General features: G+C 51.5%; 1 protein-coding gene across 1 annotated transcript; it reads right to left on the reverse strand.

Moving 5' to 3' along the window:
• Positions 1-21,879: 21,879 nt before the first annotated feature.
• Positions 21,880-40,292, reverse strand: LOC140425438 (uncharacterized). Its single transcript, XM_072509707.1, has 2 exons — positions 38,486-40,292; positions 21,880-27,519 (listed from the first exon to the last, which is right to left on the reverse strand). Exon 2 carries the CDS (start codon positions 25,793-25,795, stop codon positions 24,830-24,832), a length of 966 nt encoding a protein of 321 aa, XP_072365808.1. The 5' UTR covers positions 25,796-27,519; positions 38,486-40,292; the 3' UTR covers positions 21,880-24,829.
• Between the last annotated feature and the right edge of the window lie 31,797 nt (positions 40,293-72,089).

A 72,089-nucleotide genomic window follows, 5' to 3' on the forward strand; every position in this document is an offset into this window, starting at 1 on the left:
GGAGAATAGACCGTGCCAAACAATTTCGAATTGTGTTTTCTGTTTGTGGAACCCATGAGGTAAGGAATTAAAAGGGAGCTACATTGACGTATGTATAGCTACATTTTCACCCATCCTAAAAGCACTGAATCTTGCCTAAGTTGCATATTTCATGTGAAAATTGAGATAGTGGCCGGAATTCTTTGGTATTTGGGATTCTCTTTTCCTGCCGGCAGTGCACTCCCGCCCATGGGTATCCCGGTGGTGTGGGGGGGGGGGGGGGGGGGGGGGGTCTTCAGTGGTAAATCCCATTGACAAGCGGCAGTAACAGGGAATCCCGGTGCTAACCGCGCTGCCGAACATGCCGTGGCTGGGGGACTAGAGAATCTCACCCAGTAAGTTAATCAACTGAGAAGAGCATCACAGACGTGCCTAATTCTCCACACGGCAAGAGCCCCGAGTCAATCACAATCAGCAGTATGAACCTCTGCTCAATTTTCCCAACTTCTCCAGACCCTCCCCCCCCCACCCCCCCCACCCCCCCCCCCCCCACCACCACCAAAGACCGAAGAATCATCTGAAGACTGAGGTGAAGGAGGGCGGCGGACCCTCTTCACGTTTGGGTGGATGTCAGGCGGCGTGCAACTCGAGGGCGCGCGCCGTCCTCGGCACGAACGCCGTGGCGGCTGCTGTTCCTGAGGCTGTGGATCCGAGGGTTGCCCATCGGCGATCGCCTGTGTTTCCAACACCGGGTCCAAGTCAACGACCTCAGTCACCTCAGCTTCCGAACCCCGTTGGGGTTCCGCGGAGGTCCGAGCAGGCCTCAGATGGGGTTCTCGAAGAAGTTTCTGAAGACAAAGTGTTGGTGTGGCAAGATCAGGCAGCACATACGGTATTAGCAGAGGTTTCTGAGGACAAGGAACTTTCGAAAGAAGCAGTCGCCTGGACCGAATATGGTCAAGTTGTTTTCTCATCGTAGGACCCCGGACGTGGACCTGGTAAGAAACTGGCCCTGTTTGGCGGAAGACAACACAGGAGATCTAATGGGCGCTGTCGGCGAAGTTTTGAATTAACACCAAGTCACCTGATACAAAATACCTGGAAGGTCGACATCGAAAGGGGCAACTCCCTTGCTGCTCCTTGCATCTATGTCGGGAAAAATCATGCTAAGGTGGGGATGAAGCCTCCGACTCACCAGTACTTCCACGGGGGAAACCAGTTACTACGTGCGGAGTGGTCCTTTTTCCAAACTAGACACAAGCCAGCCTGGTGTCCATCGATCCTGAAGATTGTTTCTTAAGGCTGTGTTTGAAAGTGGGGCGGTATGAATATGCCGCACCCCATTTGCCTTCAGAAATACGGAGGACTCCTCACTTGTGAAAGGAGTGCCGTTATCAGTGACAAATACTTCAGGGAGGCCGTGCGTGCAAAATGATAAATGTAACTTCTCGATAGTCGCCCGGGACATGGTCCCCACCATTATGTGTACCTCAAGCCACTTTGAATGTGCATCAGTTACTAATAGGAACATGGATCTCTGAAGTGAACTTGCAAAGTCAGCATGGAACCGTGCCTACGGCAGGCCCGGCCAGACCCAATAATGCAGCCGACAGGAGCTTCTGACGCTCTTGGCAAACAGATCATTGCTGGAGCACCTTCCCGATGTCCGCGTCGAGGCCCGGCCACCACGCAGTAACTGCATGCCAGCATTTTCAACTTGGACACACCTGGAGCATGTCACAGCAGCATCCCATCCTCCACAGTGAACTCAGACAGCTTGGAGGAAAATGTCTTCAACTCACCTGGGAGCTGTCGATTCTGTCCACCACAGCAGACCACATGCCGAACTTTGGAAAGGACCGGGTCAGTTCGATCTACTCACGGATCCGCACCACGTGAAATTCAGGGTAGCGACGACCTTGACCATCCTGGGAGTCGACAAGGGGCCTAGTCAATAAAGGCTCAGTGTGTCTGCATTTGTAATTTGAGTCCCCAGTCTGTGCTCTGGATGTGCGTGGAGACAGTGGGCGGAATTGCTTTATCCCCGCTGAAGAGTCTGAGTAAAGGTTTATGATCCATGACAAGACTAAAATGGCAGCTGTAGACATATTGATGAGAGCATTTCTCAGTGAACGGTACAGCCAGGCTTCTCGATCTGCGGGTACTTATTTTCCGCTGCAGCGAATGTTCAGTAGGTGAAGACGATCGGCGGTTCCCTGCTCTTCTCCATCCGGTGGGACAGAACAGTCCAGCTAATATGGGGAAAGCGTCGCATATGATGAGCAAGGGTTTGCCGGGATTGTAATGGGTCAGTAACCCGGAAGATGACAACGGCGGCACGGTTGCACAGTGGCCAGCAATGTTGCTTCACAGCGCCAGGGTCCCAGGTTCGATTCCCGGCTTGGGTCACTGTCTGTGCGGAGTCTGCAAGCTCGCCCCGTGTCTGCGTGGGTTTGCTCCGTGTGCTCCGGTTTCCTCCCACAAGTCCCGAAAGACGTGCTGTTAGGTGAATTGGATATTCTGAATTCTCCTCCATGTACCCAAACAGGCGCTGGAGTGTGGCGACTAGGGGCTTTTCACAGTAACTTCATTGCAGTGTTAATGTAAGCCTACTTGTGACAATAAAGATTATTATTATATTATTATGAAATGTTTTTTTACCCGTCACAAAGTTGCTTCCTGCGGCCGGCCCCGGGCCCATATTTGATCCTTTTTCAGAGGAGGTGTAAGGGAGCCAATGTGGTAGCCAGGTTCGAAAGGAATTTCTCGTAACAATTAACGAGACCGAGGTAAGATCGAGTGCATCTTCACTGCGACAGGGTGGAGACATTCGCGATCCACCCAATAGCCGAGGTATTGCCTCCTTCGCATTAAAGATGTACTTGGCTCTCCGGAGGCAGACACCAGCTTCAACAAATCGCTTGAACAAGCCTCCAGGTTATCCAAATGCTCCCACACAGAGGCAGCCATGACTATCACATCATTTAAATAAACAGTTACACATGGGAACCCCCTCAGGATGTTTTCCACCACGTCTTGAAAAATAGAACAAGTGGAGGATACGCCGAAAAGCAGCTGTGTATACTCGTATCGGCCCCTGTGTATGTTGATGATGACATACTTCTGAGAGGTGGGATCCAACTCAAGCTGCAAAGAGTACTGGCTCATACCAAGCTTTGTGAACGAATGCCACCCCCCTCCATCCCCCGGCAAGCTTTGCATAGACATCCGCAATGCGGAGCATGGGTAGCGGTCCAACCATGATGCCGTCTTCACTGATTCCAATCTTCCAAGCCGGCATTAAACACGTCCAACTGTCCGAAAAGAAGCATAATGGAAGGGAAACCCCAATCCTTGTCCGAGAAAGATGGGGAGATGGCTCAGCAGCATCGATAGCGAACCAGTCTTTGTCCTCATCGCCAGTTTTGTAAGGGGCAACGAAGAGTCCACACCGAGTTGGTAGAGAAAAAAAACTTACATTATTTTATAGTTATCTATTATGTACAGCTCCAGTGGTTCCCTATTGGGTCTTCTCTAGTCGGTGCCATTCTGGCTGACTCTATTTATACAAAGTCAAGTGAACATTGTTAAGGGTCCTCAGCCCCCTTATCGTGGGAGCACATATTCTGCAAGCTCCACAGGGTAGTGAATCAACCCGACCATGTAAGAACCGTGCAGGTTATAACACCACTGATGCTCCAGCTTAGATCAAGCAATTCAGCTGACTGCCTCAAGGCAAATTGAAATTTCAGAGGGGGCCCCAATAGGTATTTAATAGGCCCCTTATTTGCATAGGCAAAGGGATTAATGCCTGTTTCAGGCACAGGCACTGGACGTCTATATTTTGGCCTATAGCAAATTGGTATGTGGCACATTTCCAAATTGTAATGACCATGTGCATCCTACCGCCATATTGAAAGGCAGGCATCTGTTTAGCGTCCGAGAAAGGGCGAGACACCATCAAATATCTGGACTGAGGGGACCTGCATTGGGCAGGTCAAGGAGACACAGCCTGAGTGAGTGAGACACAGACAGAGTGAGAATTTGGTAATTTGGTGCAGTGAGGTAACCAGGAAAGGTAAGTGGTTAATCTAATTTTGCTGTTTTTCAGTTAAAAGTGCTGTGCAGATTAGTGTCTGATTGGCTGAAGCTGCCCCCACCCTAATTGCTGAGAGGCAATTTGGTAATTTGGTGCAGTGAGGTAATTCGGTGAAGAGTGGGAGAAGGTGCTTTTTCCCTACTGTTTTGTTCTCTCTCTTTCTTCGGGCCTAATTTCATGGGGCCGTTCGGAGGAGGAGGAGGAGCAGTCTCTATGTGAGTATAAAAACCTAACGGTAACTTCTTGTTTTCCAGTTTTTTTTTCCAAAAGTGACGTCAGAGGGAAGCTGTGATCTGATTGGTTGATAGCAAATCTGCCCCAAATTTAAAAAAAAAACACAGCTAAACTCGTAAACTTAAATTAAACTAATTAATTTATTAGTGATGGCTGGTCAGGTGATGTGCTTGAGCTGCTTGATGTGGGAGCTGGCAGATCCCATTGCGAGCTGCAGCGACCACATCTGCAGTAAGTGTTGGCTGCTCGAAGAGCTCTGGCTCAGAGTTGATGAGCTGGAGTCTGAGCTTCAAACACTGAGGCACATCCGGGAGGGGGAGACTTACCTGGACACTGTGTTTCAGGAGGCAGTCACACCTGTCAGAGTAAGTAGTTTAAATCCTGCCAGTGGCCAGGGACAGCAGGGTGTGACTGCAAGTCAGGCAGGTAAAGGGAACCAGCAGTCAGGAGCCTCAGCCCTTGACCCTGTCCAACAGGTATGAGGCACTTGCTCCCTGTGTGGATGGCGAACAGGGCTGCAGGAAGGATGAGTCAGCTGACCAAGGCACCATGGTTCAGCAGGCCATTCAAGGGGAGGGAGTAAATAGGCAAGTTGTAGTTGTAGGGGATTCTATTATCAGGGGGATAGATAGTATCCTTTGTGAGCAGGATAAAGAGTCCCGCATGGTATTCTGCCTGCCCGGTGCTAGGGTGCGGGACACCTCTGACCGGCTTGAAAGGATACTGGAGAGGGAGGGGGAGGATCCAGTTGTTGTGGTCCATGTCGGTACCAACAACATAAGCAAGTCTAGGAAAGAGGACCTGTTTAGAGATTATAAAGAGCTAGGATTCAAATAAAAAAAACAGGTCCTCAAGGGTATTAATCTCCGGATTACTGCCCGAGCGACGTGCAAATTGGCATAGGGAGGCATTTAGACTGGCATTTAAACATCCGGGGATTCACAACTTATCGAAAAGACAGAGAGGTGGGCAGAGGGGACGGGATTGCCTTGTTAATTAGGAATGAAATTAAATCAATAGCACTAAACGACGTAGGGTCAGATGATGTGGAGTCTGTGTGGGTAGAGTTGAGGAACCACAAAGGCAAAATAACCATAATGGGAGTTATGTACAGGCCTCCTAACAGTGGCAGGACCGGGGGCACAAAATGCACCACGAAATAGAAAGTGCATGTCAGAAAGGCAAGTTCACAGTGATCATGGGGGACTTCAATATGGAGATGGACTGGGTAAATAATGCTGCCAGTGGACCCAAGGAAAGGAAATTCATTGAATGTTTACAGGAGGGCTTTTTGGAACAGCTTGTGATGGTGCCCACGAGGGAACAGGCCATTCTGGACTTAGTGTTATGTAATGAGCCAGACTTGATTAAAGATCTTAAAGTAAGGGAGCACTTAGGAGGCAGTGATCATAATATGGTAGAATTCAATCTCCAATTTGAAAGAAAGAAGGTAGAATCAGATGTGAAGGTGTTACAGTTAAATAAAGGTAACTACAGGGGCATGAGGAAGGAACTGACGAAAATCGACTGGGAGCAAAGCCTAGTGGGAAAGACAGTAGAACAGCAATGGCAGGAGTTTCTGGGAGTAATTGAGGACACAGTACAGAGGTTCATCCCAAAGAAAAGAAAGGTTATCAGAGGGGGATTAGGCAGCCATGGCTGACAAAGGACGTTAGGGAATGCATCAAAGCAAAAGAGAAAGCCTATAATGTGGCAAAGAGCAGTGGGAAGTCAGAAGATTGGGAAGACTACAAAAACAAACAGAGGATAACAAAGAGAGAAATAAGGAAAGAGAGGATCAAATATGAAGGTAGGCTAGCCAGTAACATTAGGAATGATAGCAAAAGTTTATTTAAATACATTAAAAACAAACGGGAGGCAAAAGTTGACATTGGGCCGCTCCAAAATGACACTGGTAATCTAGTGATGGGAGACAAGGAAATAGCTGAGGAACTAAATAAGTACTTTGCGTCAGTCTTCACAGTAGAAGACATGAGTAATATCCCAACAATTCCGGAGAGTCAGGGGGCAGAGTTGAATATGGTAGCCATCACAAAGGAGAAAGTGCTAGAGAAACTAAGAGGTCTAAAAATTGATAAATCTCCGGGCCTAGATGGGCTACATCCTAGAGTTCTGAAGGAGATAGCAGAAGAAATAGTGGAGGCGTTAGTTATGATCTTTCAAAAGTCACTGGAGTCAGGGAAAGTCCCAGAGGATTGGAAAATCGCTGTTGTAACCCCCCTGTTCCAGAAGGGAACAAGGGAAAAGATGGAAAATTATAGGCCAATTAGCCTAACCTCGGTTGTTGGCAAGATTCTAGAATCCATTGTTAAGGATGAGATTTCTAAATTCTTGGAAGTGCAGGGTCGGATTAGGACAAATCAGCATGGATTTAGTCAGGGGAGGTCGTGCCTGACAAACCTGTTAGAGTTCTTTGAAGATATAACAAATAGGTTAGACCAAGGAGAGCCAATGGATGTTATCGATCTTGACTTCCAAAAGGCCTTTGATAAGGTGCCTCACGGGAGACTGCTGAGTAAAATAAGGGCCCATGGTATTCGAGGCAAGGTACTAACGTGGATTGACGATTGGCTGTCAGGCAGAAGGCAGAGAGTTGGGATAAAAGGTTATTTTTCGGAATGGCAACCGGTGGCGAGTGGTGTCCCGCAGGGTTCAGTGTTGGGGCCACAGCTGTTCTCTTTATATATTAACGATCTAGATGACGGGACTGGGGGCATTCTGGCTAAGTTTGCCGATGATACAAAGATAGGTGGAGGGGCAGGTAGTATGGAGGAGGTGGGGAGGCTGCAGAAAGATTTAGACAGTTTAGGAGAGTGGTCCAAGAAATGGCTGATGAAATTCAACGTGGGCAAGTGCGAGGTCTTGCACTTTGGAAAAAAGAATAGAGGCATGGACTATTTTCTAAACGGTGACAAAATTCATCATGCTGAAGTGCAAAGGGACTTGGGAGTCCTAGTCCAGGATTCTCTAAAGGTAAACTTGCAGGTTGAGTCCGTAATTAAGAAAGCAAATGCAATGTTGTCATTCATCTCAAGAGGCTTGGAATATAAAAGCAGGGATGTACTTCTGAAGCTTTATAAAGCATTAGTTAGGCCCCATTTAGAATACTGTGAGCAATTTTGGGCCCCATACCTCAGGAAGGACATACTGGCACTGGAGCGGGTCCAGCGGAGATTCACACGGATGATCCCAGGAATGGTAGGCCTAACATACGATGAACGTCTGAGGATCCTGGGATTATATTCATTGGAGTTTAGGAGGTTGAGGGGAGATCTAATAGAAACTTACAAGATAATGAATGGCTTAGATAGGGTGGATGTAGGGAAGTTGTTTCCATTAGCAGGGGAGACTAGGACCCGGGGGCACAGCCTTAGAATAAAAGGGAGTCACTTTAGAACAGAGATGAGGAGAAATTTCTTCAGCCAGAGAGTGGTGGGTCTGTGGAATTCATTGCCACAGAGGGCGGTGGAGGCCAGGACGTTGGGTGTCTTTAAGACAGAAGTTGATAAATTCTTGATTTCTCGAGGAATTAAGGGCTATGGAGAGAGAGCGGGTAAATGGAGTTGAAATCAGCCATGATTGAATGGTGGAGTGGACTCGATGGGCCGAATGGCCTTACTTCCGCTCCTATGTCTTATGGTCTTATGGTCTTCTGCATTGTAGAATACTGTGCTGCACTGAATAGTGCCTTTCCCCTTGAACTCCCATCACTAAAGATTTACTATTGCACAGCTTAAAGATGGTGGGATTTCCATCGACGGGATCCTCCGCTTCGCTGGCATTGCACCCACCCCCATGGGTTTCCTGACGGCATGGGGGTGCCCACAATGGGAAACCTCATTGGCCGGCTGCCGGGACAGAGGGTCCTGCTGCCGAAGGGGGCGCGCCGCCCCAGAAAACGGGTGCGGCGGGACGGAGAATCCCAATATTCTGCTGGGAGGGGCTCCTCTGTCATAACTTCAACACGAAGGCCCCTCCACCATGTCCCTATCTTAGAAAAAAGGTCATTACACTGGTGGCTCTGCCAATTCTCCTTACAGCAGGAGACCGAGAGAAACTCCGTTCCTTGCCCCCCCACCCCCCACCCCAACACCCATCTTTAATCACCTATGGAATATAAACCAGTCTACAAGGTTTGAACATCAGCAGAATGTAAAATGGCCACTTTCGCTTGACTGACCAGCTAACAGCACAGGAACCCCCTTCTCTGGGAAGGTACATAAAAACGGCTACAGCTTACTTGCAACCTTTTCCGATTTTCTGTCTTGAATGCAACTCAAGGATTTGTTTTGACTCTCTGAACCCTGTTTCAAATTAAATGTTGATGGAAGGGGATTAAGGTCATTCTCTTGAAAGGTCATAAGAGGAATGAATTCTGGCAGCCTCATTTCAGTTTACAGGAGATACAAATTCTGCAGCTTTTGGAAGCTAATAGCCCTTAAGTCAATCAATGTTTCATTTCCCTGTAAAACACTGTTCCCTATTGTTTGCCCTACCTGTATAATGTCAATCAATCAATCCATGAGACAGGAAAAACAGCTCCCAGTTACGCACAGGGATTAACTCAAAGAAAGCTAGCCCCGATTAAGGGGGCACTATGTGGGAATAGAGAATGTTAGCGATGGAAGGACATTTCTCCCACCACACCGCCTCGATAGCAAACATTGAATCTGTTGACTGATTTGAAAGTTGAGTTGGGAAGTTTGAAAAGTCTGGACTGCTGTGCAGCGGGGCACGAATTGTTTTGGTCTGTGTAAAGAATGCTGCTCCGATTCGAGAAGTGGCAGCCAGGGGAGATCTCCAATCACACATTTACCATGGCGACCACAGCACTTCTAGACCCAAGGGGCTGGATTTTCAGGAGTAGCAGGGATCCAACCATGGAGGTTGAAAGTGATGATGGGAGTTTTGGGGATGGGTGGGGGCAACCTGCTCGGATGGTCAGTGGAAGCCGAGGCCATGTCTTGTTCCAGTGAGGGATAAGGTCCATTGGAGCTGCTGTCTCCATAAAGGGTGGTGGCACGCCACCACGCACTGCTGGCCCAAAGAGAGGGCCAGGATCCCAGCATGCCACCATCAGCAGGGGCTACTGCTGGGGCTGTATTTAGAGGATGAGGGTGCATCAGTGGCCACCTGGAGTAAGGAATAGGGGTAAGGCCAGGTCATTTGGCCCCTCAAACCTGATCACGCTGATCTGATTGTGGCCTTAACTCAACTTCCCTTCCTATTCCCAATAATCCTTAACTCCCTTTTCAATCAAAGATTTGCCTAACCCGGCCTTGAATATTTTTTTCTGAGAGGACAAATTCCTCCTTATCTCCAGCTGAAATGGGAGATCCTGGACTGGATTCTCCTGAACCTAAGTACGGAGGATCTGGGGCGTTTTACGTGAAAAAATGGGCGACCGGTGAGGGGCTAGCAGCCGTGCAGCATAAAACTCCCGGCTCGCACGATATAAACGGCCGGAGAATGGCCGACTGTAGCGGTGCTGGACACAGTCCGCAGTCGCCATGCCGGGTTCCCGACTGCTGAGACCACACGCCAACCGCGCGGTTGGAAACTCGGCCCATCGGGGCGGAGCATCGGGGGAGGGCCTTCAGGCGACGTCCTCAGGCCGCCCCAACGACACGATGACATCATTTCAGAGGAGGCGGAGCATACAAAACCTGCGTCAAACAGGCGCCGCCCCCGATTTTGGAGTCAAGGGGGATTCTCCGCCCGAATGCCGATTATGAAATCAGCGTCGGGGAACGGAGAATCCCACCCCTTATTTTGACACTGTGCTTCCTTGTTCTAAATTCTCCCATGACTGGAAATACCGAGATCAATTTTCACAAAGCCAGAAGGACTCCGTGCCTTCACCAAAATGGTGCAGAATTCCCACCCGTGCCTGACACCCAACATTTTTGCCGAGAAGTGAACACGTGTCTTTTGCAGATCTTTTAATAATCTTTAATCTTTTATTAGTATTGTCACAAGTAAGCTTAACATTAACATTGCAATGAGGTTACTGTGAAAATCACCTCCCTCGTTCACAGAGGCAGCAGCACAGGCTAAAATGCAGTTGCCGACAAACAGGAGAAATTTTTGTAACGGGGATTTCTAAAATACGATTTGTGGGATTTACGAATTGAAGGTAAAGGTCTAAACCTGCAAGAGTTATTTGTAGAGGGTCAGGCAAATGGAATGTTTGTCTTCATTCTCAAGGGGATGGAGTATAAATGTAACTTTTTATGATTCATGTACAAGGACACCAGATCCCTCTGTACTGTAGCCTTCTGGGATCTCTCTAATCTCTCTATTTCAATAATATTCTGCTTTTCTATTGTTCCTGCCAAAGTTGATAAGTTCACATTTTCCCACATTATCTGCCAATTTTTTGCCCTCTCACTTAATCTACCTATGCCCCTGTCAGGCCCTTTATATGTACCCTCCACCTTCTTCTCCTACGTTGTTTTGTCAGTGTATTTGGCTATCGTACAATTGGTCTCCTCAACCAAGACGTTAATATAGATCAGAAATATTTACAAGTCCCAGCACTGTCAGGTACGTGGGTTTTTATGGGGCTGGGGTTAGCCAAGCAAGGCCCTGTTGAAGGGAGGGTGGGGGAGTGGGGGCGAGAGGGGGGGGGTGTGCAGGCAATGCCATCGTCACAGGAATGGCAATGGCCATTGGGCCACTGGGCCAAAGCATGCCTCCTTGCCCCCATCCCCCTCACCCCCACCAGGGGACTGGCAGCTTCCTCGGTACATGTTAGTGTGCCCCCCAAGTGCCGAGGAGGGGCAGGACCCTGAATTTGCCACTTGAGTGACTCAATTGGGTTCTGGTGGGTGAGCTGCCTGACATTTTTTCAAGATGGCATGGTAGCAAATCGGCAACAGGCACGCCACAAACTGCCGTCCTGTGCCATTTTTTCCGCACGCCCACCCCCTGCCTGGCCATGGGATCGGGTTGGGGTTGTCAGCCTGTTTGGGCATCAATGGGAAGGGGGCCCTCCAACTTAAGTGACCACCCCCACTTTCCCCCTCTACACGGCCTCCCAATTATGCCCCCCAATCCCACCTCACTCGAGACCATCTTCCAGTCCAGCCTTTAGGCCTCCACCACAGAGATTGGCTGCAATCCCAGCATCGGCCACTGTTCTTGATGCGTTGTTGAGACTGGAGGGTTTCAGGTCCTCTGATTGGCTAGCAATTCTTGGAGGCAGGCCAACCATTCATACATGGGCAGAAGCTAAGCTGTTAACTGTCTGATGTCTGGGTTTGGAGTCGCACTGGCTGCAGGAGAATAAGCCCATTCACATCCCCCTTTACCCTGAACTAATCGCCAACAAGTGGACACTGGCAGATTTCCTGACTCCTCCCTGGCCAAGAGCTGCTGCAAAGACACGGCCTGTTGACTGAAGGAATTCGAAGGGGGCTCCAACAACACAACGTTGACTGCCAGGCAGTCTGACTGGTGAGACTGTGCAAACATTGTCCAACTGGCATAAAAGGAGTGGCATAAAAATCAAACTCTGGATCTGAGCATCCAGGAAAGTGAAGAAAGCGAAGAAGACAGAGGGCCAGAAGCTCTCTAGCTGCGGGGCAATGGCAGAGCCCAGAAGGGGTGGAGGAAGCACGAGACCTGAAATTATGCATTTTCTTTTAAAGACTGTGAGGCGAATCCCAGAGATGTTTTGAATAAAAATTGAAACGGAATGGAGTGCAATTATCCTCTTATCGCTGCGTTGGTTTCGATTGACAGCATGGACACCAATGGCAGTGTAACTCTGGATTCATATTCAGAAATCTGCAGTTCAGAAACCGGCTAGCTTGGCCTCAACAATTGTGTGAGATTTACAAATGTGGGTCAATTGAGGTTCAGAAATTGGGCAGAAATTTGGTTGAATTCCTTACGCGCTTCAATCTCTGATGTTCTGAGAATGCGGAGACTCCCGCTTCCCCCTCAAACTGTTAGTGTATGGGAGAGGGAGCTACCTCCTTGCCTGTAGGGTCACCGGAGCAGAGCTCTCTTACTCCTGCGATAGATGGTGAGAGTCACAGGGGGACAGTATCAGGAAGTGAATCACATCCCGCCTCTCCCAGTAACAGCTGTAACAGGGTACAGCTGCAGGGAATCCATGTTCATCTTGCCACTGGACAGAGTGTGAAACTTTGTGGTATCTTGGCAGTTTGACGAGACAGGAAGGGTACGGTGTTGTACCGGTGATGCACTATCAATTACGAGGAGACGCGAGTATAATGTAATCGAGGCTTTATTACACAGAGATGTGTGGCCTCCTACAGCAGCTTACGAAATGGCTGCTGTTCGGAGAACACACACATTTATACTCCGCCTACTGGGTGGAGCCAACAGGCAGGGATCTACCCCCGTACCTGGAGTACAGGGGCCTTACCGTAATACCCATATATACAAAATAATACAACAGTGGTGACTACCACATTTACCCCCTGTTAAAAATGAGTCCAGCGGGGGTGGGGAAAACTAGATACATACAGATTGGTTTTTAAATTACAGAGAAGGTTACAAATTTAGGCGATCGGGCGCCTTGATCTGTCATTGAGAGCGTCGCAGTGCTGGTGGCGACTCAGGCGTCGGCTTGGTCTTCGGTGACTCCGGGAGCGTGTCAAAATCATCTTCATCCCCGGGTGGGAGCAAGGGGAGGACGGATTGTCCTGGAGTGGGGGCTGCGGTGGTGTGCGCCGGGGGAGGGGAGGATGGCGCCGGGGGAGGGGGGGGGGGGGGAAGTGTGGGGACCCAGCTGGTGCCAGATCCCTGAGGGAGATTGTGTCTTAGCGGCCGTCGAGCTACGCTATGTAGACGTCCTGCGGATTGGCATGGAGTAGCTGTACTCTCTCAACCAACGGGTCCGCCTTGTGGAGCCGCACGTGCTTGCGGAGGAGAACGGGTCCTGGCGCTGCCAGCCACGTTGGGAGCGAAACCCTGGAGGTGGACTTCCTGGGGAAGGCAAAGAGACGTTCATGGGGGGTTTCGTTAGTCACCGTGCACAGGTGCGACCGAATGGAATGAAATGCGTCGGGGAGGACCTCCTGCCAGCAGGAGGCCGGGAGATTTCTGGACCGTAGGGCCAGCTGGACGGCCTTCCAGACCGTCCCATTCTCCCGCTCCACCTGCCCGTTTCCCCGGGGGTTATAGCTGGTCATTCTGCTCTAGGCAATGCCCCTGTTGAGCAGGTACTGGAGCAGCTCATCGCTCATAAATGCAGATCCTCGGTCACTGTGGACGTAGGCGGGGAAACCGAACAGAGCGAAAATGGTGTTGAGGGCTTTGATGACGGTGGCAGACATCATATCGGGGCATGGGATGGCGAAGGGAAATCTGGAATATTCGTCGACCGCATTGAGAAAATACGTGTTGCGGTCGGTGGAGGGGAGGGGCCGTATAAAGTCCACGCTGAGGCATTCAAAGGGGCGGGAGGCCTTCACCAGGCGCGCAAGGTCTGGCCGGTAGAAGTGCGGTTTACACTCCACGCAGACCTGGCAGTCTCTGGTGTCAGCCCTGACTTCCTCAATGGAATAGGGCAGATTGCGGGCCTTAATGAAGTGATAAAAGCGGGTGGTCCCTGGGTGACAGAGATCGTCGTGCAGAGTCCGGAGACGGCCCACTTGTGTGCTAGCACGTGTACCTCGGGACAGGGCATCGGGGGGCTCGTTGAGCTTACCGGGGCGATACAAAATCTCATAATTAAAGGTGGAGAGCTCGATCCTCCACCGCAAGATCTTATCATTTTTGATCTTATCCCGCTTTGTGTGTTGTTAAACATGAAGGCAACCGACCATTGGTCTGTGAGGAGAGTGAATCTCCTGCCGTCTTGGTAATGCCTCCAATGTCGCACAGCTTCAACGATAGCTTGGGCCTCTGTTTCGACGGAGGACTGCTGAATTTCGGTGCGACCGAATGGAGTGAAGTGCGTCGGGGAGGGCCTCCTGCCAGCGGGAGGCCAGGAGATTTCTGGACCGTAGGGCCAGCTGGACGGCCCTCCAGACCGTCCCATTCTCACGCTCCACCTGCCTGTTTCCCCGGGGGTTGTAGCTGGTCGTCCTGCTCGAGGCAATACCCCTGTTGAGCAGGTAATGGCGCAGCTCCGCGCTCATAAATGAGGATCCCCGGTCGCTGTGGACGTAGGCGGGGAAACCGAACAGAGCGAAGATGGTGTTGAGGGCTTTGATGAAGGTGGCAAATGTCATATCGGGGCATGGGACGGCGAAGGGGAATCGGGAATACTCGTCAACCACATTAAGAAAGTACGTGTTGCGGTCGGTGGAGGGGAGGGGCCCTTTGAAGTCCACGCTGACGCGTTCAAAGGGGCGGGAGACCTTCAACAGGCGTGCACGGTCTGGCCGTAAAGTGCGGTTTACACTCCGCGCAGACCTGGCAGTCTCTGGTGATAGCCTTGACTTCCTCGATGGAGGAGGGCAGATTGCGGGCCTTAAGGAAGTGGTTAAGGCGGGTGACTCCCGGGTGACAGAAATCATCGTGCAGAATCCGGAGTCGGTCCACTTGTGCACTGGCACATGTACCTCGGGACAGGGCATCGGGGGGCTCGTTGAGCTTACCGGGGCGATACAAAATCTCGTAATTGTAGGAGGAGAGCTCGATCCTCCACCTCAAGATTTTATCATTTTTGATCTTACTCCGCTGTGTGTTATTAAGGCAACCGACCGTTGGTCAGTGAGGAGAGTGAATCTCCTGCCGGCTTGGTAATGTCTCCAATGTCGCACAGCTTCAACAATAGCTTGGGCCTCCTTTTCGACGGAGGACTGCCGTATTTCGGAGGCATGGAGAGTGCGGGAAAAGAATGCCACGGGCCTGCCTGCCTGGTTGAGGGTGGCGGCCAGAGCGATGTCTGATGCATCGCTCTCGACTTGGAAGGGGAGCGTCTCGTTGACCGCGTGCATCGCGGCCTTGGCGATGTCGGCCTTGATACGGTTGAAGGCCTGGTGAGCCTCGGCCGTCAGTGGGAAAGCGGTGGATTGAATGAGTGGGCGGGCTTTGTCCGCATAGTTTGGGACCCACTGGGCGTAATACGAAAAGAATCCCAGGCATCGTTTGAGGGCCTTGGGGCAGTGGGGGAGGGAGAGTTCCATGAGGGGGTGCATGCGATCGGGATCAGGCCCTAGAACTCTGTTCTGAACCACATAGCCGAGGATGGTTAATCAGTTTGTGCTGAACACACACTTCTCCTTGTTGTAGGTTAGGTTGAGGAGTTTGGCGGTATGGAGAAATTTGGAAAGGTTAGCGTCGTGGTCCTGCTGACGTTGTCCAGGTACGGGAAAGTGGCCCACAGCCCGTACTGGTCAACCATTCGGTCATCTCCCATTGGAAGACTGAGACCCCGCTAGTGACGCCGAAGGGAACCCTAAGGAAATGGTAAAGGCGGCCGTCCGCTTCAAACGCGGTGTACGGACGGTACGCCTTGCGAATGGGGAGCTGGTGGTAGGCAGATTTCAGGTCCACTGTCGAGAAGACCCGGTACTGTGCAATCTGATTGACTGTATCAGATATGCGTGGGAGGGGGTACGTGTCGGGCTGCGTGTACCGATTGACGGTCTGACTGTAGTCAATGACCATCCTGTTTTTCTCCTCGGTTTTCACCACTACCACTTGGGCTCTCCAGGGGCTGTTGCTGGCCTCGATGATACCTTCCCGCAGCAACCGCTGGACCTCAGACCTGATGAAGGTCCTGTCCTGGGCACTGTACCGTCTGCTCCTGGTGATGACGGGTTTGCAATCCGGGGTGAGGTTTGCAAACAGGGAAGGTGGGCCGACCTTATGGGTCTTAAGCCGCATACAGTAAGGGGTGGTAGGGGCCCGCCAAATTTCAGGGTTAGGCTCTGGCGGTTGCACTGGAAGTCCAGGCTGAGTAGAAAGGCAGCGCAGAGATTGGGGAGGATGTAGAGCCAGAAGCTGCTGAACTCTACGCCCTGGACGGTGAGGGTGGCGATGCAGTACCCCCGGATCACCACAGAGTGGGATCCGGAGGCCAGGGAGATTCTTTGGTCAGCGGGATGTACCGCGAGGGAGCAGCGCCTTACCGTATCAGGGTGGATGTAGCTCTCAGTGCTCCTGGAGTCCAGAAGGCAGGATATCTCGTGCCCGTCGACCTTCACCTTTGTCGAAGCGGTCGCGAGGTTGTGCGGTCGATACTGGTCGATTGTGACCGAGGCTGGTCGTCGGCAGTTGCATGCAATGAGCGGCCTGATGACGTGCCCGACGGGCAGGGGTCCTGAGGTGGGTAAGTTGGCGGCGCCCACGGGCCGCACGTGTCCTGGGGCAGGCAAGATGGCGCCGCCCTCAGGTCACACGTGTCCTGGGGCAGGCAAGATGGCGGTGCCCATTGGTTCTGGGGCAAGTAAGACGCCCACGGGCCGCACGTGTTGTGAGTTGAGCAAGCTGGCGGCGCCCATGGGCCACACGTGGTCTGAGGAGAGGAAGATGGCGGCGCCCACTGGCCCCACGTGGGAGGTGCCGGGACAATAGCGGCGATTGAGTGGGCCTGGCACACTGCAGAGAAATGCCCCTTCTTGCCACAGGCTTTGCAGAGCGCGCTCCGCACCGGGCAGCGCTGCCGGTGGTGTTTTGTCTGTCCGCAGAAATAGCACTTGTGTCCCCCGGGCACAGGCGAGGGGTTGGCTGTGGGCGGTCGCTGATGGGGTGCATGATGGGGTGAGCACTGGCGGGGTCCACGATGCACAGGGGGGGTGGGCCGTGTGGTCGGGGGCATAAGCCTGTACATTGCATGAGGCGACCGTGAGCGAAAGCGCTAGCTTCTTGGTGGCCGCGAGGTCAAACGTGGCCCCTTCTAAGAGGCGCTGGCGGATGTAGTCAGACCCTATGCCCGTAACGAACGCGTCTCTCATTAGCAGGTTCGAAAGTTCAGTGGCCGAAATGGCCTTGCAGTCAGTCTCTCACCAGGTCGAGCAGGGCACGTCAGAAATCTTCCACAGACTCACCGGGAAGTTGGTGCCGCGTGGATAGGAGGTGCCTGGCGTAGATCTTGTTGGTCTGCTGAGCGTAATTCTCCTTCAGTAGCGCCATGGCCTCTGCGTAGGTAGGTGCGTCCTGGACGAGGGGAAAAACGTTGGAGCTGAGCCGCGTGTACAGAATCTGGAGCCTCTGTGCTTCTGAGATTGGGACTGGCGCAGACCCGATGTATGCTTCAAAGCAAGCTAGCCAATGTTGGAAGTCTTTTTTGGCGTTGTCTGCTTGAGGATGTGGCTGCAGGCAATCTGGCTTGATGCGGAGATCCATCTCTGAAAAATCTCTGTGTAATAAATTGATGCACTATCAATTATGACAAGACGAGAGTAGAATGTAATCGAGACTTTATTACACAGAGATGTGTGGCCTCCTACAGCAGCTTACGAAATGGCTGCTGTTCGGAGAACACACACATTTATACTCCGCCTACTGGGCAGAGCCAGCAGGCAGGGATTTACCCCCGTACCTGTAGTACAGGGGCCTTACCGTAATACCCATACAATATAATACAACAGTGGTGACTACCACAACCGGCAGAGGCTTGCTTGGCAGTGATGGATTCGGGCGCTTACACAATCAGTGAGGGCCTGTGTCATATCATAAACTGGCACTCAGATTTGGGACCTCATAGATGTGAAAACTCATCGCAAAGGAAGCAGACTGATATTAAAACCTAGCAACGAAATAAGGGCTGGCAGGACATTGAATAGCATGGTATGATATGGAACATGACATCTCTCTTTGAAGGGACTATTTTGCTAGTTCTCTTCCTTCTCTTGAAGTTAAATAACTCTGTTTCTTTATGTTTCATGAATGCCCTCTGAATCTCCAGGCTTGGCCAGTCCTTTGAGTGGGTCAGTGGGGAGGGTTTGTAGCCAATGTACAACTTTACATATGCATCTTATCCAGCCCAAGTCACTGAACAGCAATCTGCATCAGAGTAAATATACCTTTGTAATACATGTGCAATAAGTAGGATCCAGAATTCTGTGTTAATTCCTTGGCTTATTAATGGGGTCAAATGTCACCCATTGAAATCTCTATTTCCTGCATTTCCCAGTTCCTATCGATGATGCTTTAACTTGCACAGAGACTCTCATTGTAATGGGACATATAAATGGCACAGTTGTATTCTCTTTAGCTTTAAAAGCACGTTAATTAAAATACTTCATGCCAAGGGGGAAAAGAAACAGATTAAACATAGTTTAAAGTTATTTTGCTCACTGAAGCTCAGTGCTCTTGTTTGAATGCATTGTTCAGTGTTGTCGCTAGCTTCTCATCCTTGGCGGGATTCTTCGGAAACCGGCGTGAACCACTCCGCCGTCAGGCCGCCCCGAAAGTGTGGAATCCTCCGCACCTTCAGGGACTAGGCCAGCGCTGGAGTGGTTTGCGCCATTACAGCTGGCACCGAAGGGCCTCTGCCAGCCGGTGCGTGTTGGCGCATGCGCGGAAGCGTCAGTGTGTACTGGCCTCATCCCAGCGCATGTGCGGGGGGGTTCATCTCGGCGCAGGCCATTGTGGACCGGTACAGCAGGGGGCGCGGAGGAATAGAGTGCCCCCACGGCACAGGCCCGCCTACGGATCGGTGGGCTCCGATCGCGGGCCAGGCCACCATGGGGGCCAGGTCCCCCCGCGCCCCCCCGAGGACCTGGGAGGCCGCCCGCGACACCAGGTCCCGCCGGCAAATACCTGCAGTAACATATGCCGGCGGGACCCGCCGAAAATGGGCCGCCACTCGGCTCATCGCGGGCCGGAGAATCACCGGGGGGGGGGGCCACTGCCAGCGACCGCCGACCGGCGCGTTGCGATTCCCACCCCCGCCAAATCCCCGGCGCCAAAGAATTCGGCAGCCGGCGGGGGCAGGAGTCACACCGCCCCCTCGGCGATTCTCCGACCCGGCGGGGGATCGGACAACCCGCCCATTTGTGTTCAATTCCCTCCAAAACCTCGGGCTGGATTCTTTGTTTGCCGATGCCAAAATTGGGAAATGCGATTGGGCGGAGAATAGCTTCTGACGCCAAAATCGCGGTAGGTGCCGGTTTGACGCCAAATCGGGATGCGCCGGCACCCCGAAAATGGCGTAAATGCAGCACTCGCCACGTGGGCTGAAAGTACAGTAGGCATATTATTAGCGGGTTTGATGTCCAATGCTTGGGACCTGCGCGATTCAGCGCCTCCGGTGGGCTGAGTTCCCGACGACATGGTTCATTTGTAGTTATAAATACCTTGAAACCTGGCTGCTGAGCGAGAGTGAGGAGGTAGGAAATGGCGTGGAGTGACTGGGGCTGCTGGCCCGGACACCGGCCATGCTGGCTGCGGCAAGGGGGGCCCCTGACAGTGCCGGGGGAGGAAGGGCAGGCCGAGCAGCTGGGGAGCCCCCCCACAGGACTGCGGAGGTGCCCAGGCACCGACCGCCATTACAGCGACCATCTTGCTGCGCACCCACCCCGGCCCCTGGTTCTAAACAGTGGCACCACCCCCCCCACTCCTGCCCCCGAAATCCCCACCCAACCGGAAGCCACGCACCAGGGGACCACTCAGGGCCACACCGACGGTAGCCCCCAGTGAGGTTAGTGCCAGCCAACGGTGCCCCTGGTAGCAGGGACGGGTGCCAGGACCGGGGGCACCGACGGTGCCTGACTGCGGGGGTGGTGGGGGACATGCGTGGGTGGGGCCCGCAGTGCCAAACGGGGCCACCATGTAGCCCATGGTACCTGGTTGGGCACGGGAGTATGCGCCATGCTACCATGTTGGCCTTGTACCCCCTGCAGAGAATGGCTTTCAGACACCAACCCGCGATGATGGCCGCCATGGTGATGATCGCAGCTTCAAGATGCCCTGCGGCATCATGAGCGCAGGTCGCTCAGAGAGGAGGCGGAGGCTGCAGCAGAAGAGCGGGCTGCAGAGGGGCAGGTGGCAGCCACACAGGCCGGGTTGGGGGGGGGGGGGCCCAACAGGCCAAGGAGGAGGAGGTGCCAAGGGGGCACTGGATGAGGCCCCGCGTGTACCGCAACCGCAGGTCATTCGAGGACCTTCCGGACTGGATATGCAGACAGCGACTGCGGATGAGCAGAGAGACAGTGCGACACATATGCCTGATGATGGCTCCTGGCACCTCGGGGGTATGGGGGAGGACACCCACTCCTGGTGACTGTCAAGGTGACGGTCGCCTTGAACGTCTATGCCACGGGATCCTTCCAGTCACTGAGTGGGGACCTGTCCGGGATTTCACAGACATCAGCGCACAGGTGCATCCGCGCCGTCACGGAGCCCCTATATGCCAGGGCGGACCAGTACATCTATTACCATGTGGAGCGCGCCCACCAGGGTCCAGGGGTGATCGATGGCATGCATGTCGACTTACGGCCACCGGCGGATAGCAGGCCGCTCTTCATGAACAGAAAGGGCTACCATTCGATGAACATTCAGCTGGTGTGTGACCAACAGATGTGCATTATGCACGTCTGTGCCCGGTACCCAGGCAGTGTGCATGATGCATTCATACTGACACACTCGGTGATCCCCGACATGTTTGAGGGGCGCACCCCCCCCTCCCCCCCCCCCCCCCCCCCCCCCCCCCCGGCTGTGGGGTTGGCTGCTGGGTGACAGGTGTTACCCGTTACGGTCGTGGCTGATGATGCCTATCCGGAGGCCACAGACCGACGCGGAGACCCATTATAATGATGCCCATACAGCGACCAGGGGTGTTGTCGAGAGTTGCTTCAGAGTCCTGAAGATACGCTTCAGGTGCCTGGAATGCTCTGGAGGGTCCCTCCAATACGAGTCAAGGAGGGTCGCCCAAATTGTGGTGGCCAGCTGCATCCTCCACGACATCGCGCAGCAAAGGGGCGATGTGCTGGAGGAGGATGAGAAGGAAGGGCAGGCCTCGTCAGATGAGGAGGAGGGGGACATTGAGTGGGACATGGGGCCCGGGCAGGCATGGGAGGCCGCACAACACCACCGCCAAGGCCAGCGCACAAGGGACACCCTCGTTGCCTCACGTTTCACCGACTAGTGGGGGGAGGGGGATTGATGGCCAGGGGCACGGACACCACCATCCCATACCCACACCCCTTCACCTCCCACACCACCAAACCACCCGTATGCACACCCCCTCCACAACACATGCCTGCGGCGCGACGAGCTGGGGGCACTGGGTATGCAGTGACAGCGGGTCTGGTCCATGGGATGGAGGATGATGATAACCCGCTCTGCGATGAGCTCCGTGCTCCACATCGTATGACAATGTCTGACTCATGCCCACAGGAGCACCTTCCACCTGGGTGATCCCTGCATGCGAGCTGCGCAGTCCATCACATGGTCCTGTCGAATCCCTGGGTTGGGGGTGCTGAGGACGGTCTGGGCAGGGGAGATGGGGAGAGGGGGAAAAACGGTCCACCCATTGGGCCTTCACTTGTCCTCCACCACCCACTTCCCCTGGCCAGCATTGACCGCCCCACCCCCATGATGTGTTAGGCACGTTCGTTCGATGTGGACTGCACTCGATGCAGGAAAGTTAGAAACAGACGTCTAACACAGGAAAAGATCCAACACTGTTTTATTCAACTAGATAAACTGCTGTACATATTCAGCTGTGGGTCGACACTATACTGATCTGACTAGTGACCTTGTAGTAGCCTGACCAGACTTACGAGCTACCGCATGGTGTTTGCACTGTGCTAGCTCGTGGACTCTGACTGTCTCAGTAGCTGGGTCCCGAGAGAGCGGGAAACCTAGTGCCCTCTAGCTTTATAGTGGTGATGTCCTGTCTGGTGATTGGCTGTGCTGTGTTGTATGCTTACTGGTCATCCTTTGTGTCAATCACTGCCTGTCTGCATCGCATTATATACATGAGTGGATATTATGACATCTCCCCCCATTTTTTTTGAGTTAAATAAATACTGAGGTGTGAGTATATATATATATATATATATATGCCTGACTATATACAAAAGGTGATTGAACAAACGTATATACATGGGAAGGTGTCGATAGTGCAGACACATGGCAAACTAAGCAATATTTACAAGAGTTAAGTCGATGGATTCAGTCACAAAAATTGACAAAAGTTAAGTCTACAGATTCAGTCTTTGTGGCGGGCGACGAATTCTTGTCGATCGGTGACCGCAGATCGGTGGCCTCGTGGCAGGGTACGTCTGGAGGAAGCATGATAGCCAGCGGAGCACTGCGGTCAAGTGGAACTCTTCACATTGCCCGTCTGTTGCGCCGTCGCAGGAAGCCATCAGCCATGCGAACAATGAAAGACCTCGGGGCAACTTGTTTGACAACAACAACTGTGGCTGACTAACCGCCCTCAGGCAACTGGACGCGAACATGATCGGCTGGAGCCAGCTCAGGTAAATCAGTGGCAAGAGAATCATATGTGGCCTTTTGTTGGGCCCGGGACTGCTGCACTTTTTGTAGTATCGTGAGGTGGTCAAGGTCTGGAACATGGATGGCCGGAACTGTGGTCCTCAGAGTGCGATTCATGAGCATCTGCGCTGGAGACAACCCAGTGGACAGTGGGGTTGCCCTGTATGCCAGCATTGCCAGGTTGAAATCGAAGCCTGAGTCTGCAGCTTTGCACATCAACCACTTGACACTCTTACCTTTCTCGGTCTTCCCGTTTGATTGCAGGTAGTGGGGACTGGGGGTAACATGATGGAAGTTGTAGGACTGTGCAAAATCAGACCATTCCTGGCTGTAAAAGCATGGACCGTTGTCGCTCATTACCGTGAGCGGTATCCCGTGCCTGGCGAACGTTTCTTTGCAGGCTTTGATGACCGCCTTCGACGTGAGGTCGGACAGTTTCACCACTTCTGGGTAACTGGAGAAGTAGTCGACCAGGAGTACGTAGTCACGCCCCTTGGCGTGGAAAAGGTCTACACCTACTTTGGACCACAGAGAGGTCACAATCTCGTGCTGTTGCAGTGTTTCCTTGGGTTGAGCCGGTTGAAACTTCCGACAGGTGGGGCAGTGGAGGACAGTGTTGGCAATACCCCGGTTAATGCCCGGCCAGTAAACCGCGTCCCGAGCTCCGTGTCAGCATTTCTTGACTCCAAGGTGACCCTCATGGAGTTGACCCAGCACCATAGCCTGCATGCTTTGAGGAATAACGATCCTGTCGAGTTTCGGAAGGATTCCCTCCACAACCGTCAGCTCGTCTTTAACATTAAAGAATTGGGGACACTGTCCCTTCTGCCAGCCATGGGTAAGGTGCTGCATCACACGCTACAGTAAGGGATCCTTGGCCGTTTCCTCAGGAATTTGGACCACCCGTTCGTCAGAGGCTGGGAGGTTGGTGGCACACAATTGCACTTGCGCTTCTATATGGCAGATGAAGTCACCTTGCTCACACGGTGTGGTGGTGGACCGGGATAGGGCCTCTGCAATGATTAGCTCTTTGCCTGGCGTGTAGACAAGTTCGAAGTCATAGCGGCGGAGTCGAAGAAGAATTCGCTGTAACCGAGGTGTCATGTCATTTATATCTTATCTGTTATGTGGACTAGAGGCCTGTGGTCCGTTCCACCGTGAATTTCGGCAGGCCGTAAACGTAGTCATGAAACTTGACTATTCTTGTCAGGAGACCCAGACACTCCTTTTCGATCTGGGCATACCGTTGCTCAGTGGGCGTCATGGCCCTGGAGGCATATGCCACTAGAGCCCAGGACGAGGAGTCATCTCGCTGGAGGAGCATCGCCCCAATGCCATCCTGGCTTGCATCAGTTGATATCTTGGTTTCTTTGGTTGGGTCGAAGAACGCTAGAACTGGGGCTGTGGTGAGCATTGCCTTCAGCTCACGCCATTCCGCTTCATGTGTGGGCAGCCACTGGAATTCCATTGACTTTTTGACGAGATGACGGAGGGACTTTGTGTGGGATGCAATATTGGGAATGAATTTCCCGAGAAAGTTGACCATCCCGAGGAAGCGGAGGACCGCCTTCTTGTCCCCCGGGGTCTTCATGGCATTGATCGGCAAGACCTTGTCGGCGTCTGGCCACACACCCTGCCACGAGCTTTGTTGGTCACCTAGAAACTTAATATCAGATTGACCAAATGAGCACTTGGCCCTGTTGAGCTGGAGACCATGTTCATGAATTCGCTGGAAGACCTGCTTGAGGCGAGCGATGTGTTCCTGGGGCGTTGTGGACCAGATGATCACGTCGTCCACGTATACTCGTACCCCCCTCGATGCCCTCCATCATCTGCTCCATGATGCGATGAAACACTTCGGAGGCAGATATGATACCGAAAGGCATGCGGTTGTAACTGTAGCGGCCGAACGGGGTGTTGAACGTGCACAGCTTGCGACTGGACGCGTCCAACTACATTTGCCAAAAACCCCAGGAGGCGTCCAGCTTAATGAAGAATTTGGCATGAGCCATCTCACTGGTTAACTCTTCACGCTTTGGGATCGGGTAATGCTCCCGCATGATGTTGCGGTTTAGATCCTTGGCATCAATGCAAATGCGGATCTCCCCTGATGGCTCTTTACGCAACCATGGAGCTGACCCAGTCTGTTGGTTCCATGACCTTCGAGATGATGCCCCGGTCTTGGAGGTCCTGTAGTTGCTTTTTCAGACGATCCTTGAGGGGCGCTGGCACCCGACGTGGTGCATGGATTACAGGGGTGGCGTTCAGCTTGAGCATTATTTTGTATCGGTACAGGAGCGTGCCCATTCCATCGAATACACTGTGGTACTGCGTGATAATGTCGTCTATGTCGGCTTGCAAATTTCCATCAGGCGAGGCCGTAGCCGGTGACGATGACATGGTGTGGACTCGCTGAACCAGGTTCAGGAGCTTGCACGCGTGAGCATCGAGCAGGGACGCCCTGTCTGGCCTGACGATTTCAAATCGTAACGTTGCCTTGATCGCCTTGTTGGATACCCCTAGTTGACACGAGCCACTGGCAGCTATGGCATTGCCATTGTAGTCAAGGAGCTGGCAGGCCGGTGGAAGAATGCTTGGTCGGGCCCGGATGGTGTCGAGGTCGGATTGTGAGATGGGGTTCGCAGACACCCCGGTAAATCGGATGCGAGCCTTGTTAACTGTGAGGACAGCACACCACTCGTCATCGGGATCCACACTGAGGATCGAGAGGCGTTGCGCAGGTGTGGTGGAGGACAGCTCATGTGTGGTTATGATGCCCACCCGATATGGAGACTGGAGGCAGTCAGCATCAGGGTCCGTTGGGCTGTCGGGATCAGAATCTGGCATGCCTTGCTGTATTGAGCGGATACTTCTGCGCCGCAGCTGGGATCGCAGACTGCTGAGCGGTGGAGCGGATCTGCAGAGGGCTGCGTAGTGGCCAGGCTTGCCACACTGGAGACATCGGCGTCCTCTTGCCGGACATTGCCGCTTTAAGTGGGTGGAGCCACAATTTGGACACGTCATGACGCTGCCGTCAGTGCGATCCGTGCGCAATCGCGCATGCGCAGTGCGGTCGGCCAACATACGCACCTGCGCAGTCGGTTTTCGGTCTCGTTGTCCACTCGGTCGTGGCGCGCATGTGCAGGGATCCAAGAAACGCGCGCAAAACGACGACTCTCCTCGATGCTCAGGCCCTGCATCTGTGCAATGGCCTGCACCCTTTCTGCCTCATGGGAGGCCAGCTTTGCAGTTTCTGCCGCCCTGATGTGGGAGTAACGATTCTTGGCATGCTCATGGACAACGCACGTCTCGATAGCGACAGAGAGGGTCAACCGTTTGATTTTAAGGAGCTGCTGCCGCAGGGAGTCGAGGTGGACCCCGAAAACAATCTGATCCCGGATCATGGAATCAGCCGTCGGGCCATAGTTACATGACTGCGCTAGGATGCGGAGATGGGTGACGAAGGACAGAAAAGGTTCATTCTCACCCTGAAGCCTCTGCTGGAAAACGTACCGTTCAAAGCTCTCATTCATCTCAATGTCGCAGTGGCTGTCGAACTTCAGCAAGACTGTTTTGAATTTCGTTTTGTCTTCGCCGCGGCGAATGTAAGCGAATTATAGATATGGATGGCGTGGTCCCCCGCACTGGAAAGAAATAGCTCGATCTTCCTGGCATCCAATGCTGCCTCGAGGTCGGAGGCCTCAATGTACAAGAGGAACTTTTGCTTGAGGATTTTCCAATTGGCGCCGAGGTTGACGGAGATGTGGAGTTGCGGAGGAGGCTGGATGTTTTCCATTTCACTGGATGGCTGCTTGCTGGTCGGTGCTGATTCACTCAAGGTAGGTCCGTCAAGATCAATATCACTCTGGTACCATGATGTGTTAGGCAGGTTGGTTTGATGTGGACTGCACTCGATGCAGGGAAGTTAGAAACAGACGTCTAACTCAGGAGAAGGTCCAACATTGTTTTATTCAACTAGATGAACTACTGTACATATTCAGCTGTAGGTCGACACTATACTGATCTGACTAGTGACCTTGTAGTAGTCTGACCAGACTTACTAGCTACCGCATGGTGTCTGTGCTTGCTAGTTCAAGGCTCTGGCTGTCTCAGTAGTTGGGTCCCGAGAGAGCGGGAAACCTAGTGCCCTCTGGCTTTATAGTGGTAGTGTCCTGTCTGGCTGTGCTGTGTTGTATGCTTACTGGTCATTCTATGTGTCAATCACTGCCTGTCTGCATATCATTGTATACATGAGTGGATATTATGACACACCACACCCATTAGACAGAGCACCGAGGCAGGTTTGAACGGTGTTAACAGATGTTTATTGTGAACAAATGTACCAAGTTTGCGCCCCAGCCCCTATACTGTGCCCTGCAGCCGTGCCAACTTAACTGGTGTCTAACTTTCTGGCCTTCTGCGCCCGAACAATTTTTCCCAGGTGATTCCCCAGACAGCAGGTGTGGAGATAGACCGCTGTGACTCCTGCCCTGAAACAAGAGGCACGTCTCCTGGGGCGGCCCGGCCTGGATGGGCCCAGCTGCTGCTCGGGCGCCCCGGCTGGCGTGCTGCCGTCTGTCCCCCGTGTGCTGGTGTCCTGTGTCTTTGTGTCGTCACTGATCTGGGCCGGGGGGCTGTTGTTGGAGCTGCCCTCCCCGTCGCTGCTAGAGTCCCTGTGGGCTGGCCGCCCGGGCGCTGGTGCGGGCGGTGTAAGCCTGATGCGCCCGGTTGGTCCGCGTCGGCTGGCCGTCCAGGTGCTGGATGCGGGCGGTGTTCGCCGGGTGCTCCAGGTCGGTCACCGCGTGGCCCTGCGACACACAATACACCATCATGGTTAGGCAGATGGAGGGGAGTGTGGGTCGCGGTACGGGGTGAGGGGGGAGTGCTGAGGGGAGAGTGCTGAGGGGAGAGGGCTGAGGGGAGAGGGCTGAGGGGAGAGGGCTGAGGGGAGAGGGCTGAGGGAGAGGGCTGAGGGGAGAGGGCTGAGGGGAGAGGGCTGAAGGGAGAGGGCTGAGGGGAGAGGGATGAGGGGAGAAGGACGAGGGGAAAGGGCTGAGGTGAGAGGGCTGAGGGGAGAGGGCTGAGGAGAGAGGGCTGAGGGGAGAGGGTTGAGGGGAGAGTGCTGAGGGGAGAGGGCTGAGGGGAGAGGGCTGAGGGGAAAGGGCTGAGGGGAGAGGGCTGAGGGGAGGCGGCTGAGGGGAGAGGGCTGAGGGGAAAGGGCTGAGGGGAAAGGGCTGAGGGGAAACGGCTGAGGGGAGGGTGCTGAGGGGAGCGGGCTGAGGGGAAAGGGCTGAGGGGAAAGGGCTAAGGAGAGAGGGCTGAGGGGAGAGGGCTGAGGGGAGAGGGCTGAGGGGAGGGGGCTGAGGGGAGCGGGCTGAGGGGAAAGGGCTGAGGGGAAAGGGCTGAGGGGAGAGGGCTGAGGGGAAAGGGCTGAGGGGAGAGGGCTGAGGGGAGAGGGCTGAGGGGAGAGGGCTGGGGGGAGAGGGCTGAGGGGAGGGGGCTGAGGGGAGCGGGCTGAGGGGAAAGGGCTGAGGGGAGAGGGCTGAGGGGAAAGGGCTGAGGGGAAAGGGCTGAGGGGAGAGGGCTGAGGGGAGAGGGCTGGGGGGAGAGGGCTGAGGGGAGGGGGCTGAGGGGAGCGGGCTGAGGGGAAAGGGCTGAGGGGAGAGGGCTGAGGGGAGAGGGCTGAGGGGAGAGGGCTGAGGGGAAAGGGCTGAGGGGAGAGGGCTGGGGGGAGAGGGCTGAGGGGAGAGGGCTGAGGGGAGAGGGCTGAGGGGAGAGGGCTGAGGGGAAAGGGCTGAGGGGAGAGGGCTGAGGGGAAAGGGCTGAGGGGAGAGGGCTGAGGGGAGAGGCCTGAGGGGAGAGGGCTGAGGGGAGAGGGCTGAGGGGAAAGGGCTGAGGGGAAAGGGCTGAGGGGAGAGGGCTGAGGGGAGAGGGCTGAGGGGAGAGGGCTGAGGGGGAGGGCTGAGGGGAGAGGGCTGAGGGGAGAGGGCTGAGGGGAGAGGGCTGAGGGGAAAGAGCTGAGGGGAAAGGGCTGAGGGGAGAGGGCTGGGGGGAGAGGGCTGAGGGGAGAGGGCTGAGGGGGAGGGCTGAGGGGAGAGTGCTGAGGGGAGAGGGCTGAGGGGAGAGGGCTGAGGGGAAAGAGCTGAGGGGAAAGGGCTGAGGGGAGAGGGCTGGGGGGAGAGGGCTGAGGGGAGAGGGCTGAGGGGGAGGGCTGAGGGGAGAGGGCTGAGGGGGAGGGCTGAGGGGAGAGGGCTGAGGGGAGAGTGCTGAGGGGAGAGGGCTGAGGGGAGAGGGCTGAGGGGAAAGGGCTGAGGGGAGAGGGCTGAGGGGAGAGGGCTGAGGGGAGAGGGCTGTGGTAAACCACTGTGTTCCTATATTAAGGGTTGTACGGTAGAACCTGCACTACAGGTTCACCTGGACCCCTGCATGCTAGCTCCGCCCAGGAGCCGGGTTATAAATACACGTGGCCTTCAGCTAGCAGCCATTTCGCCAGCTGCTGTAGGAGGCCACACTTCAGATACTAATCAAGCCTCAGTTTGAATTCAACTTCGTCTCCAGCCAAATCAATCGAGCCTCAATTTATTAGTATCTGATTCAGAAGATGGACCTCCGGATTAAACCAAATCGCCTGTAGCTGGATCCACACGTAAGCGACGCCAGAAAGGACTTCCAGCACTGGCTAGCTTGTTTTGAAGCGTATATCAACGTGGCGCCGACCCCTGTTCCAGAGGCTCAGAAGATTCAAATCTTGTACTCCAGACTCAGCTCTAAAATCTTCCCGCTGATCCAGGATGCGCCCAGTCATAGACGCTGTGACTCGACTCAGAGAGTTATGAGCAGAAGACGAACACGCTCTTCACCAGACACGAGCTCGCAACGCGTACTCAACTACCTGGTGAGTCAATCGAGGACTTCTGGAGGGCCCTGATCCCACTAGTTCGGGACTGTGACTGCCAGGACGTTACAGCTAAGGAGCACTCATCTCCTTATGAGGGACGCTTTTGTAACTGGGATTGGGTCCGATGTTATCAGGCAGCGGCTCCTTGAAGGGGCCACGCGCGATCTCGCAGAGACTAAAACACTAGCGTTTTCCATGACGGTCGCCCTGCACAATGTACAGTCCTACGCCCCCAACCGCGTGGCCCACTCCTCCTATGCTTCATGGGCCCCGCAGGCAGCCGCCCCAGCGAGGGCGCTACCCGCCCAGTACGCCTGCGCTACGCGCCAGCCGGTGATCTCCGGGGGGCCCCGATGTTATTTTTGCGGCCAACAAAGACACACCCGCCAATGCTGCCCGGCCCGCGCTGCCCTTTGTAAGGCCTGCGGGAAGAAGGGCCACGACGCAGCGGTGTGCCAGGCCCGCTCAGCGGCAGCGGTCGCACCCACCCACCCAACCCCCCGGTCACGGACAATGGGCGCCGCTATCCTCCCCTCCTCCCCAGGCCATGTAAGAGCAATGGCCGCCGCCATCTTCTACCCCGCACAACACGTGCGTCTGATGGGCGCCGCCATCTTGCTCCACCCCCACAACGTGCGTTCCATGGGCGCTGGCATTTTGTGAACCCCAGGACCTTCGGGCGCCGCCAACTTGTCCACCCGCAGCACACGGAGACCAACGGCGTTTCAGGACCCCGAAGCAGCGGCCGCCTCACTACCTGACTATCAACCACGACTCGCACCCATGGTAATCGACCAGTCCAGACCACACACTCTGACCAAAGCATCCACCAGCGTGAAAGTCAACGGCCACGTGACCTCCTGCCTACTGGATTCCAGGAGCACCGAGAGCTTTGTACATCCAAATACGGGAAGGCGCTGCTCCCTTAAGGTACACCCTACCAATCAAAGTATCTCCCTGGCCTCCGGATCCCATCGCGTAGCGATCCGGGGGTACTGCACGGTCACGCTCACAGTCCGAGGCGTAGAGTTCCACGGTTTTGGCCTCTACGTCCTCCCAAACCTCTGCGTTGCACTTAGCCTTGGCCTGAATTTTCAGTGCAACAGAGCCTGACCCTTAAATTCGGCGGACCCTTACCACCCCTCACTGTGTGCGGCCTCGCGACCCTAAAGGTCGATCCTCCTTCCCTCATTTCCAATCTAACTCCAGATTGCAAACCCATCGCCACCAGGATAAGGCCTTCATCAGGTCCGAGGTCCAGCGGTTGCTTCAGGAGGGAGTCATCGAGGCCAGCAACAGCCCCTGGAGAGCTCAAGTGGTAGTGGTTAAGTTTGGGGAGAAAAATCGAATGGTCGTGGACTACAGCCAGACCATCAACAGGTACACGCAGCTCGACGTGTACCCCCTCCCACGCATATCTGACATGGTTAACCAGATTGCACAGTACCAGGTCTTCTCAATGGTGGACCTGAAATCCGCTTACCACCAGCTCCCCATCCGTAGATCGGACCGGCCATACACCGCCTTCGAGGCAGACGGCCGGCTATATCACTTCCTTAGGGTCCCCTTCGGCGTCACCAATGGGGTTTCGGTCTTCCAAAGGGAGATGGACCGAATGGTCGACCGGTACGGCTTGCGGGCCATGTTTCCGTACCTAGACAATGTGACCATCTGCGGCCATGATCAGCAGGACCACGATGCCAGCCTCGCTAAATTTCTCCACACCGCCACTCTCCTCAACCTCACGTACAACAAGGAGAAGTGTGTGTTCCGTACAAACCGCTTAGCCATCCTCGGCTACGTGGTCCAGAAAGGAGTTCTGGGGCCCGATCCCAACCGCATGCGCCCCCTCATGGAGCTTCCCCTCCCCCACTGCCCCAAGGCCCTCAAACGCTGCCTGGGGTTCTTCTCGTATTACGCTCAGTGGGTCCCAAACTATGCGGACAAGGCCCACCCACTCATACAGTCCACTCATTTCCTCCTGACGGCAGAGGCCCAACGGGCCTTCGCCCGGATCAGAGCTGATGTTGCCAAGGCCACAATGCACGCTGTAGACGAAACACTTCCTTTCCAAGTAGAAAGCGACGCATCGGACGTCGCCCTTGCCGCCACCCTCAACCAGGCAGGCTGCCTGTGGCATTCTTTTCCCGCACCCTCCATGCCTCCGAAATTCGGCACTCATCCGTCGAAAAGGAGGCCAGGCTATCGTTGAGGCTGTGCGACATTGGAGGCATTACCTGGCCGGCAGGAGATTCACTCTCCTCACTGACCAACGGTCAGTAGCCTTCATGTTCAACAACACGCAGCGGGGCAAGTTCAAAAATGACAAAATCTTGCAGTGGAGAATCGAGCTCTCCACCTATAACTACGAGATTAGGTATCGCCCTGACAAACTCAACGAGCCCCCAGACGCCCTATCCCGAGGTACATGTGCCAGCGCACAGGTAGACTGACTCCGGACCCTGCACGACAGCCTTTGTCACCCAGGGGTCACTCTGTTGTACCACTTCATTAAGGCACAAAATTTGCCCTACTCCGTCGGGGAAGTAAGGACGATCACCAAGGACCGCCAGGTCTGTGCGGAATGCAAGCTGCACTTCTACCGGCCGGACCGCGCGCACCTGGTGAAGGCCTCCCGCCCCTTTAAACGCCTCAGCGTGGATTTCAAAGGCCCCCTCCCCTCCTCCGACCGACACACGTATTTCCTCAGTGTGATCGATGAATACTCCCGTTTTCCCTTCGCCATCCCATGCCCCGACCTGGCGTCTGCCACCGTCATTAAAGCCCTTAATTCTATCTTCACTCTTTTCGGCTTCCCCGCCTACATCCACAGTGACAGGGGATCCTCATTCATGAGTGATGAGCTGCACCAGTTCCTGCTCAGCAGGGGTATCACCTCCAGCAGAACGACGAGCTACAACCCCCGGGGAAACGGACAGGTAGAAAGGGAGAATGGGACGGTATGGAGGGCCATCCAGCTGGCCCTACGGTCCAGAAATCTCCCGGCCTCCCGCTGGCAAGAGGTCCTCCTTAATGCACTACATTCCATTCGCTCATTACTTTTCACTGCTACTAACAGTACACCGCATGAACGCCTTTTTGCCTTCCCCAGGAAGTCCACATCCGGGGTATCGCTCCCAGCTTGGCTTACAGCTCCGGGAACCGTGCTTCTCCGTAAACATGTGCGGCTCCACAAGGTGGATCCGTTGGTGGAAAGGGTGCACCTGCTCCACGCATACCCACAGTACGCCTACGTGGCGTTCCCCGACGGCCACCAAGATACCGTCTCCCTCAGGAACCTGGCACCAGCAGGTTCCGCCCCCACACCACCCCTGACGCCCCCGGCGCCACCCTCCCCTCCCCCGTCGCCCCCATCACCCCCCCTAGGACCGTCCGTCCTCCCCCTGCCCACCCCCGTTGATGAAGAGGATTTCGGCACGCTCCCGGAGTCAACTTCGACCACGACAGCACCAACATCGCCGGACCGGCTGAACCTCTGACCGGCCCACCGGATGACCAGAGACATTTTCTTTCCACTGTTCTGTATATATTAAAGATTGCGAATTGTAGATAGTTATCCACCACCCCCGGCGGACTCAATTTTAACAGGGGGTGAATGTGGTAAACCACTGGGTTCCTATATTAAGGGTTTTACGGTAGAACCTGCACAGTAACTTTGAAATTTTAAAAAATATATTTAAAAAAAAAAAAATTTTTTTTTAAATTTTAATTTTAATTAATTGACGCAATGTCAGTTAGAGGGGTGCAGTGCTCTGACCGTGAGATGTGGCAGGTCCGGGAGGCTTCCAGCCTCCCGGATGGCTTCATCTTCAGAAAGTGCACCCAACTGGAGCTCCTCACAGACGCATGGTTCGGTTGGAGCAGCAATTGGATGCACTTAGGAGCATGCAGGTGGCGGAAAGCGTCATAGATCGCAATTATATAAATGTGGTCACACCCAAGGTGCAGGCAGAGAAATGGGTGACCACCAGAAAGGGCAGGCAGTCAGTGCAGGAATCCCCTGTGGTTGTCCCCCTCTCGAACAGGTATACCCCTTTGGATACTGTCGGGGGGGATAGCCTATCAGGGGAAAACAGCAGCAGCCAGAGCAGTGGCACCACGGCTGGCTCTGATGTTCAGAAGGGAGGGTCAAAGCGCAGAAGAGCAATAGTCATAGGGGACTCTATAGTCAGGGGCACAGATAGGCGCTTCTGTGGACGTGAAAGAGACTCCAGGATGGTATGTTGCCTCCCTGGTGCCAGGGTCCAGGATGTCTCCGAACGGGTAGAGGGCATCCTGAATGGGGAGGGCAAACAGGCAGAGGTCGTTGTACATATTGGTACTAACGACCTAGGCAGGAAGGGGCATGAGGTCCTGCAGCAGGAGTTCAGGGAGCTAGGCAGAAAGTTAAAAGACAGGACCTCTAGGGTTGTAATCTCGGGATTACTCCCTGTGCCACGTGCCAGTGAGGCTAGAAATAGGAAGATAGAGCAGCTAAACACGTGGCTAAACAGCTGGTGTAGGAGGGAGGGTTTCCGTTATCTGGACCACTGGGAGCTCTTCCGGGGCAGGTGTGACATATATAAGGACGGGTTGCATCTAAACCGGAGAGGCATAAATATCCTGGCCGCGAGGTTTGCTAGTATCACACGGGAGGGTTTAAACTAGTATGGCAGGGGGGTGGGCACGGGAGCAATAGGTCAGAAGGTGAGAGCATTGAGGGAGAACTAGGGAATAGGGACAGTGTGGCTCTGAGGCAGAGCAGACAGGGAGAAGTTGCTGAACACAGCGGGTCTGGTGGCCTGAAGTGCATATGTTTTAATGCAAGAAGTATTACGGGTAAGGCAGATGAACTTAGAGCTTGGATTAGTACTTGGAACTATGATGTTGTTGCCATTACAGAGACCTGGTTGAGGGAAGGGCAGGATTGGCAGCTAAACGTTCCAGGATTTAGATGTTTCAGGCGGGATAGAGGGGGATGTAAAAGGGGAGGCGGAGTTGCGCTACTGGTTCGGGAGAATATCACAGCTGTACTGCGGGAGGACACCTCAGAGGGCAGTGAGGCTATATGGGTAGAGATCAGGAATAAGAAGGGTGCAGTCACAATGTTGGGGGTTTACTACAGGCCTCCCAACAGCCAGCGGGAGATAGAGGAACAGATAGGTAGACAGATTTTGGAAAAGAGTAAAAACAACAGGGTTGTGGTGATGGGAGACTTCAACTTCCCCAATATTGACTGGGACTCACTTAGTGCCAGGGGCTTAGACGGGGCGGAGTTTGTAAGGAGCATCCAGGAGGGCTTCTTAAAACAACATGTAGACAGTCCAACTAGGGAAGGGGCGGTACTGGACCTGGTATTGGGGAATGAGCCCGGCCAGGTGGTAGATGTTTCAGTAGGGGAGCATTTCGGTAACAGTGACAACAATTCAGTAAGTTTTTAAGTACTGGTGGACAAGGATAAGAGTGGTCCTAGGATGAATGTGCTAAATTGGGGGAAGGCTAAGAATAACAATATTAGGCGGGAACTGAAGAACATAGATTGGGGGCGGATGTTTGAGGGCAAATCAACATCTGACATGTGGGAGGCTTTCAAGTGTCAGTTGAAAGGAAGTCAGGACCGGCATGTTCCTGTGAGGAAGAAGGATAAATACGGCAATTTTCGGGAACCTTGGATAACGAGAGATATTGTAGGCCTCGTCAAAAAGAAAAAGGAGGCATTTGTCACGGCTAAAAGGCTGGGAACAGACGAAGCCTGCGTGGAATATAAGGAAAGTAGGAAGGAACTTAAGCAAGGAGTCAGGAGGGCTAGAAGGGGTCACGAAAAGTCATTGGCAAATAGGGTTAAGGAAAATCCCAAGGCTTTTTACACGTACATAAAAAGCAAGAGGGTAGCCAGGGAAAGGGTTGGCCCACTGAAGGACAGGGGAGGGAATCTATGTGTGGAGCCAGAGGAAATGGGCGAGGTACTAAATGAATACTTTGAATCAGTATTCACCAAAGAGAAGAAATTGGTAGATGTTGAGTCTGGAGAAGGGTGTGTAGATAGCCTGGGCCATATTGAGATCCAAAAAGACGAGGTGTTGGGTGTCTTAAAAAATATTAAGGTAGATAAGTCCCCAGGGCCTGATGGGATCTACTCCAGAATACTGAAGGATGCTGGAGAGGAAATTGCTGAGGCCTTGACAGAAATCTTTGGATCCTCACTGTCTTCAGGGGATGTCCCGGAGGACTGGAGAATAGCCAATGTTGTTCCTCTGTTTAAGAAGGGTAGCAAGGATAATCCAGGGAACTACAGGCCGGTGAGCCTTACTTCAGTGGTAGGGAAATTACTGGAGAGAATTTTTCGAGACAGGATCTACTCCCATTTGGAGCAAATGGATGTATTAGTGAAAGGCAGCATGGTTTTGTGAAGGGGAGGTCGTGTCTCACTAACTTGATAGAGTTTTTCGAGGAGGTCACTAAGATGATTGATGCAGGTAGGGCAGTGGATGTTGTCTATATGGACTTCAGTAAGGCCTTTGACAAGGTCCCTCATGGTAGACTAGTACAAAAGGTGAAGTCACACGGGATCAGGGGTGAGCTGGCAAGGTGGATACAGAACTGGCTAGGTCATAGAAGGCAGAGAGTAACAATGGAAGGATGCTTTTCTAATTGGAGGGCTGTGACCAGTGGTGTTCCACAGGGATCAGTGCTGGGACCTTTGCCCTTTGTAGTATATATAAATGATTTGGAGGAAAATGTAACTGGTCTGATTAGTAAGTTTGCAGACGACACAAAGGTTGCTGGAATTGCGGATAGCGATGAGGACTGTCAGAGGATACAGCAGGATTTAGATTGTTTGGAGACTTGGGCGGAGAGATGGCAGATGGAGTTTAATCCGGACAAATGTGAGGTAATGCATTTTGGAAGGTCTAATGCAGGTAGTGAATATACAGTGAATGGTAGTACCCTCAAGAGTATTGAAAGTCAAAGAGATCTAGGAGTACAGGTCCACAGGTCATTGAAAGGGGCAACACAGGTGGAGAAGGTAGTCAAGAAGGCATACGGCATGCTTGCCTTCATTGGCCGGGGCATTGAGTATAAGAATTGGCAAGTCATGTTGCAGCTGTATAGAACCTTAGTTAGGCCACACTTGGAGTATAGTGTTCAATTCTGGTCGCCACACTACCAGAAGGATGTGGAGGCTTTAGAGAGGGTGCAGAAGAGATTTACCAGAATGTTGCCTGGTATGGAGGGCATTAGCTATGAGGAGCGGTTGAATAAACTCGGTTTGTTCTCACTGGAATGAAGGAGGTTGAGGGGAGACCTGATAGAGGTCTACAAAATTATGAGGGGCATAGACAGAGTGGATAGTAAGAGGCTTTTCCCCAGGGTAGAGGGGTCAATTACTAGGTGGCACAGGTTTAAGGTGCGAGGGGCAAGGTTTAGAGTAGATGTACGAGGCAAGTTTTTTACGCAGAGGGTAGTGGGTGCCTGGAACTCGCTACCGGAGGAGGTGGTGGAAGCAGGGACGATAGTGACATTTAAGGGGCATCTTGACAAATACATGAATAGGATGGGAATAGAGGGATACGGACCCAGGAAGTGTAGAAGATTGTAGTTTAGTCGGGCAGCATGGTCGGCACGGGCTTGGAGGGCCGAAGGGCCTGTTCCTGTGCTGTACATTTCTTTGTTCTTTGTACAGGTTCACCTGGGCCCCTGCATGTTAGCTCCGCCCAGGAGCCGGGTTATAAATACACGTGGCCTTCAGCTAGCAGCCATTTCGTCAGCTGCTGTAGGAGGCCACACTTCAGATACTAATAAAGCCTCAGTTTGAATTCAACTTCGTCTCCAGCCAAATTGATCGTGCCTCAAGGGCTGAGGGGAAAGGGCTAAGGAGGGAGGGTGGAGGGTAAAGGGCTGAGGGGAAAGGGCTGAGGGGAAAGGGCTGAGGGGAGAGGGCTGAGGGGAGAGGCCTGAGGGGAGAGGGCTGAGGGGAGAGGGCTGAGGGGGGAGGGGGCCAGGCCGGGGGGGGGCGGGATCTCACTTGGTGGCACGCCCCCGACCTCGGCATGGGCAATCTCCCGGTCCTCGGGTGCACCGGCTCTGTCCAGTGCCCTCTGCTCGTGCACGGTGAGCTGGCGCAGGTCAGGTTCACCCCCTCAGGTTCGGGCTAGGTCCCGTTGGTTATGGGCGCACTTTTCCTGAGGGGGGGGAATGACAGCATTGTTAGGCGGTCCACTGCATGCAATTGGGTGTATGTTGGCATGGGTGCACAGGGCACTGGGCCAACGCGGCTTGTTTGGGTGGCTGCAGCCATGCGGGTCACGGCTGTGGTTGTATCATCCCCCTGGAGAGGGGGTGGGTGTCACACATGTGCGGGGTAGGGGGGTTGGTGCCATGGGCACACTGCTGGGTACTCACCCTGGCTGCCTTCAGTAGGTCGTGGAGCTTTTTGTGGCACTGCTCGCCAGTCCCGGGTGTCACCACAGTGGCACTCACGTCCGCGCCCACCTCCCTCCACAGACGCCGGGCCACGTTGGCTGGCACTCTCCGGCCCGGTCCGGGGTACAGACGCCCTTTCCTCTCCTCGAAGGGCCTCCGCCAGCCGGTGCGAGTTGGTGCGTGCGCGGGAGCGCCAGTGTGTGCTGGCGTCATCCCTGCGCAAGCGCAGAGGGCTTTGTTTCTGCACCGGCAATGGCGGACTGTTACAGCCGCCAGTGCGGAACAATAGAGTGCCCACGCGGCACAGGCCCGCCCGCGGATCGGTGGGCCCCAATCGCGGCCAGGCCACCGTGGGGGCACCTCCCGGGGCCAGACCCCCCCCCCCCCCCCCCCCCCCCCCCGAGAGCCCCGGAGGCTGCCCACGGAGCTGGGTCCCGCCGGTAGGGACCTACCTTGATTTACGCCGGTGGGACCCTCGTTAAACGGGCGGGACTTCGGCCCATCGCAGCCCGGTGAATTTGGGCGGCCCATTGAGTCACGCTGGTCCCCGCCATTCTCCGAGGCGGATGGCGCGATTCACGCTAGGGCGTTTTTTGGGGCGGCGGAGAATTCGGAGGACGGCGGGGGCGGGTTCACGCCGACTTCCGGCGATTCTCCAACCCGGTGGGGGGTCGGAGAATCCCACCCACAATCTCTCTCTCACACACATACTTTTCACACACACACTCTCTCACACACACACACATTCTCTCTCTCACACACTCTCTCTCACACACACTCTCTCACACACACTCCCTCACACACACACACATTCTCTCTCTCACACACTCCCTCACACGCACTCTCTCTCACACACACACTCTCACACACACACTCCCTCATACACACACTCCCTCACACACATACACTCTCTCACACACACTCTCTCTCACACACACTCTCTCACACACTCTCTCTCACACACTCTCTCTCACACACACACTCTCTCACACACACTCCCTCACACACACACACATTCTCTCTCTCACACACTCCCTCACACGCACTCTCTCTCACACACACACTCTCACACACACACTCCCTCATACACACACTCCCTCACACACATACACTCTCTCACACACACTCTCTCTCACACACACTCTCTCACACACTCTCTCTCACACACACTCTCTCACACACACACACATTCTCTCTCACACATACACTCCCTCACACACACACATTCTCTCACTCACGCACTCTCACATTCACTCTCACACACACACTCTCACACACACACTCTCTCATACACTCTCTCACACGCACTCTCTCTCTTACACACTCTCTCACGCGCACTCTCTCTCACACACACACTCGCTCACACACACATTCTCTCTCTCACACATACACTCTCTCACACACACACTCCCTCACACACACACACATTCTCTCACTCACACACTCTCACACGCACTCTCTCTCACACACACACTCTCACACACATTCTCTCTCTCACACATACACTCTCTCACACACACTCTCACACACACACTCCCTCACACACACATTCTCTCTCTCACACACACTCTCTCATTCACACACTCTCTCACACAAACTCTCTCACACACACACTCTCTCACACACACACTCTCTCACTCACACACACACTCTCACACACTCTTCACACACACTTTCACACACACTCCCTCACACACACACACGTTTTCTCTCTCACACACTCTCTCACATGCACTCTCTCTCACACACACTCTCTCACACACACACTCTCTCTCACACACACACTCTCACACTCTCTCACACGCACTCTCTCTCATACACACACTCTCACACAAACACTCTCACACACACTCTCACACAAACACTCTCTCTCACACACACACACTCTCTCACACGCACTCTCTCTCACACACACTCTCTCTCACAAACCCTCTCTCACACACTCTCACACACACACACTCTCTCACACACACTCTCTCTCACAAACCCTCTCTCACACTCTCACACACACACACTCTCTCACACACACTCTCTCTCACTCTCACGTGCACACTCTCTCTCACACACACTCTCTCTTACACACTCTCACGCGCACAGTCTCTCTCTCACACACACTCTCTCTCTCTCCGGCAAGTGTACTTGCGACAAGCAGGTCACTGAGGATGGTGTCTAATTGCTTCTCCTCCTTGTTGGTTCCCTCACCCACTGCCCCAGACCCAGTCGAGCAGCTAAGTCCTTTAGTGCTCGGTTAGTAGTGGTGTAAAATGCTGCCTTGAATGTTAATGACTGTGCTCCGTGTCCATCAGTTGGGCTCCATAGCAGGAGTTGGACTTTGTTCGAACATCTCCACTCATTCTGAAGATATTGGAGACGGGGAGAGGAAAAGCTGTTTGACGGACAGCCAAGAATCCGCCAATCAGTTACCGAAATGGCGGTTTGTTATCCAGTTGATGTTAGAAAGTAGAAACAGCACAGGGACAAGGTGTGACAGGCCACCAGAGGCGGAGCTGATTATTTGGAGTTTGGATGCGATGAAATGCTTATGAAAATGTCAAAGGGGAATTGAGAACTCAAGCAGACTGCGAGTGGCTGGTATCTTTAACGGGGTTAAAAATTTGTTCAATCCTTTCGGGATTGAGCTTGCTAGGTTGTTAGGATGAGACATTTTATTTGAGAGACTTGAATGATTTCATGATCATCTAACGGTGGCGAAGCATGTTGTGACATAGGAAAAGCTGGAGTCATCATGTAGGGGTGTGGAAGATATCACTTCAATCATCTGGAATGAGGTTGCTTTGAATTTCCATAATAAACAACAGTGTGGCTTTGCAATGCCTAACAACTGCCACCTTGTCAGATACCAAGTATAATGTAGGCTCTTACAGGACTTTAATGAGAGTCAGGGAGAACCAGTAGAATGATCGTTTTTTTTCTCTTAATTGCATCCCCCTCACTACCTCCAAATGAAGCCATTACTACAGCCAAGCTGTCTAAATTACACACACAATTATAATCATTTCCAATGAAGCCGCGCTCACTGAATAACAAACAGCTACCACTGCGAATGCTGGGACTGAATGATCACAGTTCCTCATGCAGCCATTACTATGATTGCTGCTACTGTGTTCCTGTCCATCAGCACAGCGACCACAATGGGGTTGAATGAATTCACTCTATTGCCCTGGTTTCTGAGTCTACCTGGTTGTTTCTGGGTAGCAGTCACCCATTCTGTGACAAGTCACTCTCGACGTCGTCACTCCAGCACCTCCTCCTTGATCCTGCTCAGCTTCTTGCTCGGTGCAGCCGAAAGGTAGTCCAGCTGATAAAAACAGAAGTGTCATGGGTTAAAGATCTCCAAATCCAGGTGAAGGAAGTTAAATCCAGCCGCGGGTTGTGAAGGTTCCAATTCAAAGATATTCGGGTGAATTCTCTCCAGTCGCGTGTTTCTCGCCGGTGCACCGTCACCGGCAGCGGGATGCTCCATTCCCGCTGCTGGCCAGTGGGATTTCCCATTGTAGCCGCCCCCACATCCCTGGGAAACCTGGGTGCGGGGTTGCGCGGCTGGCAGAACGGAAAATCCCGCCGGCGGAGAATTCACCCATTGTGATTTTGAGAGCCAAGTATTCTTACGCCCGAAGTACACACTAAGGCACAAACATCTGGATTAGGAGCAGGAGGAGGCCACTCTGCCCCTTGAGCCTGCTCCGCCATTCAATAAAATCATGACTGATCTAATTGTAAATTCAATCACACATTTCTGCCTACCCCATAACCTTCCACCTCCCCCCCCCCTTGCTTCTCAAGAATATATCTAACTCTGTCTTTAAAAAACTCAGTCACTGATTCCATCACCTTTTTCCTACTGGGGAGTTGAACAGAGGCAGCCTGGAGCACCATAATTACAGACCGGGGATCGGAGAGTGGCCTTTGTTACCTAGGAGCTGGACCGAAGCATTCGGGAGCACCTTGGATCACTATCTGTGTGAAGTTTGCACATTCACCCCATGATGCAAAGATATGCAGGTTAGGTGGATTGGCCATGCTAAATTGCCTCCTACCATCCAAAGGTGTGCAGGTTAGATGGGGTTAGGGGTTATGGGGTTAGGGCAGGGGAGTAGGTCGAAGTAGGGTGCTCTTTCAGAGGGTCGGTGCAGACTTGGTGGGCCGAATGGCCTCCTTCTGCACTGTAGGGATTTTATGATTCTATGATAAATGCACACCAGAGATCAAAGCGCGGATGTTGCTTCCTGGAAGCTGGAAGAAACATTCCAGAGCAGTTTAGTAATTGCAGTGATATTGTGGTTGTGTTGTAATTCACTGACTGACCACTGGGAGCCTATAAGTGAATGTTAGAGTCAGGTGATCTCAGACTGACTATGGAGCTGGGAGAGAGATAGTGGTTTGTGCACGTTTATACTGTTATCCTGTATATATTTGGTCCACAGTTAATGTTAATAAATCGTTTATAGCTTAAGCTACAAGTGTTCTTGTAATATAAATCAGGCCATCCAACAAGAACTTTGAATGGTACCAGGACTGGATGGTATTAAACACTGAGAAAAAACTAAGGACTGGATGGTATTAAACACTGAGAAAAAACTATCACGTCATCGAGTGAAGCTTGCCACGATGTCCACAGAGATTTGAAGATTTTGCAGATTGCACGAATGAACTACATGGAGTCGTTGAAGCCACCAATGAGTCTCAGATTTCATGGTAATGTGGACAGCAATTGGCGGGTGTTTAAACAACAATTTAATCTGTTTCTTACTGCAGTAAATTTAGGAGATCAATCAGATTTGCGCAAGGTAGCGATGCTCCTAACAGTGGCAGGGCCTGAAGCAATTGCTGTGTTTAATACGTTTAAATTTGCAAACGATGAAGATAGTAAACATTTAACTCAGTAATTCGAAGATTTGATGAACATTGCCCCACCAGAAAAAATGAAATTCATGAGCGCTAGGTGTTTACATCACGTTTACAGAAGACAGAAGAGTCAATAGATCATTTCATCACTAATTTAAAGCTAAAAGCTAAAACCTGTAATTTTTCTGAATGAATCTTCCATGATTTGGGACTAGATTGTGTTTGGTGTGAATGAAAATAAGCTGAGGGAAAGGTTGCTGAGGGAATCGGAGCTGTCTTGGGAACAAACAGTTAAAATTTGTCAGGCTCACGAGCTAGCAGCACAGCATTCTAAAATGTTTCTCAGTAATGGCGGCGACTTCTTGGAGGAAAGCACTCCGGTTGCCGCACTTTTTCCAAAAAGGCGGAAACTTCCAATAAAAGGCAGGAAAGTTCCTCTAGCTCCTCGCACACCAACAAACAGGTTAGAGATCAGGATGAAGTATTTCTGTGTAAAAGATGTGGTATAAAGCAGTGTCCAAGGTTTGGCAAGTTGTGCTCCAGATGCAAAGGAAAAAATCACTTTGCTCAGAATTTGTTACTCTCAGCTCAACCCCAGATCAGTCAGCAGAGTGGAAGACACAAGGCGGGATTCTCCGACCCCCCCGGCCGGGCTGGAGAATCGCCGGGGGGCGGCGTGAATCCCGCCCCGCCGCCCGCTGCCGGATTCTCCAGCGACAGTTGTTCGGCGGGGGCAGGAATCGCGCCGCGCCTGTCGGGGGCCGTCGGCAGGCACCCCCCCCCCCGGCGATGGGCCAAGTGGCCGCCCGCTTTTGGCGGGTCCCACCGGCGTAAAATACACCTGGTCCGTACCAGCGGGACCTGGTGTCATGATATGCAGACACACACATAATGAAATACAAACAAGCAGCTAATGGACACAGAGAACAGGACCAATAAGCAGGCAGGACACTCAGGGGTGGGATCTGACTCTAAAAGACACGAGGCACTCACACTCCGCCTCTTTCCACTGATGAACATCTAGAGAGTCAGTCAAGGGTGTTGTTACAATCTCACACCTCCACCACGTGGCTAAGAGCTAGTCTGGTTCAGTCAGACAGAGTAACTACACTTAAGTTAGCAGAGAGCCGAACTCGCAGAGAACTGTGCTAACTGTGCTAATAGTTCAATAAACCTGATTGAACTAACTTCAAGGTCTGGAGTATCTTTCTGATCTAAGCTGCATCCAGTTGCAGCCAGTGTTAGACCAGTGTACCTAACGCAACATAACACCAGGAGACTACAAATTTAAGGTGGCCTACATCAGTCCGTTCCGTGATGACTAGAAAATGTATCTCGGCACCATGGAGAAGATTCAGGCTCCTCGCCAGCTCAGGACCTCTGCCAATTTCAGTGTCAACTGGCAGATATTCAAGCAAAAGTTTCTGCTGTACATCGAAGCCTCAGACTTCGAGGGTGCGTCTGATGCAAGAAAGATCGCGCTTCTCCTCTCACCAGCGGGTGATCAAGCCATTGAACTCTTCAACTCGTTAACTCCACCGAAGGCCAGGACAAGACAAAGTTTCAGATCATCCTGGACAAGTTTGGCAGTTACTGTGAAGTGGACACCAATGAAATCTTTGAGCGCTACATATTCAAACAGCGTCTACAAGGTAAAGATGAATCTTTCAATGCCTTCTTAACTCGCCTCCGCCTGCTAGCGCTGTCCTGCAACTTTGGTGATATTGCTGACTCCATGATCAGAGACCAAATCATGTTTGGAGTTCACTCTGACCCTCTGAGACAGCAGCTCTTAAAAATCAAACATATGATCCTGCCAGTCGCGATTGAAACATGCACACTTCATGAGCATGCAAAAAATCGGTATTCCCAATGCAAATCGGCTGAAAATGAGAAACTACCTCCCACAAGGCAGTGAGTGTGCAGGCCATCTCCCGGATGCAGCGCCTCAGCATTGAAGACAGCGGCCATCTCGCGCGCGATTCCCAGAGCGCCACGCATGCGCGATGCGAACGGTTTAACAAAGCGGCTGACACCCACACTGCGCAGGTGCAGACGTCTGCCGACCGCACTGCGCATGTGTGAAGATGTACACCACGTCACGACGCCGACGTCATGACGTGCCCGGACTGTGGCAACGCCCACTTAAAGGGACACTGCCCTGAAAGAGGCAGGCGATGTTTAAACTGCGGGAAGCCTGGACACTATGCAGCCTTGTGCAGGTCTGCACCACCAGTCAGAGGCCAGCGCTCCCAATTCCGACAACAGCGCGTCGAGAATGTGCAACGACGATTGCAGGATTCTGATCCTGGCAGTACAACGGATTCAGAGGACGAGTGCCTGGAGTCCGCCTACCGAGTGGGCATCATTACCACACGTGAACATGCCACACCTAACTCATCTCGCATTCAGTCCATCCTCTCTGTGGATTCGGAGGACGAATGGCATGCGGTGATGCAGGTCAACCGCTGCTCCATCTAGTTCAAGCTGGACACAGGTGATTCTGCCAACCTCTTCTCACAGGCAGACTTCAAACGCATCAAGAAGCCCCCCAAGGTCCTTCCAGCAGCCTGCCAACTCCTGGACTATAACGGTAATGCCATCACGGCACTGGGGTTCTGCCATCTACTCGTCTCCAACCGGAGTACCCATGCACGGCTAAGGTTTGAAATTGTCAAGCCGGTCAGGACATCCCTACTGGGCGCGCATGCCTGCAAAAATCTAAACCTGGTGCAGCGGGTTTATTCAACGACATCCTCCAACGTGGATCTTCAAGCTGGCATCGACGACATCCTCGCTCAGTATCCAGATGTGTTTGACGGGATGGGCACTTTGCCCTATCGGTACAAGATCCTACTGCGACCTGATGCCAAGTCAGTGGTCCATGCACCACGCCGGGCCCCGGCTCCAGTGAAGGAGCGCCTGAAGGAACAGCTCAAGGAGCTGCAGCAGCAGGGGATCATTTCCAGGGTAACCGAACCGACTGACTGGGTCAGCTCGATGGTGGTGGTTAAAAAACCCTCTGGAGACCTGCGCATCTGCATTGATCCCAAGGATCTCAACCAGAATATAATGCGTGAACACTACCCCATCCTAAAGCGGGAGAAACTCACCAGTGAGATGGCACATGCACCGTTTTTCACGAAGTTAGATGCATCACATGGATTCTGGCAAATCCAGCTGGATGAGTCCAGCAGAAGGCTCTGCACCTTCAACACGCCGTTTGACAGGTACTGCTATAACCGTATGCCGTTCAGCATCGTCTCAGCATCGGAGATATTTCATCGCATCATGGAGCTGATGATGGAGGGCATCGAAGGGGTTCGTGTGTGCGTGGACGACATCTTCATATGGTCCACGACCCCTGAGAAGCATATTTCCCGTCTTCAGCAGGTATTCCGCCGTGTCCACGCCAATGGCCTGAAGCTGAACAGGGCCAAATGTTGCTTTGGCACGACGACAGTCAAGCTCCTAGGAGACCAGATCTCTCAGCCGGGCGTGTGCCCCGACACAGACAAGGTCAAGGCCATCACAGCCATGAAGGTCCCGGAAGACAAGAAGGCGGTATTGCGCTTCCTGGGCATGGTCGATTTTCTGGGCAAGTTCATCCCAAACATGGCCTCACACACCACAGCCCTAGCAAACCTAGTGAAGAAGTCCACTGCCTTCGAGTGGAAGGCGGCCCATCAGGCAGAGTGGTTGGAGCTGAAAGCCAAGCTCACCACTGCACCCGTATTGGCATTTTTCGACCCAGATAGGGAAACGAAAATCTCGACAGATGCGAGCCAGGATGGCATCGGTGCGGTCCTGCTGCATCCTGGGCAGTGGTTGCCTACGCATCAAGGGCAATGACGCCCACTGAACAAAGGTATGCACAAATCGAGAAGGAATGCCTGGGCCTTCTCACTGGCATTCTCAAGTTTCACGTCTACGTCTACGGCCTGCCGACATTCACAGTTGAGACGGATCACAGGCCCCTGGTCCACATTATTCACGAGGACCTTAATGACCTCGGTTGCAGCGCATCCTCCTCAAACTCAGAAGATATGACTTTGATCTGGAATACACGCCTGGCAAGGAGCTCATCATTCCCGATACACTGTCCCGCTCCATCACCGTGCCTAGTGAACCACTGAACATCATCCGGCAAATTGAGTCACAGGTTGAGTCACAGGTGCAGCTGTGTGCTAGCACCCTCCCGGCATCTGATGAGAAGGTGATTCATATCCGTGAGGAGACAGCCAAAGACCCCTTTTGCAGCTTGTTATGCAACACCTAACCAATGGCTGGCAAAAAGGGCAGTGCCCTCAATTTTTCAATGTAAAGGACGACCTGACGGTGGTTGATGGTATCCTCCTCAAGCTGGACCGGATTGTAATTCCACACAGTCTCCAGAGCTTGGTGCTTCGTCAAATCCATGAGGGCCACCTGGGTGTGAAAAAGTGCAGACGCAGAGCCAGGCAGGCTGTCTACTGGCCCGGGATCAGTCCGGACATCGAGAACATGGTCCTTAACTGTGCGACCTGTCAACGCTTCCAGCCAGCGCAGAGTAAGGAGACACTTCAGCAGCATGAAATCGAAACCTCTCCGTGGTCCAAGGTTGGCATCGACCTCTTTCGTGCGAATGATTGTGACTACATGTTGATTATTGATTACTTTTCCAATTACCCTGAAGTCGTGAAGCTCTCAGACCTCACATCTCGGACCGTCATCAAGGCCTGTAAGGAGACGTTCTCCAGGCATGGTATCGCACTCACTGTCATGAGTGACAATGGCCCATGCTTCAGCAGCCATGAATGGTCTCTGTTTACCCAGTCGTATCAGTTCAAACACGTCACTTCCAGCCCACACTATCCACAGTCAAATGGAAAAGTTGAGAAAGGGATGCACATAGTGAAGCAGCTCATCTGCAAGGCCGCGGATTCTGCGTCTGACATTCACATTGCGCTGCTTGCGTACAGGGCGACCCCACTGTCCACTGGCATGTCGCCGGCTCAACTCCTGATGAACAGGGACCTGCGAACGACACTTCCAGCCATACACGTGCCCAACCTGGATCACCTCCCGGTGCTGCAGAAGGTGCAGCAACTCCGAGACCGGCAAAAACAGGGCCATGTTATCCCCGTCAGACACTGTTCAGGTCAGGATCCCTGATGGAGGCTGGTCAGCTCCAGCTGTCGATGTTCGACAGGCTGCCCCCCGCTTGTATGTTGTGCGTCTGGCTGATGGTTCTGTTGTGCGATGAAAGAGACGGGCACTGCGCAAAGTTGCCTGCCCGCAACCACATTCTTCTCCCTTTCCTTCTGTTGTTTTGCCACCTCCTGATACCTCACGCACGAGGCCACCAGTCAGGCTTCATTCCCGCCCATCAAGGCGCTGTCGTCCCCACCACCACCTCTCCGGCGGTCGACCAGGATCAGACGCAAGCCACAGAGACTGGACTTATGAACATTTGTTCTGTTTGCTATGTTATCTGCTCTCGCTTAAGCAGCTGTTTTCACGTGTACATATGTTCACATCCACTGCATGTATATATGTTAATATTGGCCTATTCTTGTAAATACATTTGCTTATGTCATCCAAACATAAAAAAAAGGGAGATGTCATAATATGCAGACACACACATAAGGATATACAGACAAGCAGCTAATGAACACAGAGAACAGGACATGACCAATAAGCAGGCAGGACTCTCAGGGTGGGATCTGACTATAAAAGACACAAGGCACTCACACTCCGCCTCTTTCCACTGATAGACATCTAGAGAATCAGTCAAGAGTGTTGTTACATTCTCACACCTCCACCACGTGGCGAAGAGCTAGTCTGGTTCAGTCAGACAGAGTAACCACACTTCAGTTAGCAGGGAGTCGAACTCACAGAGAACTGTGCTAACTGTGCTATTAGTTCAATAGACCAGATTGAACTAACTTCAAGGTCTGGAGTATCTTTCTGATCTATGTTGCATCCAGTTGCAGCCAGTGTTATACCAGTGTACCTCACACTACACCTGGCTCTTTGGGCGACCTGCAGAGTCCTCAGGAGGGTGCGGGGGGATCTGGCCCCGGGGGGGCCACGGTGGCCTGGCCATGATCAGGGCCCACTGATCCGTGGGCGGGCCTGTGTCGTGGGGCACTCTTTCCCTCCGTGCCGGATGGTGTAACAGTCCGCCATGGCCGGCACGGAGAGGAACCCCCCTGCGCATACGCTGGGATGATGCCAGCACACGCTGGCGCTCCCGTGCATGTGCCAACTCGTGCCAGCCGCCGGAGGCCCTTTGGCGCCGGTTGGCGTGGCACCAAGCCCTTCAGTGCCGGCTGGCGCAACGCCAACCCCGTCGGCGCCGGCCGAGCTCCTGAAGATGCGGAGGATTCCGCACCTTCCGGGCGGCCCAACGCCGGAGTGGTTCACGCCACTTCTCGCCGCCAGTACGACCCGCCCCGCCAGGTAGAGGAGAATCCTGCCCACTGTCTCCAGTGATGAAACATCATTGTTTGTTGGAGTAATAACAGAGCTTAACAATTTTTCGGAGCCATCAAAAGATTCTCCAGCACTTAAAAAAATGCAAACTGATGCTCCATTTAAAATAAATGCAGTTGATGAGGACAAATGGCTTCTACCACTTGAAGTACAATGGTCTACTTGAAGTTAGGCACTGGTGTTAAAGCCAATTTAATCAGCATGACTGATTTTAAAAAATCTTTAAAATTCAGCCAATTAGAAGAAATCACAAAATATCTCAGAGATTATAATGCTTCAAGCATTAAATGTTATGATGCTTGTGACCTGAGTGCGGTGGTGAAGAACGCAGTTTACTCCATCCCATTCTGTATGTATCAGAGGGTTTGGATTCATTATTAGGTGATGGTACCTGTAAGAATTAAGTTTAGTGCAGTTGGTATATGGCATCCACAAAGGATTGGATCAACACTCCAATGATTCTGAGAACATTATCAGCAAATTCAGTGATGTGTTCACTGATTTTAGTGCACTACCATTCGCCAATGAGATACAATTTAAAGAAGATGCATTATCTAAAGCACCGATACAAAATATTAGTAGTGAAATTGCTGGAGATGTAGATCTGCATGTGAATCTCATTTCTACCCTATCACCCATATCAGATATGAAACCACAAGTTATCAAGAAGAGAAAAGAGCCTACCAGTGGGGTAAATTCCATGGTATGTGTGGAACAAAAAAATGGTGATGCCCATATCGGCATGGATCCCTGAGATCTTAACAAAAAAAGTGTACATATTGTAAAACAATCATTACAGTAAGCATTGGACAGCCATTCTGATCTATATCTCGCAAAATCACGTTACAAAGTGTTACCATTGTCACGTGGTAGATTGCCAGTAGAGTTACTCATCAATCGAAGGCTGCGTACCACACTTCCATATTTGGAAAAGGAGGAGAATGCAGTGGTACTGCAGGAAATGTAAAACATTAATGTAAACAAACGCAGCTCTATGATAGAGTGTCTAAAAATTTACCACCTCTGAGTAGTGATGACTTTGTGAGAATAGAAAGTTCAGGCAATTGGTCGAGGAAAGCCATTGTACTTGTGGAAGTTGCACCTTGATTCTAAAATGTACAGACAGAGGAAGGGTTGGCTTTGAGAAGAAACCTTTGCGCACTCTTGAAAATCAGAGAAGACTTTCACAACAACGTGATGGATGACGAACCTACATCAGGAATCAACATCAGCTGCAGTGTCAGGTAGTTCAGCAGTTCCTGAGCATGAGAATGTCATGGAGAACATTGAAGCTACAAGTTCTGAGCAGCAAGGTCAAACTTTCAGAATATCAACCAGAGTCAGAGGAAAACGTGATCGTCTCAATGTGTAGATCTGGGCTATTTGTACATACTATGGAGGCTGTTTATATATTTGTGAAGCCAGTTTAAAAAATGTTAAAGAAAAAAATGAATACTGTTCGACTCACAGGCTAATGATATCACGTGCAAATATACTGATGATAATGTGTTAATTTATTCCTTCAAAGGAAAGGGGATGTAGTGATATTATGGTTGTGTTGTAATTCATCGACTGACCACTTGGAGTCTCATTAGTATATAAGTGAATGTTAGAGTCCATAAGACCATAAGACATAGGAGCGGAAGTAAGGCCATTCGGCCCATCGAGTCCACTCCACCATTCAATCATGGCTGATTTCAACTCCATTTACCCGCTCTCTCTCCATAGCCCTTAATTCCTCGAGAAATCAAGAATTTATCAACTTCTGTCTTAAAGACACTCAACGTCCCGGCCTCCACCGCCCTCTGTGGCAATGAATTCCACAGACCCACCACTCTCTGGCTGAAGAAATTTCTCCTCATCTCTGTTCTAAAGTGACTCCCTTTTATTCTAAGGCTGTGCCCCCGGGTCCTAGTCTCCCCTGCTAATGGAAACAACTTCCCTACATCCACCCTATCTAAGCCATTCATTATCTTGTAAGTTTCTATTAGATCTCCCCTCAACCTCCTAAACTCCAATGAATATAATCCCAGGATCCTCAGGTGACCTCAGATTGACGAGGGAGCTGGGAGAGAGATAGTGGTTTGTGCATAGTCATACTATTATTCATCTGTTGTTTTATATATACTTGACGCACAGTTAATGTTAATAAATCATTTATAGCTTTAGCTACACGTTTTCTTGTAATATAAATCGGGTCATCCGACACGAACATTACAGTAATGACATGGGGAGTCCGCACAGAGTGAAGTCAAGAACTGGGTTAATTTGCAAACGATACTTACAATGCCTGGTAGATTGCTGCCGTTTACTCCTTCTGAATTATGTACCATACTGGCTGACCTTTTGTACACTTGTTAATAGAGATCCCCATCCCTGGCGGGTGAGCCTGTATACCCACATGTACCACGGGGGAGACAATTATTCCTACCCTTCGGTCTCATGCAGGATATTACATTCCTCCTCCCCAAAGTCTGAAGACCCCCTTAACGACCGATGAGGCTGAGAGGAAAGAGCAGGCGGAGGATGTCGGAGTCACTTGTGTTCTGGCAGATCGTCGTGTACCTGATGTGCCGGATCAGTCGGAGTATATCTCGCTGGTGAATGATGTCTGCGTCAGGAATGTCACAGTGGACTTTCAGCAAGAGGCGGCTCAACTGCTGAGTCAGCGTCCGCGGCCTCAGGTTTCTGCATCGCCATTGGACACCAGACATCTCGGCATCAGGAGCGACTGTTCTAGAAGCTGGTCACACCTCTTAGAAAGGGGTTGTCTGTTTTGTTCAGCGATGAGGGACAGGGGGATGTGACTGTGAGTGAGGCAGGACGAGTAGACAGGAGTGGAAGAGCCTCAGACTTTGCAATTTTCTAACAGGTTTTGAGGTACACCACAAGGTGTGTGGGCAAAAGTGAGGTCTGCCAGGTGCGTGAGCAGGCAGGCCATGGCACCATGACACAGGAAGCCCGTTGAGCTCGGGGGAGCAAAGGGCAATGTTGTGGTGTAGGGAGCAGCATAGAGAGGGGGATTGCTGCAGAAAATAGACAAACTAAAGGCTCTGTGTCTGATCATGTGTAACATTCGTAACAAAATAAATGGGCCGCATTTTCCCATTTTTAGTCAGAGTGGTGCAGGAAGTGGGAAAACAGCCTGGAAACCGTGTCGTTCAGCTCATAGCTGGAAAGATATGAAGGGGCGGGTCCCAGAATGAGAGCTCTGATTGAAACCGCCCAAGCAACAACTTACGTTTTAAGAGATCAGAGCACCCTTCTGCTACAAAAGATTAAAAATGGAAACCCCCACCGATCACCCCAGCCCCCCAGAACATGCCCCCTGGCTCTTCCTCTGCACTGCCCCAGGCACCAGTACCTGTTATGTATTGTGCTGCACTTCAGCCGTTGTCAAGAGACTTCAGAGTTTGTTAGGAAGAAGAAAGTATTTATTAATTTTTAAAAAAAATTTCAGTGTGCCCAATCAGGCTTTTTCCAATTAAGGGGCAATTTAGCGTGGCCAATCCTACCGTGCACATCTTTTAGTTGTGGGGTGAAATCAACGCAGACACGGGAAGAACCTGCAAATTCCAGAAAGTATTTATTGTTAAAGAGTAACTTGGTACAGGAGGGTTTGCAGCACTAAGCTGCTCTAAATCCTTACATGCTTACAACATAGCTGCTAAATGTATTCTGCCCAAGAGAGGACTCCATCCTCTGGGGTGATCACTCAAACTCAGTTCCCATTAGTCCCTCAAGTCAGGTGACCCTCTTCTGATGTTGTGTCTTCAAGAGACAGTCACCACAATCAGTACATTCCTTCCTCTTTACATTTTTTTATACAATCTTCAAAATTGATTTATTCAATCCCATATTCCAAATAAACATTATACTCACAATGCTTGTTTTGAACACAACCCTTCTACTAGTAAGCTTCAACTATGCACAGTTCCAAACATGGTCTTGCATGGGAGTCTTCCATACAGGCATGCTGATTTCCGAGTCCTGTTCTCGACTCTGTGCTGACCACAGATTACATGCGGATGGTATCACTCTCCAGCCCTTCGTTGATCCTTTTCTCTGTCATGCACCTTACTCTACAATGCACGCAGTTGCCATCATCACAATACAATAGTCTTATGTTTTGACTGTTCATTCACAAACTCACTCGATAAGGGGAGGTACCGGAGGACTGGAGAAATGCAAAAGTGGTTCCATTGTTTAAAAAGGGATTGAAGGAAATGCCGAACAATTATGTTTCAGTTTTATATTGGTGGTGGGGCAGTTAGTAGAATCCCCACCATCACAGGTGTCAGTCTTCAGCCAATATGATTCACTCCATGTGATATCAAGAAACGGCTGAAGCGAAGGCACTGGATACTGCAAAGGCTAAGGGCCCTGCCAATATTCCAGCAATAGTACTGAAGACTTGTGCTTCAGAACTGGCCGCACCCCTAGCCCAGCTGTTCCAGTACAGCTATAACATTGGCATCCAGCCGGCAATGTGGAAAATTGCCCAGATGTGGCCTGTACACAAGAAACAGGACAAATCCAACCCAGCCAATTACCGCCCTATCAGTCCACTGTCCATCATCAGCAAAGTGATGGAAGGAATCACCAATAGTACTATGAGGCGGCACTTACTCAGCAATAACGTGCTCATGGACACTCAGTTTGGGTTCCACCAGGGCACTCAGCTCCTGACCTCATTATAGCCTTGGTTCAAACATGGACAAAAGAGCTGAATGCCTGAGGTGAGGTGAGAGTGACTGCCCTTGGCATCAAGGCAGCATTTGACCGAGTGTAACATCAAGGAGCCCTAGTTAAACTGGAGTCAATGGGAATCAGGGGGAAACCTCTCCGTTGATTGGAATTATACCTGGCACAAAGGCAGATGGTTGTGGTGGTTGGATGTCAATCATCTCAGTTCCAGGACATCACTGCAGGAGTTCCTCAGGGTAGTGTCCTAGGCCCAACCATCTTCAGCTGCTTCATCAATGACCTCCCTTCCATCATAAGGTCAGAAGTGGGGATGTTTGCAGATGATGGCACAATGTTCCGCACCATTCGCAACTCCTCAGTTGTGCAGCCCATGTCCAAATGCAGCAAGACCTGGACAATATCCAGGCTTGGGCTGACACGTGGCAAGTTACATTTATGCCAGACAAGTGCCTGGCAATGATCATCTCCTACAAGAGAGGATCTAACCACAGCCCTTGACATTCAATGGCATTATCATCGCTGAATCCCCCACAATCAACATCCTGGGGGTTACCATTGATCAGAAACTGACCTGGACTAGCCATATTAATACTGTGGCTACCAGGTCAAAAGCTAGGAATCCTACAGCGAGTAACTCAACTCCTGACCCCCCCCCCCCCCCCCCCCCCCCAAGCATGTCCACCATGTACAAGGCACAAGGCAGGAGTGTAATGGAATACTCTCCACTTAACCTGGATGAGTGCAGCTCCAGCAACATTCAAGAAGCTCGACACCGTCCAGGACAAAACAGTCCGCTTGATTGCTCCCCCTTTCACAAATATTCAAACCCTTCACCGCCGAAGAACAGTGGCAACGATGTGTACCTGGTTTAGCACAGGGCTGAATAGCTGGCTTTTAAACCAGACCAAGGCAGGCCAGCAGCGCGGGTTCAATTCCCGTACCAGCCTCCCAAACAGGCGCCAGTATGTAGTGACTCGGGGCTTTTCACAGTAACTTCATTTGAAGCCTACTTGTGACAATAAGCGATTTTCATTTCATTTTTTTTTCTGTTCATCTACAATATAACTCAACAAAGTTCCTCAGATGACACCTTCCAAACCCACGACCACTACTATCTACAAGGACAAGATCAGCAGATGCCTGGCAACCCCACCACCTGGAAGTTCCCCCCAAGTCATTCAGCAACCTGACTTGGAAATATATCGCTGTTCCTTCACTGTCGCTGGGGCAAAATCCTGGAACTCACTCCTTCACAGCACAGTGGGTGTAACTTTTCACTCAAGGAATGCAGGGGCTCAAGAAGGCAATTCACCACCGCCTTCTGAAGGGCAACTAGGGTTGAGCAATAAATGCGGGCCTAACCAGTGATGCCCAAATCCTGTAAACTAATTTTTTAAAAATCAATCCTAAGAGAGAGGATTAATTGTCACAAAGAAAGACATGGACTAGTCAGGGATAGTCAGCATGGATTTGTTAAAGGAAGGTCTTGCCTCACAAATTTGATTGAATTCTTTGAGGCAGTGACAAGAAGGGTTAATGGAGGTAGTGCAGTGGATGTTGTGCACATGGATTTTAGCAAGGCATTTGACAAAGTGCCACGTGGCAGCTTGGTCGAGAAAGTGATAGCTCAGGGACACAGGGCAATGTAGCAAACTGGAATAAAAGTTGGCTTAGTAACAGGAAACAAAGGGTAATGGCCGATGGCTGCCCTTGCAATTGGAAAGTTGTTTCAAGTGGTGTTTCACAGGGTTCAGTGTTGGGACCCTCACTGTTTGTGTTATATAATTAACGATACGGACGTGAATGTGGGGAGCATGGTTGGGAAATTTGCAGACGACACACAGATTGGTCGAGTGGTAGACAGTGTAGAGGATAGCTATAATATCCAAAATGATGTCAATGGGTTGGTGAAATGGGCGATAAAGCGGCAGATAGAATTTAACATAGAGAAGCATGAGGTCATGCATTTCGGAGGTCAGACAGTTACAGAGAATATTCAATAAATGGGAATATACAAAGCGGGGTAGATGAAGAGATCTTGATGTAAAAGTACGCAGGTCCTTAAAGGTGGCAACTCAAGTAGACAAGGTTGTAAAGAAAGCATATAGAATTTTCTCCTTCATTGGCAAAGGTATAGAATATAAAAGTAAGGATCTAATGCTGGAATTGTGTAAAACACTGGTGAGGCCCGAGTTGGTGGTGGAGACAGAGACCCAAACTCTTTTAAAAGGGACCTGGATCTGCACCTTAAGTGCTGTAAGATACAGGATGATGGGCCGGGTGCAGGAAGATGGGATTAGAAAGGCACTTAGGTGTCCTCTGGCTGGCATGGCCAAGGGGGGATGAATGGCCTCTTTCTATGCTGTAACCTTTCTGTGATTCTATGAATCTAACTTGCTCTGTCACATGTGAAGGAATGGTCGTGGTACTCTGTTCCTAGTACTTAGGTTGTGTGATAATGTTCTTTCTCATTCTAGCATTTCTATTCAGCATCTTTTCCATCGACCATGTTATCATATTGGTTCTTTTCCAAGAGTGTGACCATTTCAGTAATCGTGTTCTGGTATGTAATCTAAGTTTCCTTCTCTGCCTGAATTTTGCACACAGCCTCCATCAGCCAGTTCCAGCCCCATTTCCTTTATTGTGATATTCATCTGAAGCATTCTTAGATGAACTGACAATTTTAAGTGGCCATATTTGTTAAAAGAGTCCGATGCAGCAATTACAGTCTTCAGCCTGTTTCTGACTTTTCCAAATCAGCTTTATTTCCCAACTGTTGGTCTTCTCAATCTCTCGCTCAATTGAGAGATGATTCACTTGTGTCCAATGATTAAGTTGTTCTTTCTGGTTTCTGATTCTCATTTGCAGCATGTATGAGATTTACTTCTTAGCCCATTTGTCTTATGTAAACACAGCTCCATCAGCATTCCGGCCTTTTTTTTACAGCTCTTTGCAAGAAATTTCTAGCCAGTTGACATTTTTCTGCATACATAAAAACATACTAGAAAATAGAAGCAGGAGGAGGCCATTCAGCCCTCCGTGTCTGCTCCACCTATCATTATGATCATGGCTGATCATCAAATTCGATACCTTGATCCCGTCTTCCCCCCATATCTCCTGATCACTTTAGCCCCAAGAGCTATATCTAATTCTGGGCAGCATGGTAGCATAGTGGTTAGCACTAGGGCTTCATAGCGCCAGGATCCCAGGTTTGATTCCCGCTTGGGTCACTGTCTGTGCGGAGTCTGCATGTTCTCCCCCTGTCTAAGTGGGCTTCCTCCGGGTGCTCCGGTTTCCTCCCACAATCCAAACATGTGCAGGTTAGGTGGATTGGCCATGCCAAATTTCCCTTAGGTTTGATGGGGTTACAGGGTTACAGGGATAGGGTGGAGATGTGGGGTTAAGTCGGGTGCTCTTTCCAAGAGCCGGTGCAAACTCAATGGGCCGAATGGCTTCCTTCTGCACTGTAAATTCTATGATTCAATAATGCCTTCTTCAAATTACACAATGTTTTGGCCTCAACTACTTTCTGTGGTAGTGAATTCCACAGATTAACCACTCTCTGGCTGAAGAAATGTTTTCTTACCTGAGACCTAAAAGGCTTACCCCTTATCCCCAAACTATGACTCCTAGTTCTGGACTCCCCCACCATTGGAAACGTTCTTTCTGAATCTACACTGTCTAATTCTGTTGGAATTTTGTAAGTGTGTATGAGATCCCATCTCACTCGTCTAAACTCCAATGAAGAAAATCCTAACCGTCTCACCCCATATGCCAGTACTGCCACACCAGGAATCAGCCTGGTAAACCTTCGCTGCACTCCCTCCATAGTAAGAACATCCTTCCTCAGATAAGGACACCAAAGCAGTACACAATATGCCAGGTGTGGCCTCACAAATGCCTTATACAATTGGAGTAAAACACCTCTATTCCTACACTCAAATCCTCTCGCTCTGAAGGCCAACACACTATTTACCCTCTTTACTTTCTGTTGTACCTGTGCACTTACTTTCAGTGACTGATGTACTGTAGCCACCTGGGTTGGCCAACTCCCGATGTAAAATGGAGAACAGCAAAGGCTGCAGGGAAATTCAGCCAACACAGGCAGAAACCAGCAGGTGCAAGTTACTGTGTATTAAACTCTGCAAAAGCCCAGACAGCATCGATACAAGCAGCCATCTTCATAATCATGTAGCAGCCATCTACATACTAATAAGCAATCCCGGGGAACAAGCGCAACATTTGGGACAAACAAAGCTAAGCCAGACTCCCCGGCCCCAGCAGGAGCTAACACAAAAGAGGTTAACAGACACCTCAAGACCGCCCATCGATCAGGGAACCGCTCCAGTATTGGAGAAATCGAACCAAGCGATTGGAACAAAGTCCAATCACCTGGAACCAGGTACAGGGTCCGCCCCGAAAGGCGGGAAGCCCCTGGGGACTATAAAGTTAAGCCCCCAAGCTCAAATCGTTCTTCTTGACCGGGTCACTCAGCAACACGAACCAACCTTGACCGTGACCGGTTCAACTGCCACCGAGATCCAGTAAGTCTTAAGTCAACGCTCGCTACGGGATAGGCGCTCCTAGCTACCAATCCGTACCAATTTCAAATCCCGCAGACTCAGAACCCGAACGAAAGGCCATTCGTTCCCCTGACCTGGTGGGCCAGTCCGAAGCTACGTATAGGCCTGTTAGTTGTAGAAGTAGCTTAGACGTAGAATTTGTGCATGAGTAGCGATTACTGTGTATAATAATTGATTTGAATCTTACTAATCGGTCTATTGAGTTATTGATCATTACTTGAACTTGAACGTCGTGGCGGTAACATAATTATACCTGGCGACTCGAGAGCAAAGGTTATAAAACAGAGCCAATTGAACCAACCAAAAGTTAGCAACATATTACTGGCGACCCAGATGGGACCCGAACTAGAAGTGGCTTAACCACTCTTGGAGAACCCAAAAATTTGAATTAGAGATCCAATTGGGAACAGAAAACCACAAGTGTTCAAGCAGTTCGGATCAATCCTCATAATTCGGAAGTGTGTGTATGCATGCGTAACTAACAGGGCTATAAGGTAAACTAATAGATTTTTTGTTGCGACAAAACTGTCGGGAGTTTGTATTTCGGAAATTAGCGAAAGCCGTACCCGTAACTACAGCACCGCCTTAGTTCCCCCTGTTCCAAATTTAAAAGAAGCATTCGGACAAAAAAGATGGCAATGCAGGCAATGCAGCGCCTCATGAACCCAGAAGAATTTGCGGTCGCAGCGACCAGAAGCAGTAGAGTAGGACAGTGTCCCGTATGGGAGGAAGAAATTAGGAAGTACCTCAAAGGGAAAGGATGGCCCCTTTGGAGTGAATTCTGTAGCAATGAGGAAACAGGTTCCGGGAGTATAGGACATACTTGGTGGGAGAACCTGAGTGAGATTCACAAGAAGAGCTTAGGGAAAGCTCGCAAGCCAATGGCAATCGTGTCCTGCTTGGCACAATTGCGAGGCACAGAGGAGGTCGTTAGGACGCTGCGGAAAGAGATAGAAGGCATACATCAAATGAGCAAGGTCGATGTAAATGAGGTAGAAAGAGAGAACTTAGAGTTAAGGAGGAAGTTGGCAGCAAAAGACGGAGAGGTGGATGATGCCAAGTGAGCACACCAGTCTTGTCCGGCGCACTTAACCAGCTTCCAGTCCCAGTATGAAAAGGCCTATCAGGACACGCAACGTGCAGTCCTGGTATGTGAAGAAACCGAGAAGCAGGTAGAAGCATTGCAGAGGCAGTGTAGTGACCTGAAGGCAGCGGAAACAGCACTCCATGCTGCCACCACAGAGCAAAGACAAAGCTCGTTAGACCATGCAAAGTGCCGGAAGCAGATTGCAGAGCTGCAATCGCTGCTTTCAGTCCAAAAAGGATTCCAGGAAACCTTTGGAGCAAAATTAGATGAGGAAGACGGCCCTGAATGGGAAGAGTTGAATGAGACAGCGCAGAGATATGTTCAGGGAACATGTGCGCAGGGAAAGCCCCAAAAGAGAAAAGTGCCCCAACACCCCACAGAGCATATAGTTCAGGCTCCAATGAACCCAGTCACCACCCACCGCACAGCCACATCAGACGATACGGAATTTCTGTACACCACCCCCTGAACAGTGACCCAATTACGGGACGCGTGCGAGAAAATCACACCATTCCTCCCCACCTCAGACCCCCACCATTTCTTTGCCAGAGTAAAGCAGCAGGCGACCATGTACGGCCTGGATGAGCGAGAGCATGTAAAGCTCACAGTTTTGAGTCTATACCCTTCGGTCGTAGCAGCCCTTCCCGGCCCACAGAATGTAGGAGGAGGCACCCTTGCAGAAATGCATACCGCGGTCCTAGACGCGATCGGGTATAACAGGGGTGACCCCGTAGATGGCCTCAATAAGTGCAGGCAAAAGAAAACCGAGCACCCCACAGCATTTGCTGGACGCCTGTGGATCCATTTTGCAGCAGTTTTTGGAGACTTAGACCGCGCCCATTTGTCCCCAGACAACATGGCCAAATGGACCTGCACCCTTATCTCCCATGCCACAGAAACAGGACAAAAAGCTTGCGTGAACTATGATCCCTCAGAGGAGGCTCATAATGAGAAATGGGCCGTAAAAAGATTGTCCCGCGCCTGGGAGCAGTCTGTACAAAACAAACCCGCAGTTAAAAATCCCGAAGAAATGCAGGCAGAAGCAGACATACAAGCAGTTAAAACACACCAGAACCCCGCATGGGTAAATGAAGGAAAGAACAGCCCCCCACAAAAGTCACAGGAGTGTTACAACTGTGGACAGTTGGGACACTTTGCAAGGGAATGCAATGCCCCACGAAAGCCACAGAGAGCCCAGCAGACGGGCACTCTAAATAAGAATAAGACAGAGCCCATACATAGTGTGAGCACCCGTTCAGATCAGTCTGACTTCACGATCACTTTCCAAAACAAACTCCACCACCGACCACCGATCTACAATGACGACCCCGATTCCGTCCCCACAGAACTAGACACCAGCTTTTGGCATCGCGATAATTCGTACAGACTCGTCCGGAACAACGAGAGCGATCCGAAATCACACCGTGCAACCCTATTAGCCCTGATACACTCGAGAGTTTGGCATCCGGGAGAAGATGACGACTTGGAGTCTGACTCCCAAAACGAGAACCCCTTTGTGACCTTGTTCGCAACCGATAACTGAGGTGTCCAGATGATGTTTTCAAAGGAACCGCTTGGGAGAAACGGTGTCCTTTCTGATGGAACCTGCAGCATGTTTTGTGTTGTTTGTAATTGTACTGTTAAATGTTGTATGTTAGACCGGAATTTTTTTTTCCACGGCCCCACGCCACCACCCTTCTGACGCCCACTGGCAGTCTGAGAAACTAGTTTGGCCAGACGCTAGTTCAGAGGAACTAGCTTGTCTGCAGAGACTTGTTAATGTCCCAGACGCCAGTTCAGAGGAACTCGTCTGTCGACGGAAACACAGACCCCCGTTCGTAACTGCTCTTCTGGTTCGAGGAAGGAACCAATACGGCAACCCCCCACGATGACTACATTTTTGCCCGTTCTTGTTGGTTGCTCAGGCAGTGGAGAAACGGCATTGGGACCCGCCCTGCCTGGGAACCCCCCCTCTGGTCAGCTACGCTCGGGTAGGGCACACACGGCATTGGTCGCCGTCCTACCCGGGGACTCCATCCAAATCGGACCCGTCGCGGCCCATACGCACCTCATTTCGTCAAGTTTTGTTCAAAAAAGTTTTCTTTTGTTTTCAGGTGACCCTTAGGTTGCCAACCTTATGCTATTTACATCCTTAAACATTTGGATGGTAAATCGCACAGTCCGCGGGACGGCTCGCACTGGTTCTGTATTTGTGTGTGTCTTGTCCTGAAATTCGGTTTTTGAAAAAAAAAATGAGGGAGACACACATAGTGACCAATTATAAAGGGAGTAATTGGCACTAAAGGACAGACAGGATATCATACGAGATATTAAACCAAGATAGTAACAGACACTATGCTTGATCACACAGAACTCCAGAAGATCCAGGACCAGGAGAAGAGAAGAAATGAAAGAGAGAAGCAGAGAAGAGAAGAAATGAAAGAGAGAAGAAGAACCATGAGGACATCCTCCGCATTGCTCATCGTTATCATGGATATTTGGTTGCGCGCGAACGTGAACCTCCTGACCTCAACCCCCCCCCCAGCCGTTAATGATTCACTTCCCCACAGTACCCAGAGCCCAGTCACGAGCGACACCGCACCATCTTGGTGTGACGGGTTTATAACCTGGTACTCCCTGTCCTACATAATAGAATCCCTATTGGTATTGGTGATACTCTGCTGCATCGTGCAGACTATGCGTCTAAGGAAATGGTGAAGGAGAGCCTGCCGCGTTCGCACCCCGGTTTATAGAATAAGATCCCCTATTTTCGGATACGACCAGACCCCCGCGATCTATAATAAAGAGCATTCATTTGCGGTTTGTTGTAAATAAAGAAATGTTCAGGAGCAATTGTACAATCCTGAGCTTGACTGCCAAGCCAGGAAAATGTGTATAAAACTGCTATGATTTTGTTTGTATGGTTTCGGAAGTTAGTGTGATGAAATGTTTGAGTGAGTGTAGTTTATTTCAGATAGTTAGAGGTTCCCATTTTCTTGTTTTGTAATGCATGCCCCTGTTTGACATAGCGCCCCTCAGAATTGTTAGTTAATTTTTTTTTTCATAGTTATGGTCAGTGTAGAGGCCATAGAAGAGTACTCGCTGGGTCAGGGAACGAAAAACAACGCAGTTATGTGATCCCTCTGGGTTGGCCAACTCCCGATGTAAAATGGAGAACAGCAAAGGCTGCAGGGAAATTCAGCCAACACAGGCAGAAACCAGCAGGTGCAAGTTACTGTGCATTAAACTCTGCAAAAGCCCAGACAGCATCGATACAAGCAGCCATCTGCATAATAATGTAGCAGCCATCTACATACTAATAAGCAATCCCGGGGAACAATCGCAACATTTGGGACAAACAAAGCTAAGCCAGACTCCCCGGCGCCAGCAGGAGCCAACACAAAAGAGGTTAACGGACACCTCAAGACCGCCCATCGATCAGGGAACCACTCCAGTATTGGAGAAATCAAACCAAGCGATTGGAACGAAGTCCAATCACCTGGAACCAGGTACAGGGTCCGCCCCGAAAGGCGGGAAGCCCCTGGGGACGATAAAGTTAAGCCCCCAAGCTCAAATCGTTCTTCTTGACCGGGTCACTCAGCAACGCGAACCAACCTTGACCGTAACCGGTTCAACTGCCGCCGAGATCCAGTAAGTCTTAAGTCAACGCTCGCTACGAGATAGGAGCTCCTAGCTACCAATCCGTACCAACTTTGAATCCCGCAGACTCAGAACCCGAACGAAAGGCCATTTGTTCCCCTGAGCTGGTGGGCCAGTCCGAAGCTAAGTATAGGCCTGTTAGTTGTAGAAATAGCTTAGACGTAGAATTTGTGCATGAGTAGCGATTACGGTGTGTAATAAATGTTTTGATTTGAATCTTACTAATCGGTGTATTGAGTTATTGATCAATACTTGAACTTGAACCTCGTGGCGGTATCATAAAGATACCTGGCGACTCGAGAGCAAAGTTCATAAAACAGCCAATTGAACCAACCAAAAGTTAGCAACAGTACGAGGACACCAAGGTCTCATTGAGTATCCACCTTTCTCAATTTATACCTATTCAAATAGTAATCTGCCTTCCTATTTTTGCCACTGAAGCGGATAACCTCACATTTATCCACATTACACTGCATCTCCCATGCCCACTCACTCGGCCTGTCCAAATCCCGCTGAAGCATCTCTGCATCTTCCTCACAGCTCACCCTCACACCCAACTTTGTATCATCTGCAAATTTGGAGATAATACATTTAGTTCCCTCATCCAAATCATGAATATATAATGTGAACAGTTGGGATCCTAGCACAGATCCCTGCGGTACCCCATTAATCACTGCCTGCCAATCAGAAAAAGAAGTATTTATTCCAACAGTTTTCTTCCTGTCTACTAACCTTTCTACTATCACAGTTATCTTTATTGAGATTCAGGACCTTGGTCTCAGAGTCAACTAACTCACTGGGCAGCACGGTAGCATAGTGGTTAGCACAATTGCTTCACAGCTCCAGGGTCCCAGGTTCGATTCCGGCTTGGGTCACTGGCTGTGCGGACTCTGCACATCCTCCCCGTGTCTGTGTGGGTTTCCTCCGGGTGCTCCGGTTTCCTCCCACAGTCCAAACATGTGCAGGTTAGGTGGATTGGCCATGCTAAATTGCCCTTAGTCTCCAAAATTGCCCTTAGTGTTGGGTGGGGTTACTGGGTTACTGGGGATAGGGTGGAGGTGTGGGCTTGGGTAAGGTGCTCTTTCGAAGAGCCAGTACAGACTTGATGGGCCGAATGGCCTCCTTCTGCACTGTAAATTCTATGATCTATGAAATCTATGAAACTATCCACCTTGATGAAGAATTCTATCATATTATGGTCACTCATCCCCAAGGGTTCTCTCACAACTAGATTGCAAATTAATCCTTTCTCTTGGCACTCAGTTACTGAGCACATCAGAGTTCTTCCTCAAACCACTGCAGCTTTCTTTCTGTCAGAATAGCTTTCTCTTGTCGCAGTAAATCACAATTGTTCTTGAGTCCATGGCTCTGCTTTTGCAACCCTCCAGTTTATCCATTTTGGAGGTGAATCCATCATTCCCTTCCAACAACATTTGATAATGATCTGTCCCTTCTCGTGCTTTGCATGTTTTCAGAGAACTGGCACATTCCTTTTGTTGTAGTTGCAATGAATTCTACTTCTGTGTTCAACATTCCATTCTTCTTATATATATCCTGGATTCTCCTGGATTGCTAACTTGTTCCAACAGTTGTGTTCTCTCTTTGGATTTCTCCATTGCTAAGTCTTCCTCTGCACCCTCAAACACCAGGCAGTTTTTGCCTCTGTGCAGAATACCAAGTTCTCCAGCTCATTTGTATTATCCATACGATTGGTAGTTTGATCATGCAATTGGATCTCTTAAAGAATTCCCAATTATGGGGGCGATTTTACCGAAAAATTTCTAACTGTCATTCTGGGCACGATTGCCGTGGTGTTTTTTGACTGCCATGTTTGTGAGACTATGCCCGTATTTAACGGCACTTAGTTTCGAAAATGAACCCCTAGGAGCTTCTTGCCGTTACTGGCTGTCTCGCCATCTGATTCGCCAGACCCGCGCCTCAGCTTCTCACCGCTAACAAGGGGGAGCTGCTTTTAAACGCTCCCTCACCACTCACTCCTAGTCATCACACCAGCATGAGAGCTCATAGACCTGCTCCTCACTTTGGCAATGCTAAACTGGCCTGGCTTCTGGACGCTGTGGAGGTGAGACGGGACATCCTGGTCCCCTGATGGGGTCAGAGGGCAAGCAGCAGGGATACCAATGCCGCCTCGGTCACCAATGCCACCATGTTTAAATAAAGGGGTTAAGGAAAGCACCAAACTTAAGCGAAAAGCATGCAATTTTTCGTTTGGAGACTTGAGCAGAAGTGTAGAAGATTTTAGTTTAGATGGGCAGCATGGTCGGCACACATTTGGAGGGCCGAAGGGCCTGTTCCTGTGCTGTACTTTTCTTTGTTCTTTATTCTTTGTTAACTATGCAACGATGGCAGGAAGAATAAAAATGCAAAGTACCTGTTGTCCAAGAAGAAAGAAAGAACTTGATTATATCATAGATTATCATAGAATTTACAGTGCAGAAGGAGGCCATTCGGCCCATCGAGTCTGCACCGGCTCTTGGAAAGAGCACCCTACCCAAAGTCAACACCTCCACCCCATCCCCACAACCCAGTAACCCCACCCAACACTAAGGGCAATTTTGGACACTAAGGGCAATTTATCATGGCCAATCCACCTAACCCGCACATCGTTGGACTGTGGGAGGAAACCGGAGCACCCGGAGGAAACCCACGCACACACGGGGAGGACGTGCAGACTCCACACAGACAGTGACCCAAGCCGGAATCGAACCTGGGACCCTGGAGCTGTGAAGCAATTGTGCTATCCATAAGGCTACCGTGCTATATATCATGCCTTTCAAAGCCTCACAATGTCCCAAAGCACTTTACAGCCAATTAAATACTTTTGAAGTACCGGCTGGAGTTTTACAGTGGTAGCAGGGGTCCTTTTCCCGGGGCCTAAAGTGGGGAGGTGACCCCGCTTGGATGGGCAGCAGGAGTCTGAGCTGAATTTTAACAGCGACAACCAATTCAGTGGCTGCCACCAGGGCTGCTGTCCAATGAAGATGGCAGCCTGCCCCCAGGATCAACTGGCCCAATCACAGGGCCAACAACCGCAATGGCTAGCGGTGGCTACTCTGCAGGGGCTGCACCTGGAGGGTGAAGACACATTTGATGTGGTGGGTGTTCTGGATCACATACAGGCCACCAACACTTGAAATCGTGCAACACTATTTTATTGAATCATTAACTGTTTAAACATACTCAGACTGTGGGTTAATACGATACTAGCTTTAACTAAAGACCTTTGCCTTGTCCTAACCAGTCGATGCACTCAGCACATGGTGGATGTCTGTGTTACAGGCTGTGAGCTCTGTCCTCCAAGCTGGCTGCAGCTCGAATGAGTGGGAACTCTGGTGCCCCCTGTCTTTATAGTGTGTGTGCTCTCACTGGTGATTGGCTGCGGTATTGTGTGTGTTGATTGGTCCCACTGTGTCCATCAGTGTGTGTCTGCACCATGATATACTGGTGTATATTATGACAATATTGACGGCCGTGCACCCTCCAAATCAGGTAAAGTGTGCTCTGAGGGCTTGTGGTCAGTCAGCCTCCAGGTAAGAGGTGAGGGGCAGGGGGAGGGGTTTAGAGAGGGTCACTGAGGGCAGGCGCTGCTGTTGCTGTGGGGGTAGCAATTGCCAACCCAGTGGGCCCGTCTGTGGGTCAAAGAGTGGTCCTAAAAGGGAGGAGACCCCTAGAGCCCACTGAGGCACTGCCAGGTTACCTAGTGGTCTCGCCAGGCACGAAGGACACCCCCACCACTGGTTAAATGCCAGCGATGGCAGGAAGAGGCTTTTAGTTGGCCATTTAAATGGCTGAATTGGTCTCCAGGTGCCCAGGCCGTCCACCGCCTATCCTGCCACTGGCAAAATGGCATGGTGGCAGGAAGGTGTCAGGCATCCCAGCTGCTGCCTTCCTTCCTGAGTCCAAAGGCCCATAAAATTCTGGACACAGTCTGTCCCACAAATAGCAACACAACCATGACCAGATAACCTCTTTGTCGTGGTGATTTTTGAGGGATGTGTATTGGCCAAGAAACCAATGGAAAGTTCCCCTGCTTGTCTTCAAATAGTGTCATGGCATCTTTCGCGTCCACCCACAAGAGCTGGTGGTATCTCAGCCTTAATGTCTCATTTGTGAAACGGCTGTTACCGACAGTACAGTGCCCATGGTTTACTTTGCTCTTCAACTGTATCAAGCGATATTCATTCAGACAATCTATATCAGGCATTAGTATTTGAAGTGGACTGCAAAATAAACTAGATTATATTGAAGCTAATCCAATTAAAGGTCACTAGACTAGCCATCTCATCACCATAGGAACCCTACTCAATATCAGAAAGTAGTGGACGTCTTTGTGTGAGTCAGTGTATCACTATCTCAACCACAGAGGGCTGCACAGCCCCTGTCGCAACTCCTGCGCAACCTTTAAATTCAGCCCTGACTGCACCACTCAAATGTTGATAAAAGCTCTGGACAAGGGCTTGATGGAAGAGGGAAAGGAAACATGAGCAATGTGAAGGCCTGCGGAGTGTTGGCAATCCTGGGAGCTGAGGAAGTACTTTACTCGTACACGTTTTACAGGCAAGACTCAGTGAATGCTGATAGCGTTGTGTCAGTCAGAGAGCTGGTGGTGGGGGGGGGGCGGGCCTTGTGGTTTCAATCAACCGGCTCTCTGAACGCACGACTAAATCTACAGCAGTGTCTCCCGGGGACTGCAGATTTATTTCCCCAGCAAAACGTACCGAGTGCAGGATAGTTACATCATACAAATGATGTGCCTAAAATCAATCCCAGTCACTTAGAGAAGTGCAGTGGCCAGGTGTGATTAATGGGGGTGTTGTCCATCCAGCTCCATGCAGGCCAGAACTTGTGGTATCGCTACAGGCAACCAATAATGAGCAATATGCACGCTGCCATTTTTCCATCATTACCTTGTCCCCTCTCTCCTATTGATTGAAGAGAATCACTTGACTGAATGCAGCATGTTTTTGTTCGCTCTCATTTGCAAAAGCACATGGGATGATGTTCAGATGTTTTTTTGATGCACAGTAATCATGATAATTGCAAAAGGCAATGTGTTAAATGATCCGGAAAAGTGGGGCAGAGACTCAGAACAAAGCAGCTGTATTGTCCAGGACTGCCGCTGTCCTCTTCATCAAAGGGAAAATCTTGGAAATGTTTCTTCTACACCCAGATCTAGGTCCGTGGACAGAAGTGTTGGATTTGAAACTGCTCCAGCAGGAGCCTGCATGCTTGTCGTAATAAACCCAGAGCCGAATCTTACCTTTGAATCTCACTGTCTTGGTCTTCAAAAGTGGGAACGTTTCGCACTTGCTAAGAAGGGCAATCAAGTGGTGCTTTTTGAAAAGTATCAATTAAACAGAAACTGGCACATGCACGCACCACCTTGCGAAGCTGAAGTTCAGCCCAAACGTGACTGAGGCCACATGCGGTCAGGCCTGGCAATGCTCCAGTCAATTTCCAAAGTGCTGAGACAATATACACAGTGACCCCGATAGTTACAGGGGCAGCAGGGAATTTGCGGGGGCAAGGGGAAAATACACGGGGGTGGCATCAAGGCCGGGGACACAGAGACCTTGGGTGGGGTTCTCCGTTGTAGACCATCCCTTTTTCCGACCGAATCGGGGGCGGCGCCTGTTTTCGGATGCTCCACCCCCTCCAATATGGCATCATCGAGGAGCGTGCCGTTCGGATGGCCTTAGGATGTTACCTGAAGGCCCTTCTCCGAATCTCCGCCCCCAATGGGCCGAGTTCCCGACCGTGCGGCGGACGTGTGGGGGGTCGGGAACCCGGCGTGGTGACTGCGATTGTGTCCAGGGCTGTCAACAGTCGGGCGGGAACCATGCTGCTGGCTGGGGGGGACTGGTGGGGGGGTGGCCCGGGGGTGTCCAGGGGGGCACTGTCTGGCAGGTTGGGACCGCCGCGGCCAGCGCCATGTTGCACAGCGCGACCGCTGCAGGTCGCCAAGGACGTGGCAATTCTCCAGGCGTTTATATCAGGACGGCCGTGCGTTTTACATAGCATGGCTGCTAGCCGCTCACCGGTCGGAGGATCGGTGCTGGAGCCGCGCGGATTTTCCCAAGTAAAACGCCACTGATCCTCCGGACATGGCCCCAAAATCGGAGAATCCAAGAATTTCCGAGAATCTTGCTGAATTTAACAGCAGGAACTCATAATAACTCTTTCCTTCTGTCTGCCACTGGACAGACAGCAATACTGACACACAGCATAAGGCCACAGCTGGTGTTCCTCAACAATTGGGAGAGGGGAAAACCAGAAATTGGAGTCTGAGGTTGGAGTGGGGATGGGGGGGAAACAGGGTGACAGTATAGAACTGGGCAAGAAAGAGGTAATTGACAGGGCAAAGGCTGGAGGTTTGGCCTTGGGGGTGGGGTGGGGGAATGAGCTACGTCTCAGCATTGAGCACACACCAGTGGTCAGAGAGATGGAATGGGAGGGACGGCAATTATAGTCAGGGTGAGACAGAAGCCACAATTGGAACGGGGAGATTGAGGTTTGTTTAAGAAATGGGGGTGCTCTCCTGCTCCTCCTGGCTCACATAGAACACGGTCAAAAGCACATACTTTCTGCCGGCGGCTCCTCCGGGTTTCCCAACCCAGGATACCCCGGTGACATCAGTAAAATTGATTCAGATTCCCTCGTTGCACTTTAGGGGCCTGATTTAATTATGTTCATGAAAGGTTCCACCACTTGATGTGGGCAACACGTCTTCTTGGGCAGTTCCTCAGCGTCGAAGATGACTTGCTTCCACTCTGGGGAGGTGGGTTCAGCGGTGGTTAAATAGTCCAATCCTGAATCCACAGACTCTGCCACACGTTTGGCTTGTGGTGTTTGATGAGTTGGGTGGATGGGACGGGCAACACACACACACACGCGCACACGCACACACACACACGCACACGCACAAACATATTGAGACTTGGCACAGTGTAAATGGTAATAAACATATTTTTTCAAAGTATCAGACTGAAAACAGGCATGTAGCTCTCCAGCTGTCCAGATCAGGGCCAGGACTCTCCGCTGCGAGTCCATCTTGCTGCCGCTGCGAGCGAGGACTGGGAATCTGGCACTCAGCCGAATCTCCCATTCATTGCAGTGGATCCGGAGAATCTCGCTGCCGTGAACGGACGGAGAATCCCGCCCTGGTTATCTCTCCAGGTATTGAGCCTCCTTGAAGAAAAAGGACAGAGTGGCCGTGGTGTACGCCGTCACTCTGGCAGGGCAGGTCGCCATCTTTAAATAGTGGCCGACCAGAACTGAACTGGAACTCCACCCGTCCCCTACCCCCATCACCGCAGAGATTTCAGAGGGTTCCCCCTTTCCCCCCCACCACAGGACAATCATCAGGAGACCCCCCCCACCAATGCGGAAGTACCACCAGCATTCCCCCCCTCAGTACCCGCTCTCCCTCGTGCTTACAATTTTCCCCCTCATTGCCTGCTCCAACCCCCCCATCACACATGACTGCACCTCCCCCCCCGCCCCATGGCGCTCCCTTGAGAACCCACCCCAGCAGTGTCCCTTCGCACAGGTTTACACCACAAAGTCGGCACTGTCAGATTGGCACCGCCAGATTGGCAGTTCCAACCTGGAGTGCCAAAACTGTGCCAGGGCAGTGTCCGGGGGAAATTACAAGGAGCCAGAGAAGGAAGCACCTACAAAATGATGAAGCAAGTTTCCCAACACTGGCATCTTCTCCAGGATGAAGAACATCATGAACCCGTTCGTGAACAAGGCTTTTGAGCGCATCACAGGCAATGCTTTCTATCTGGCTATCTGGCCCATTACAACAAGCATCAGACCATCAGCTCCCTTGAGATCCAGACTACTGCATGCCTGCTGCTGCCCCGGGGGATTGGTCAAGGGCACCATGTCGGAGGGCACAAGGTCAGTGACCAGCTCCAAATAAAACTCTGAATTGGTTGTGTTGACTTCTATATTTTGATGTGAACCACAAGCTGTTTCTTAAATTGACCGAATGGACCACACAACTAGTGTATTAGTTCAAAGACAGTTTATTAATAACACAAGACTTATTTCTGTATGCAATAATACACGTGACTACACACTAAACCTGACCTAATAACTAAGATGACCTTTACTTAACTTCGGGGTGACCAGCTCTGTGCGAGATAAGGCCCCTATCTGTGTCCACGTGGAAGTCTTCAGGTTTGTCTCGGCTGGGCTCGTCCTTCAGGTAGCGATCGCGGGTCCTTGAACTTGGCTAGTTGATATGCTGCAGTTGGTCACACACAGGCTGGTCCAAAAGAGGCCGATCTCTCGGTTTGCAGTTCTTCTTATCCCCCTGGGTTTTCGCGCCTTTTGGGGCGGTCCTAACTCCAGATCCAATAGATCGACAGGGTTTCGATCACCCTCATTGATCCTGGCCAATTAAGGGGCGGATACCTCGGTGGCTGGGCGGGTCCTAGTTACCATTGTCATAGGCACGTGGGCCTTTCCAAATAAGGGGAAGTGGCGATGTTTAGTCTGCTACTGTTGTAACTCCTTGATTCAAACTCTACTGTCCTGGGGGAAATGGTGATTGACTCTTAATGGATACAAGTTTCAGTCAGGTCTGACTTCTTTGCACAATACACAGAGGCTGTATACCTGTCTGTGTCCAAGCTGACCACAATT

Source organism: Scyliorhinus torazame, chromosome 6 (genome assembly GCF_047496885.1).
Source record: "Scyliorhinus torazame isolate Kashiwa2021f chromosome 6, sScyTor2.1, whole genome shotgun sequence".
NCBI classification, from domain to species: domain Eukaryota; kingdom Metazoa; phylum Chordata; class Chondrichthyes; order Carcharhiniformes; family Scyliorhinidae; genus Scyliorhinus; species Scyliorhinus torazame.

Coding starts and splice junctions, on each gene's coding strand:
- LOC140425438 (XM_072509707.1), bottom strand. CDS start 25,795: ATGTTGGCCGACCGCACTGCGCATGCGCGATTGCGCACGGATCGCACT.